At 39.6% G+C, this 72,089-nt stretch overlaps 2 protein-coding genes across 3 annotated transcripts in view; one reads left to right on the forward strand and one right to left on the reverse strand.

The window, feature by feature from the left end:
• Positions 1–9,964: 9,964 nt before the first annotated feature.
• Positions 9,965–56,372, forward strand: LOC122981431 (transcription factor SOX-13-like). Of its 2 annotated transcripts, none has more exons than XM_044350152.1 (14): positions 9,965–10,356; positions 36,892–37,108; positions 37,237–37,339; positions 39,119–39,205; positions 39,725–39,897; positions 41,375–41,443; positions 41,600–41,714; positions 45,976–46,052; positions 46,647–46,812; positions 47,689–47,819; positions 50,522–50,627; positions 51,175–51,345; positions 52,485–52,701; positions 54,445–56,372. In XM_044350152.1, exons 2-14 carry the CDS (start codon positions 36,893–36,895, stop codon positions 54,728–54,730), a joined length of 1,917 nt encoding a protein of 638 aa, XP_044206087.1. In that variant the 5' UTR covers positions 9,965–10,356; position 36,892; the 3' UTR covers positions 54,731–56,372. The 2 variants fall into 2 exon arrangements, with proteins under 2 accessions (XP_044206087.1, XP_044206089.1); XM_044350154.1 differs by having other exon boundaries at positions 41,603–41,714.
• A 6,218-nt stretch (positions 56,373–62,590) lies between these two features.
• The window catches only part of etnk2 (ethanolamine kinase 2), a 20,599-nt gene continuing 11,100 nt past the window's right edge, over positions 62,591–72,089 (reverse strand). The window contains exons 5-9 of the mRNA XM_044349246.1: positions 70,194–70,336; positions 68,932–69,015; positions 68,685–68,845; positions 68,463–68,536; positions 62,591–65,985 (exon numbers count right to left, since the gene is read on the reverse strand). Of these exons, the coding sequence (XP_044205181.1) occupies positions 65,913–65,985; positions 68,463–68,536; positions 68,685–68,845; positions 68,932–69,015; positions 70,194–70,336 (535 nt within the window). The 3' untranslated portion in view covers positions 62,591–65,912. The remainder of the gene's footprint in view (positions 65,986–68,462; positions 68,537–68,684; positions 68,846–68,931; positions 69,016–70,193; positions 70,337–72,089) is intronic.

The following is a 72,089-nucleotide window of genomic DNA, read 5'->3' on the forward strand; positions in this document are numbered from 1 at the left end:
CAGGCAGTTCAAATGCAAATCCTGGTAAGAAATGACATGAAAATTGCACTTCACAGCTTGATTGTTACTGGAACTGCACCTCTGCCCCCACACCGGCACTGTTATAAGTTCACTCTTTCACCTAAACACCAAACAGATGCCAGATAATAATAAACCCGTGTAGGAAAACACCACTTTACTGCCTCAAAATCCCATCTTGCATCATGAGCTGTAATGAGAGATAGAACCCATAGTGTTTCTGTCTTCCTAACATTTATCTAGAGTGATGTGATTGATATTTTATCCCAAATAAATGGTCCTAATTCTTTTTTTTCCTCTTCATATTTGAGAAAAGGCCATATCCTGATCATGACAAGGAGCTGACGTTTGAAATGCAGCTGTACTATCTACCAACATGTGCAAATCAGTGGGATGGACACATATGAATACTGATTGTTTTGTAATTATTCATATGCTATTGTGTGGAGTGTACAACTTTCTTATTGCCTTTGTTTTTTTTTTACCAGTGTTAAAGTGCCTTTTCTAATAAAGTCAGCTGAAGTATTGCAGACATTTTTAATATGAGCACAACCAACATCACAGTAATATTACTGCACAAACAGAATATAAATTACCATTAAAATACAGAAGAATATGAATCAGATAAAAATATACTTACAATTCTTAATGCTAACATACTGTAAGATGTCCTCATTCTCAACAATTCTCAGCATTAAGGTAGTGAAGTAGAGGTCATAACTACATGTCCAGACTGTGATCTGAAAATAGACACATATGGCATGTTGCAAACTGTTTTTGCTGCAAATGTTTTGCCATGAATGCAGTGAATAAATCGAGGCTAACTCTAGTTACAAACTTCAAGGTTGGTTAGCATAGATATTTAGATATATTATTGGCATAGATATGTTTTATTTTCATTCTATTTATTTAAATTGAAGCATTTATTTACGCTTTTACATTCATTCATACTATTGTTCAGCTGCCATGGGAGGGTCTGACATCTGGACCACCTGTATTCATACAGCTGTGCTATAGGAACTGGCCATCTGGCACAGATAGAATAATACAATAATAATATATGTTATTTCTATAGGACTTTTCACGACACAGTTTTAAAGTGAGCTACAAATGACAAATGACAGATGAAAGCTAACATTAAAGCATAGCAAACAAAACTAAGATGCTGAAATAATAACAGAATCACCTAAAAGTTAATTGTAAAAGTGAGTTTTTAAAAGATTTAAAATAGGAAGTTATTTTTGTACATCTAAAAGAAGTCTTTGAAGTGACAGGTGCAACCATGCTCTCATTTTCTCATGTTATCTGAATGGTAACTGAAATTTATTTTTTATTGTTTGGCTAATTCTTATTGTTCGGAAAAAGATTCCTCCTCTTCACACTGAATTTGAAGTGATCTTGTCCTAGTGCAACAAGCATAGAAGAGATGGGACAAAAACCCCCACAGTCCTTGTTCCATCTGTACCTGCCTTCTACAGTTCCGAGATATGAAGCTTCAGCAGTCTCACATAGACAAATCAACTGGGTTCATAGGTGGTGGCGGGGTGGGGCAAGATGGAGCTATAACCCCACCAAAAATTACAATAAGGAATCTCCAGACATTTGACAAACAGAACCATGTCTGATTTCCTCTTTTCTTCACTTGATCTGTTCCAATAACGCTCCAATGTCCATAGCAACTTTCTATGCACTGGAACCACCTGGACGAGTTCATGTTGCTAATCTCACATCGAGTGTTACTCATCAAAATGCATTGTGTGTAACCTTAATGTCTAACAAACACATTGAATGCATTTCAGAAAACATGTGCAAAACCCATTTTAAAAGTATTTTAATTGTATTTACATTGTTTACATCCATGTTTACTAGATTTCAGTCCTCTTCCCGGCGTGTTTCTGCAGTCTTGGCGCATTATAGCCACCTGTAGATCATTGGTGTAGTGTGAAACCATTGGCAGGACTGTGTATCACGTCACCCCTGTAGACACATCCTTGGGACCCACTCCCAAAAAAACTGTACAGGGTACCTTTAAGTTCACTGCTGGTCAGTTTGTTTTGGTACACTAGCTGTGTGACGTGTGACCAAAATGACTGGGTATCTTACAGAATTAGTCACTATAGTTTGAAATTCCTCTCTGTGTTACTACACCTGCACTGCAGCTCAGCAAGAAAAGAGTGCCAGAGAGCACACAGAGGGAATTTTGCAGTAAAAACAAAGCTTCTTTTTCGTGGATTTCATCCCCCATCTCCTTCTGGAGACCCAGAGGCAAGAGATCGCTTCAGGGCCAGTATGAACAGGAGGAATAACTTTTAATGTAGACACAGGAGTATTGTATTAAAATAGAGTTGAAAAAGTGCAAACCTAGTCTTTGAAGGATAGGTTCACAGTTTTTCAAGTCTGAATTAAAACATAAGTCAGGAGCCCAAATGAACATTGAAACATATTTTTCTTCTACTGACCATTGGAAGATCCCTTCATAATGGGACAAAATCCACATTCCTTTTATGCAAAAACGTATTTAAAATTTTTATTTGAAGATGATATGAGACTTAAGTCATATAAATTAGTTAAATTAAGTCAATATATTTCAAAGTTACAGTCCTTTTAGTGCTGAATTCCCTCTTTTTGTTACAATCCTTCCACTGCAGCTGAACAGGAAAACACTGTCTGTCAAGACACAATGAAATATTTTTTTACTAAAAAGACTGTAACTGTGGAAGGTATCCACTTTATTTGACTAACTCAGAGTGCTGAAGTCTCATATTATCATCAGATTTTAAATACATTCTTTCTTAAAACAAGGGCTGTGGATTTTCTCTGCCATCACTGCATTGAAAGCACATTTGGAGGCGATCTTCTAATGGTCAGTATGAACAGGACGAATGATTACAGCAAGGATTCACAGTTCATATGGGCACCTGACTGATGTTTTAAGAAAGACTGAACCTGTCCTTTAAGTTAAGTTAAATACTTTGTTACATCCTGTAGGCATCGACTACAGAGCTAGTAAAAGTTCAAATTTTACCATGAAAAAGTCATCACACAGAGCTTTATATAAGAGGAAGGCTACACAGCTACACACAGCAGAACATAACTGTGGCAGATAGAAGTTAAGCCTATGTGAATGAAAAACATAATCAAAAATAATAATCAAAACACTGTGTTGCTGCTGGCGGGCTGAAGGTAGTCATTTAGCAAGATGGTTTCTCTCCATTGTTCAGATGCATTGTCAGATGCACAATAGTGCATGTTTTTGAGAATAGGTGACACAAACCACACAACTATGTTTCAGATTGCAAAACAGTAAATGCCCACTCTAAATGTTATTGTGTTCTGAAACTCGTCATACCATTAACAAAATCACATAACAATGTCTAAAAAAAAAAACTAAAAAAAAAACTATTCACAATCATGTAGTGGTGACTCACACTGAAAATGAAAACAAAATTTGATATTAAAAATATTTGAGACATTCAGAGGGTGGCACGGTGATAACCTGGTGATAGCTGGAGCCTGAGCATGATAAGTGGATGGAAGGACAGTTAAAAGATGTTTACTTCTCCATATCTGCCCTGGTTACATGACAGTTGTGAATGCACAATTGTTGCCCTGATTTCATTTGATCTTTTCTTTGAAGGCCTCCTACAGTGCTTCCACCTCACATTCACACACTTCTGTGTCTCACAGCTGCATTTCCTACTCACTCTGCTTCCTTTTTTTTTTTTTTTTTGTTTACCATACTACAGTTTTTCTCCTTTGTTCAGATGCATTGTTGCAAACAAAAGGCCCACTTTTGAGGAAAGGTGGCAGAAACAACAAGACTGTGTTTCAGTTTGCAAAACAGCATATGTATGCTCAAAAGTGTGTTGTGTTTTCAAAACTCTTCATTCAGTCGGTGTACACCTGCAGTCATACAGAGAGAAAGAAAACTGAAAAAAATCAGTAAAATCCTTCAGGCAGTTTGTTTACTCCTTGTTCAGCTGTCATTTACATCAGACCAGGTCACACCTACTGTGACATTCTCACATCAGGTAAAACACCTGCTGTGATGTCATCACAGGTGGAGTTCATGGCCTCCTTCTTATTTTGAAAAGTAGATGAAACTACAGTCTAAAGGAACATAACTGTAATATGACACTGTAACAAAGTTGGATAACTGTTTCACTTCCACACACATCTCTGCACCTCACAGCTGCATATTTCCCCCTTTTTTTGTTTCCATTTAATGCCAAATACCATCAAGTGAAATCTGCACTTGGTGCCTGGACTTGTTAAATATTTTGCAAATCATGTTTTCAAAGCCTCCATTTACACTTGTAATTCAAGACACTTTCAGTTACATTTAGCCACGTATGCATCTCTATTGGCCAGATCACAAATCTGATTCTTGGTTTCTTGATGATCTGTCTTGGTTTTCCTGGGCTACATGCAAAAAAAGGGTCTGTTCTCCCCTGATATGATTATTATACAGTGACGAATCCTCAATTTTGGACTCTCTGGTTCTCTCCGATCCCTCAAAGATCAGCACCGCCAAGGTGCTTTACGAAAGCACCAACAAAAAGACTTTGCCTCTGAAAACAAATCCACTGAACGACGCAGCAATTCCATTCAAGTGAATTAATTTCAGTCTGAAATTTCACTGTTATGCTGTAAATGCTGATGCGTTCCGACCCTTAGACTCCAGTTTCCAATAGTGAATCTGGACAATTAAGAAAATCTGTAAATCAATTCACTTTTGGATTTTGGAAGGATGTCAGCAGCTATGGTGTGGTGTTTTATTCCTGATTGCAACAACGAAGCACTCTGAATTTGCCAAAGCTTTTTAGTTTTTTCTTACTGGCTTCCTCTCCTTAGCACAGTCGCTGAGGCACATGGGTACTGTAGTATTTACAGTAATTTGCTATACTTAGCTGACAGAAAAAGTATGATTTCTCAGCACCAAAGTTAATGTTTTTTGCATCTGGTTGCCCAAAAATAAGTCTATTAAACTATATCATGTCTCTATGTTGAGGACCATTGAGATTATAATTGAAAGAAAACTCTTGAATTACAGGGAAAGTATAGTCATTAATTTGTGGCTCCACATCAGTAGAAGTTGACATGCTGAAAATTTTTCAGTAATATCACTTAACACGCCATCATTAGCACCTTTCAACTGCTCAGAGTGAGCTTTGAGACCCTTTTAATGCATGCGGACAGCAGGTAGAAGACTTTTGTTAACAGAAAACAACTCCATCTTCTGTTCATGTGGAGATGCTTTGGCTGCACTGCCTGATGGGATGGGCTTGGAGGACTTGGGGTGAACCAGATTACATCTAACTGTCTTTATGAACCTCTGTGTGGAGGCAATTACCACTAACAGCCACATGTGTTGCCAAACTGCAGATTTAAGGTAGTCAGGGTTGTAGTCAGTAGAGCAGGTTTGAATTAAATGTATCACTGTGTAGGAACCAGCTGAACAAGCAGAATTGTTGAGTTGATACATCAGCTGCAGTTACATGGACACTTTTTTTCATTCTGATTGAAGATTTCAGGTCAACTGTTTCCATGGGATGTGATGTAATATGTTCTGGTCTTTATATGTGCTGACGTATTTCATTGGAACAGCTGTGTGACAGGTGCAAAAGTGATGAATACATCATGCATTTGTCTTCCTCTGCGGCTACTTTTCACTACCAACCCATTCAGCGATATCAAGGCGTCTAGGTGTCTAATAATGTTTAGTTCTTTTTTGGAAACGTACAACCAGAAATTTGGTTTGGGTCTGTCTATATGGAGCATTTTTATTCTGTTTGGGCTTTTAAACCGATGATAATTGGAATATTAGAGTCCCTGTAAACATAGCTATTGATTTATCTTGTCGGAGGGTTTAGAGAGGTGGATTTAGTTTTAGAACTTCAGACTGTCAGTCATTCTCAGAAATTTCTGAAGCCTCAACATCACAACACAGAGACAGCATCTAGCTTTACAGATGGCATGAACTAAGCGTTTACATGTATGGCAGCACATGTAAGTGTGTCTACACATGTGTGTGTGAGAGACTGAAAAGATGAACCGAAAGGAAAAAACGGACATTAGTTTGAATGCAGAAGAAAAGAGAAAAGCTGGGGAAAAAGGGGAAAGGTTAAAAGAGAAAAAGAGAGAGAGGGAAAAAAAAGGAGAAGTGTAGAAAAGGGTTTTGTAATCTCGGTATAGTGGTGTTGTGCCGTCTCCATGGCGACAGGCACAAAGGCCCGTGGTTGGCCATTGATGGCTAATTGTATTCTTCACAGCTCTTTTGTTAATTGTTGTCTGCCCAGCTCCCACTTCCTGCTGGGCCACGGCACAAAGCCACGAACAGGAGGGATTAGAAATGGCACATCAGCTCCCCCAATACACAGCCAACCTCTCTCTACCTCGTTCTCTCTCTCTCTTTCATTCTCTCTCCTCCTCTCTTTCTCCCTCTATCTCTCTCTGTCCCTATTGAGCCGCGCCTCCTTTTATCTTCCCCTCACCGTGTGCACTCCCATGACCTCGCCGATTCTTTCTTTCTTTCTCTCCTTTTCTTTCTCTCTTGATATGAGGTCTTCACTTCTTCACAGTCACATTTTTGTGACGTTCTGTCAGCTTCTTATTCTTCCTCGCCTCCCTCACTGCCAGCAGTTATTCACACAGATGCAGATAAGACGAGCTTACTGTACAGCGTGTCCACACTAATGCAGATACATGCATCCTTTTCCAACACTGAAAACGCAGCTGTAAACTTTTCATATTTACGGACAAAGTACAGTACTTCAACTCAGCAGGACCACCTGCCTGTTAGCTGTGACGTTCTCCCTCTCCTCTCCACATGCAGTCACTTTTTCTTTTCCTGTGAGTTAAAACAGCTGATCACACAATACAGATTTTATTATTGACGCACTGTGTTTTCCTGTTTCTGTTTTAAGACGACAGCTCCCGTATGAGAAAGAAATCTGATCAACAGTTGATCAAACCATGATCAAATGGAAAAACAGCTGGAAAAACATGATCATTGGCCTTTCTGGAAAAACAGAAAGGCCGATGATCCGTTATATTGAAACACAAGAAAAGTGATCATGGAGTCAGAGGAGACAGAGCCAAGCAAAGGAACCGCTTTGTCAAAACAGTCCATCAACTCATCAACAGATGGTTGCAGTAATACTCTATGTATCATTTTGTTGTTTCCTACAACCACCATTCGAGAGAGGAAGAGGAAGAAGAAGAAGAAGAGATTTAAAGATCCCATGAAACAGGTGCTTGACCTTCCTGAAAAACAGCTTCACCTCGTGGTGCATTAGTAGGTGTACTGGTCACATTACCCTTCTGTGAATATTCACTCCATCTTCAACAACCAGTGAATTTGAGTATGTATTACCTTGTGGACATGTGGGTAAAACTCCACCTTCAACTTCTCCTGCAAATTTGCCCCATCGGCCAATAGAATCAAATAGAAACTGATGCACTGTTTGGAAATGGAGAAATCATTTCTACAAACTGTTTACAGTAGGTGATCGCTCTTCTCAGTATTTATTTATTGAGGCCAATTGATGACTGTCTCATGTGGTCTCAATCGCTCGGTCATGTCGATTTGCCCTGTACAATATCAGGAAGATCAGACCTGTCTGAGCATGCAGCACAATTCCTGGTAAAGGCTTTTGTAATATCACGCATTGACTACTGCAACTCCTTACTGGCAGGCCTCCCCGCATGTATGTTCAAACATCTGCAGATGATCAAGAATGTGGCAGCACAGCTGTTCATATCCCTTCATTGGCTCCCAGTTGTTGCCAACATCATAATCAAAATCCCTGACATTTGCTTTCGAAACAGCAACTAAAACAGCTCCTGCCTACCTGAACTCCTTCATTCAGGTCTATGCTCGCTCCAGCTCACTACGCTCTGCCAATGAAAGGCATCTGGTACCACAACAGATCCGCAGAGACTAAAGACCCAGCTCTTTCACAAACATCTCCACACTTGATGGACTGAAAAAAAAAAAATCTGCTTCTATGCACTCTATGTATTGTCTCTGTGCACCGCTTGTTGGCACCTACGTCCTATCGACTCAAACTCTGACTCTGCTTGTGTTGTATCAACTCTCAGATACATTGCTTTGGATAACAGTGTCTGCTAAATGAAATTGTAAATTGTAAATTATAATTGTAAATTTGTTACCCATATCAGAACTGTAACATCACATCCTTTTTTGGGACTGTTTCGTTGGATGGAACAACAAAATCCAACTAATAAAGTTTTTCACAAACCCATCTTTATGCCTACTCTTTAAGATTTGAGTTAAAAATCAAACTCACTTCTCTCCATAACTAACAGCCCACTTGTTTACACTTAAGATTCATCTCTCACTGACCTGAACATCAAGTACATCACATTTCATGGCACCTTTAAGTGTTATTTTAGCATGAATATCAATTTATAAACCAATCTGAAAAAAAAAACCCCAACAAACTCACTCAATTCACATTTTCTGGTTTATCCACTCTAGTGTGGACACATACAGCGTGAAGTTAGGAAATAGCTGTTAAAACCTGAAAAACTTGATTTTAAAATCTGTCTCCCAATGCTCAAAAGATTCTAATGAATAAAATATGAAATGAAAGAAATATGGAGAGATGCACAAGAAACCCAGAATAATTTCTTTGATGTAATAGTGCAGCCATGAAAAATATGGTTTTGGGTTTGATTGTGTCATTCAGTGTACGCCTCTGGAAAAAGTTCTCAGAGTATAAATTGAGAGATTAAAGGGTTATTTCACCAAAATTACACACAAAAAAGTTCTTTCTACCTGTGCAGGTAATTTCCTTTGCTGAGGTTTTGAGATATCTATTGCTCAGATTTTTGCTGCAACATCAATAAAAGTTGGAGGTGAATTAAATTTTGCTTGTGGAGCTCAGAGCATTGAATGATATTTGAAAAACTCAAAAGCATCTTGCCTTTCGGGAGAAAATTGATTACTCCCATCTTTCAGATGTTTTTGTGAGGAGAGGAGAATTGGTGTTTTTTTGTACCCAAGGTCACAAAATTGTAACTATTTGAGGTCTGTGGATTATGGAGCATTTTTTCCTGCAGAGACACATTGCTATTGAATTTGTCAAATGTCGTTTATTTTGTGGCTTTAAGCAGCACAAATGAAATTCCATTCATGGCTGTAGCATTCAGGTGGTGGTAGATCTGAGAGGTGAATATCTCAAACCTTGACCTTGACTATTTTGGGTGAATTTGGTTAAACGGACCGTATGAGAAGTTAATTAGTTAGATGACAAAAGTTATTTTAATCCATTAGTCAACAGACAGAAAATAAATAGCCACCTACTCTGATAATTCATTCATTGTTTAAGTCATTTTATAGTAAAAATACCAAATATTAGTCAGACAAAATAAGGGACTGTACAAAAATGATTGGGGTGAAGAACAGGGCTTCACTCACCTTGTGTTTTAATTTTTAAAGTCTTTCAAACTTTAATATTTTCTTTGGATCCCTTTGACTTAAGAGAAAACTGCCCCCCGATTTCTTATAAGGAGAAATGCATCAAGAATCTGAGATGTTAGAAGCATTTTATAGACAAAACAATTAATTAATTGGCTAATTAGTAAAAAATAACAAAACTAATCACCGTGTGACATTTTTAACGTCGGTACGGAACTAAACTAAACTGAATGTTGCTGCAAATATACATTAAGTTGAGTATGGATCTGAGGGAAGAGAAGAGGCTGTCAACCAATCAATTGTCATCAATAACTTGGTCAATTTGTGTGTAAATGTGACAAGGAGCCATTGACAGATCATATTGACTCTCTCTCCCAGGCGTCACTCTTTGTTTTGTTTTTTATTCTCTCTCTCTCTCTCTCTCTCTCTCTCTCTCTCTCTCTCTCTCTCTTCTCTGTGTGTGTGTGTGTGTGTGTGTGTGTGTGTCGGTCCCCTTCACCACAACCTGGAAATCAGTCCCTCTCCCTTTAAGTGGGAGGTGAGCGACAGGGCGCTGCGGACGGTGAGTGTTGGAAACCCAGACCAGTAGATAGAAAGTCACCGGGAGTGAGTGAGAGGAGGGCTGCGCTCTCTGTCTCCAAAACATTTACGCACGGCCGCGGCAGCATTCCGCCTCTCTGTATTCCCCACCGTCAGTCATTTTACCAACATCCGCTGTCTCCCTCTGAAGGACCGGAGCAGAAGCCCGTACCACACGTACCGAGCAGCTTCAGTCCCAAACCACCGTGCTTTGCATGCGGTGAGCAATTAAAGCGGGAGAGGAAGAGGAGGACGGAAGTTTTTTTTTTTTTTTTTTTTTTTTCTCGTGGAGAGCTCAGGGCGCATCGGGACTGGTGAGTGAAGGCTTGATTACACATCGGTGTCAACACGCGTGAAATGCTCTTCATGTCAATCTTTATCACGAATGAAACCCGTAGGTGTTAGAAACCTCTGTACTGGAAGTCTTTATCTCACGTAACATTGGCTTTCAAAACTTCCAAAACTGCGGAACTGTGGTGGTGTTGTTGTTGCTGAATGTGATAAATCATCTTTGATGAATGTTTCAAACTATCAGCTTTAAAGGGACAGTTTTAAAATTCTACCCCACTCATTCATGAATATCCAACTTCCAAAAACTTCAGTTTTGTTGCTCTCTCTTTCTGTCTTTCTTTCATCATAATTCAAACACATCATCCAGTTGATTCTAACAAGTTCACTCAACTTCACTGCATCTAGTCTCTGATTCCTGAGCTTCACTCTCTCTTGTCACATCTTTATTTTTTGCCTCTGAATGTGCCAGAAATGAGAGGCTGACAGCGCTGCACTGCGCTCCTCTGCACTGGTGGCAGCTTATACAGTGATCTGGTGCTGGGAGATGATGATGATGATGATGATGATGATGATGTCAGTTCTGTTAGCAGATGCAAATGAGCGGATATCAGCAGGTTTACCAAGAATAGGTACAAGTGTCAACATTTTTACCAAAGGCTTCAACACCTGTTCTGTTTCTGTTCGCTGCGGCTGATTTGTTAAAGTTTTACAGTGCAGGGGAATAATGAGAGCTTCCTGGAGTTTCAGGATGATGGGAGATTGTCCTAGTGCTCATAAAAAACAAAAACATCCTGTCAGTTGTCAACAATGCTGTAATGTAGTTTAGATAAAGGTTTCTCCTGCTGTACAGAACTATGGAAGCATTGTAGGTGAAGTGTCCTTTTGAAGAGGGTGAAGTGAAGAGGGTCTGTGGTCTAATGTGGATCAGTCGTGATGTCTTGGTGTAGACGAGTTCAGTGTAAACTGGTCATGGATGCACAGACAGCAGGTCTGGGAGCAGTTCAGAGGTGACGTCTCGGTCTCGGCGCAGAGCACAAAGTGTGTAAAAGCTTGTGGGCTTTCTGCCACAGCGGGGGTCACACTGAACAGTGAAGTTGTAGAATTGTGAGAGAGTGTGTGTGCTCGTCTTTACAGTGGCTGGCTGCATACAAAGCTGTCTGTCAGTGGGGAGTCCCTGACCTTTCTTTCCGTCAATCTCCTTTCTTTCCTCATTCGCTCTTCGCTCCCATCTTCACACCCCCTACTGCTGCCACCACTCGTTGTCTTTCTTTCTTTCTTTCTTTCTTTCTTTCTTTCTTTTTTTTCTTTTTTTCTGGTTGCTGCATCTTGATGTCCTGCGACTTGCATGCAGACATAAACCGCACATGCACACATTCCCATCATGCTGTTTGATGTCTGCGGTGGAGAACAGGACGGATTTGAAAAGAGCCCGTCTGTCATCACCGCTGTATAGTGTATACTATCTACCTCTGTCACACACACACACACACACACACACACACACACACACACACACACACACAGACAGACATGATAATCTTAAGGAGTGGTTTGGCATTTCACCCTTCACCTCTGCCCCCCCACCCCCCTCCCCTCCCCTTCTCTCTTTCGGAGCTTTGTCTTCGCAGGTGAATGGGTTCGTGTAGGACGAAAGGTGACCCGGGCGCTCACTCTTTCTCTCTGCCTGCCGGGCGGCTTGAGTGTTATCATGTCTTACATCACGTCCATAGAGGATACTAGTTTCTGATTGGCTAGCAGGTGTCCATTAAAATCCGGTCAACTGTTTGAAATTCAGTGTTCACCTTATATTAAACTGTGAGTATCTGCAGTTTGCGAACAAACTCTAAAAAAAATACAGAGCAACAACTAGCAATTAATTTCATTGTTGACCAGTTTTTCGATTTATTGAACCCTAAATAATTAAATTTATAATGATTATTAAATGGAGAAAAGCAGCAAGTCCTCACAACCGAGAAGCTGCGTCGAGGTATGTTTGCATTTTCTACAATTAATTGATGATAAAAAGTTGCCAATTAATGTCTTGTCAATCAAAACCTTTCTTTTTTGACCTTTGTAAGCAGCCATGTCCTAAGAATTATAATGCACTCTGTATTGTTCCGATATAGAAAATAACGGACTGCACTTTGACTGTTATTTCCTCATATTGGAACGTCTAGTCGTGCATTATTGGTTTTTCTTGCCATCGTACATGCATTAAGCTTCAGAATTTGTTGCATTGTGTTCTAAAGGTCTGTGCGTGTGTGTGCGTGGATATAAACATGTGAGCATATGTGCCAGTGTGCACACATTGAACATCTCTATAAGGGCAGCAGAGCAGACAAAGGTTTTTTCCCCATCTCTCCTCCTGACCTCCTATATCCTCTGGACATTGTTCTCTGAATCCTATTGAACCAGGAGTCCACAGAGAAACACCACAATGCAGAATAATGGTGTGTCTGTGTGTGTCTGTGTTTGTGTGTGTGTGTGTGTGTGTGTACTCCTCAGTCTCTCCTTCAGCGCAGTGTGAGGCCAAGCCAATCACACACAGAACAATGCTGGGTTTAGGGAAGCCTTGTGATCTCTTTAAAATAAAACCCTCTCACTGCATTGTCTCCTTTTGGAAGAATCACAAGAAATGTGAACATTAAAACACTCAGCTGGTTGACTGACTGATAAACACGCTGACGTTCGACGGTTTTATGCACATGCCATGTCTCTGGCTGATGCGTTACCATGGAGTCTCACAGCCGTGTTTGTGAAACTTCAGACTTTTCATCGTTTACCTCGTGCGTTGGATTCTTTTCACTGATTGAGTGCAGGGCTGGACGCTAATTCAGAATAATTTCTTATCAACTTTTGACTGAATCATATTGTGTTAATATACTGTTATGTAACTATTATACAGATTAATGACTCTGACCAAACTGGTAAATCAAAAATTGACAAAATGAGCGATTTAAGTTGTTTTTGTTTTTTTTTTACACATATGAAGAGTTCGGTGTCTTGTGGAACACAGTTCATTGCTTTCAATATTAGTTTGATTACTTTTAGCGCTGCAACAATTAATTGAGTTGTTGATGACAGAAAATTAGTCAACATCAATTTTGATATTTGATTAATCATTTTTTCAAGAAAAGATTCCAAACATTTGCTTGGTTCATCTTCTTCATTGTGAGGATTTTTGTAATTTGAATATCTTTGGGTTTTGGTTTGAAGACATTTTTGACTGTCTCCTTATTTAGACAAAAGCTTTAATTACAAAAATAATTGACAAATTAACTGTTAATTAAAATAACTGTTAGTTGCAACCCCATGCATTTGCCATTTGGTGACATACAGTATAATGCAATAGATTTTTTTTTTTTTTTTTTTTTCAATATTGTGATAATGATTTCCACCGTATCACCCAAACCTTATTCCCCAGGCTAATGAAACAGAGTGTAAATTATGACCTATAGATCAGGACTCAACATTATTATATTAATGTAATATCTGTTTTTTGCTTTCTGAACATGAATACTGGTGATGTTACTTTTACTTTTTACAAATTATTTAGTTTTTCAAGCCCAAATTTTAAAAAGATTAAAAATTTTAAAAAGCAAAACATGAACAAAACAACCCTGTGACGTCTCGAGTAGACAATGTGCTGTTAACTAGGAAAAAAACAGCAGACCAGCAGTCTGACTGTTACAACGTTGGGATGAATTGATTATTAAATCAACAGAAAATTAATCAGCAACTATTTTGATAAATTGTTAACAGTTTGAGTCATTTTTAAAGCAAAAAATGCAAAAGATTTCCTAGTTTCAGCTTTGCAGGATTGTGAGGATTTTCTGGATTTCTTCGTCTTATGTAATAGAAAACTGAATATCTTTGTGTTTTTGACTGTTGGTCGGACAAAACAAGACATATAAATACGTCACCTTCGATTCTGGGAAACTGTGATGGACATTTCTCGCTATTCTCTCAAAGTTTACTGACAAAACACTTAAAAAATCAAGAACATAATCGCATGATGGTCTATTGCTTAAAGATGCTGTTGAGGTGGTTTGATGCAAATTGTTGTGCTGTCAGTTATGAATTGATTCTGTATAAACTCGTGTTTGTATTCAGGCTGCATAAAGGTGTTTCTCTCTATTCTGTAACTTAAAAAGTGGATAAAGTGAGATTGTTCAGGTTAATTCTTCACTAACTCCCTGATAAGAGTGTCATATCACACTCAGTTTCTGTGCCTAACAATGTCCTCTTTTGCATTATGTAACAGCCTGTTCTCCTCATGACTTTATTCTATTATGACCTGCAGACATGCAGTCTTTAATGATTCTGTACATCAGTATCACAAAGGCAAAAACCACTAAGTGCTGAGGTTCTTTTTTCTAAGAACACCTGAGAGGAGAACGTCTTGGTCAGCCTGTAAGTGTCGAAATGCACCTCGTCTTCATTTTTTTTTTTAAATCTTTGAGGCAAACAAGGCGATAAAGAGTGTTAATTATAAGCGGGGATATTAAATGTGTCAGGAGAAGCTGCTAGAATTCATCTCTTTGTAAAGGAAACACAATGACGGAACTGTTCTTTGAATCACTCTTCACTGGACTTTTTAGACACTTTCCACCTGTTGCCTTGGTAGAAGAAGAAAAAAAAAGATGACTGTAGGAAGTTCACGGAAACGCACATGCACACACACAAGCATACACACACACACACACACAGTGCTCACGCTGGGCGGGTGATAAAGTATAAGTCTTATACTGGTGATGGGCCACTCTCAAACACTGAGAACAAAGTAGACACCTAGAGACAACAGCAGCTGCTGCACACATCACTGTAAGCATCCACACACACTTTCAAGGTAAGATTCTTGTTTTACTGGCAGCAAACTCTTCTTTGTATCATTTAACAAACCTCAATAATATGTGCGAGATTTGTTTGCCTCTGCTGGCAAGGTTAAATATCTTGTAGGCTTTTCATTTGTTTGTTTCTGAGGCAGATGAGCTGTTGATGTATCTGATGAATTGCGTGTGTGTGTGTGTGTGAAAGCGGTAGTGTAGTATTCAGATGTTTAGGTTTCTATTGTGCTGGTGCATATAAAGCTGCAGATTAAACAGTTTCTTTTAAATGACTAGATGGAAGATCTCACTCCGTCCTACACATACTGACACTACATTACACTACACTTGCTAATATTAATGCTATCATAAGCTCCTAATACTGCACTAATAATGCGGGGAGTAAAACTGATGCGTTCAGCTGTGGCAAGTTATTTATCAACAGCTGTAAATCAGTTTTTGAAGAAGAAAGAATGGAAGCATCCTTGAACGCTGCCCTGCATCTCTCACGCAACTTTGGAACACTTTCAAACAAACAAACAAAAAAAAAAAAAGAGAAAAAAAAAAAAAAAGAAAAGAAAAGCAGCACTTGAGTTTTCTGGACTTTTTCTATGTGTGCGCATGTTGAATGCACTTGTTTATTCAGCACAAGATGAGGAGGTGTGCGATGTCAAAATGCAAGCTCCTACAGGACTAAGGTGTGTTTCATTAAATACAGAGTTGAGAGGGAAGTTTTTGTTGGGAAGTATGTGGTGCATGTTTTTTTTTTTTAAGATTTTGAAGAAGCGTAACTACAGATTTCTTTTGTCTTGCTGTTGCCATAATGCTCGTCACATAATGGCTCTGTATTGTTTGACACAGTAGACGTGAATGAGCATGTTTACCGTATGTTACTGTCAAATCTGACTCTTAATTCAAGGACCTATTTAAAGAAAAAAGAACGAGCAGTGAAGTTAAATAATGATATTGTTGAGGACTTTGTGTGACTGTGGTCGTGATAAATGTAGAGCTTTAATGGAAAAAAAGTGAGATTGTATTAGATAGAGACATAATGAGCTGATTGTGACATAAATAAGTAGAATGAATACGTGCATTGATCAGACTAACAGACAGTTTTACATTTTACTCTACCACAATAACGAAAAAGGCCAGAAGGCCTCTGTTTGACTTTTAATATCTTTCAGCTACTTGTATTACTTTTTCAGCATTAACCAATAGATTTGCATCGCCATCTGACAAGTGCGCACAAACAGATGTTTTTTTGTTCGCCATGAGCGAAGATGAAGGCATCGTCAGCTTGTTGCCGTCCTTTTCCCAGTCGATTTGTTTATTTCTGCGGTGATCGAGAGAATTCACAAACACTCTATTGATGCATCAGCTCTGTACACGCAAGTAAAAACATACTAGTTTCCTGGTTGATTTACATGACTTTCCCCTGGCCTCAAACAACGCCGCTCTGTTGTCATATGACACCTTAAGTTGATGTTTTTTGAAACACAAGACTTCCACTGTATACCTGTTTGTTATGTGTGTTCGTACATGCGTGTCTGTGTGTGTGTGTGTGTGTGTGTGTGCTGTCATTTGCAAACGACCAGAGACCGTTTGTTTGCTCCACAGCAGTCCAGTGGCATGATTTGCATTTCCTTTCGAAATCAGTGAAATCTAAAGCGACAGTAGGCCATTATGTTCCCGCTTTGTATAAGTTGGTTGCTTGTTTGACTTTAACATTTGTGGTGTATGTGCAACATATGAAACAGGTCTCCTTCTTTCAACTCTGATATGACTGTGTTTTTATACATCTTTTAGTGGCAAAAACAGGAAAAAGATGTTTATCTTTATAAAGGTGTTTATCTATATCTCATACATCGTGTTCTTCGATGTGTCACACTTTCCCTGACAAACATGTTGCAGACAGACCTGAGAGGATATAACAGCAGCTTTTCTGCATTTTATCTTCCACTCACTGCATTCGAACATGATAACTTGTACAAAGTCACGCTGACTTTCATGTCCTGCGCAGGGAGACGAGTCATCTCTGTCCCCGTCATGTATCCCCAGCTATTCTCAACAGCTCCATTTAAATAATGAGGGATCAAACCTGAAAGTCACCAGGGAAATAAACAGAAAATACTTGATGTATATTGTATATCTCACAGAATCCAACAACAACAAAAAAAAAACCCAAAGCAGAGATGGTAGATATTGTGGCAGAGGTGACGCAGTAGATGAGGGCTGTATGAGGATCTGGGTGGCTGCTACATACGCTATGTCAGTTACAAACCCCAAACTTTTGTTATTATACTTCCTCTATTTGCTGCTTTCCATGTTCTCACTCAGCAACTCACTGCCGTTCCTCTGCAGGCAGATAAGGATTTCTTTCCATGTTTTAATTTTTATTAAGGTATCTTTGTCTTATCATTAGCTTAAGTGGAACACAATTGAAGGAGAAACCACCCAGATAAATTTCACTATGTGGCATTTAACCACTTTATCAGCTTGTCAGCTCTGAAAACAAAGACCCCTGCAGACTGTGTAAACATAAAGGATGATGAACTTTCTACTTGAATAATAAAGCAAAATTTAGTTTCCCCTCCAGGCTTCTTTACTTAAGATAGAAAAGTGTCAAAATGTAGCAAACAACAAGAAAAGGTACCAAAATGGAAAAAAAAAAAAAAGTTTTTACACATTCTTTATTGTGAACATATTTTGTCATTTTTTAATATTTTTATTGTACAACCCTCACGTTTAATCAGTCGCAAAGATGACATCATTAACTCCAGTGACTCCTGTTGTTAAAGGACAATTTCCTCCAAATGACATAACATAACATCACTGTCAGTTAGACTGCCAGCACTTTTCTACCATTGTGCCTTGAGATGTACAGCTGAGCAGAGCAAATATCATACTGATTAATATACATTTACAATTCAGAGAACATTCAGCTGTGCCACTTCAGAGTCAGTCCACCCACAACAGCTCTCTAAATGCTAGATTTGTCTTCCAATTTACACTCATTTTGGGAAGTGTGTTTTAATTTCAATATCAATTTAAACCTGCAATAGAAATTTTTGGTCACTTTAGCGGGAAACCAGTTGAACACAACGCTGATATATCGTCACCTTTTCAGCTAATATGTTGTAACTTGTTAGCAACCAGTTGCTTATTTACACATCCAACAGTTATGGAACAACATTATCATTCATTTGGAGTCGTGTTTCTGTCCACCTGATGAATGTAAGTCCAATATTCACTCTTTTTTTTAGCTATTTATGGTCCCTATCAACTCCTGAGGGGAATATCTGACTCTTTAGCTGCTAAATGCTCCACTATGTTCACCAGCTGGTCTACAGCTAATTGACACTTGGTGCTGAGCAGGTAGAGTGAGTTTTTTTTAGAGATTTTTGCTGAAAACAGCTGCCTGCTGCAGCTGAAAACGACGCTATAAGAGCACTGAGAGAGAACCAACATAGTAAAGTTGCAGCCGGACAGCTAAACAATGAGCTGAAACTCACTATAACGCTCCGTAAAGCCGAGGGGAGCTGCATCTCACATTACACGTTGTTATTTTATACATCGCTATTATAAAAACAGTGATCATAGCGGCTTTAGGGATAATTCTATATTTTTCTTATTGCAAACAAATAAGACCATCAATGCTTTAGTCCGTCTCTAAACATTTTCTCTACTCTGTCTGCAGCACTCAGTCCTAAACCCAGTGGTGCCTTCTGGAGACGCAGATCATGTAAAAGATATAGGTTTTATATCTTTGTGATAACTTTATCACAAAGATATATAGTTTCATTTTTAGAAAGCATTTCCGAAAACAACTAGTCACTGTGGTTTCCAGCAAACGTTACCCAAACAAAAAGTTGCATTTGTTAGAAACTATTTTCAGTCAGGGATTAATCCACATCAACATGTCATCCAGTGCAACAGAGTGGCTCACCGATGTGTTCTTGATGCCCTGTGGCACAGAAGAATATCAAATATCACAATACTTGTTCGTAGAATCAATTCATTGTCTTTTTTTTTTGTTTTTTTTTTGTTTGGTCTTTTCATGGAATGTAGAATATCACCAGCTAACCTTTGAAAGCTGGTGGACAAACAAGAAAATGGTTAATCCTGTCTGTCTTATCAGCTTGGTCTTCACCAGTGCTTTAACCTTTAGCCGTTCCTGCTCAGACCTGCAAATGCAGTTTTCATAATGGGCTTTTCTTATTTCTGCTGATTGTTCATTTTGTAGAATGAAGGAAAGAGTTACAAAGATTCTAAAATAGAGTGGGAGCAATTTTTTTTCCCGCCCATTGAGTTAGCTACCGGTCTCCGACGTTGCGGTTTCCAACACAGATCCCAGGCTCAGGTGACAGGAGAGATACAAACATCTTCATGTATGTTAAGAATATATTTTCACTCATTCCCTTTATAATTTCTGCTGTCTCCTTATGGCCCACAGCCCAGATTTTATCTTTTCTTCTGCTTTTTGAACTCTCAATGGATTCTCTGCAGGCAACCAATGTAAGAGTTAACAAAGCAAATCTCTTTCTTCTTCTTCTTTTTTTTTTGTTTTACACCAGTGTTCCTCTGGTGTTTTCCTATTTTCAGACACTATCCAGATGTATCTGCTATGTAGTCAAGTCTGTGTGTAAAGCAGACAGCATGTCATTACAGCGGTCAGCCAGCAACTTCAGACATGATCTCCAGCTTATTGGAGCTGGTTAAGACCTATGGCACTAAGTTGTTTGTGGCATAAGCTGCTATACTTGTGAGACGCACATGCACACTAACACACACACACAGCAAAGACCTCCTGCAGTTTCTCAATGCTGAGACGAACAGGCCCTCAGCAGAATCACCTGTTGTGCTCCTTACTGCTCAAAGGCGTTTCCATAGTAACACCTCAGAGCCTTGGCCCCTTGGTCTATAAGACCCTCAGCAAACATAGACCCCCACCACCACCACCATTACAAACTCCATAAAACACACACGCACGCACACATACATACTTGGCGCACACGTGGGTGCTCTCAAGAAGCAGCAGTGAATGGAGTGAGGATATAAAGTGTGCCGGGCTAAAGGAGGGAGCACATTGTGAGAGTCAGGCCTCCTTTGTCTGCGCTAGCCTGAAGGAGCAGGGGGTGGAAAGGGTGTGGGGGTGTGGGGGCTTTGTGAAGGAAGAGGGGAAAAAAAAAAAAAAGTCGCCCTCATACACATCCTTTCTTCCCTTTCTCTTGTTCTATCTCTTTATTGGGAGTGTGTTTTGTCTTCTCCCCCCCCCCCTCCTCTTCCTCCTCCCCCTCTCTGATAAATGCCACAGTAGCCTTTCGCTAGCCGCCACAATAGACGACCTGTTTCAGAGAAGGCGAGGGGGAGAGAGAGAGGGAGAGAGAGAGAGAGAGAGAGAGAAAGAGGGATGGGGGGGGGGGCATGAAAAGAAAAATGGCTGCTTTTTAACCTGTGCTTCTGAAAAGCAGAAGAATAAAGGAGCCGTGACTAAAGCCAGAGTCCTGTTCTACTCTCTTTTCTCTCTCCTCTGTGTCTTTGTGAAGGGCGCAGTTGTGTCATCAGCCTATTTATACATCTTATTTAGAGAGCCTTTGAGAGAGAGAGAGAGAGAGGGAGAGGGAGAGAGAGAGAGAGAGGTGTATAAAGTGTATTAAAGCTGCATTGAAACACAGCAGACATGTTATATCTGTTTAACATGTAATTCAACTCACTTTCAATGGATCCGAGTCATAGAGAGCCAAGGCAGCGGAACTGTGCATTGAAATAATAACTTTAATTTCTAAAGTATTGAACTGAATGTAGTGCAAAATGATTGTGCTTTAGCTCACTTTTTTAACCGTATTCAGGCGATGTATGTATTCAGATCCTAGTAAAAGTACAGATGTATTATTAACAAAGTTTATAGAAAGTAGCAAAAGTCAGAGTACTCACTACATAAAATAATTCCTGTCAGTGTTATATAATATTGTTAGACCATTATTAGTAATTAATTAACATGTAAGCATTTGAATGGTGTATTTAGTCAGTGAGGAGCCAGTTTTAATTCATGTTTAATCTGCAGCAATGCATTATAATATACATGCTGATAATATGATTTGTATGTAAAGAAGAGTAAAAAGTACATTTCCCCGTGAAATATAACGGAGTACAAATATAAAGCGGCATACCATGTTAATATGCAATGAACGTACAGTACTTAGTAACTTTCCACTGCTGCAGGACAGCAATTGTTGTAAGTTTGCGCAGAGTTTTCCTTAATGTGTTCTTTTCAATAATCCAAAACACACACTGACAGTCGATGTGCATACAATTCCATCTATACTACATTAGGTATCTGCATACTCAGACATGCTCGGTGTACAATCTAAGCATGTCATACATTTATGCTGCACGCAGACAATCTGCACGGACCCTCCGAAGCGGGCAGATGAGGAAATCTTTGTTTCATCATAGATCCTTGCAGCTACATAGATGCAGAAGTATAAACCGGGCTTCAGAGTAAGGAGACACTGAAATAAAGTAAACTGCATGTGTGGTTTTAGATTTTTTGTGTGGCACTCTGAAATGCTGCCACTGGCACATGTATGCATGGTAGTGGTCTGTCCACCGCCATGCCTTGAGCTATGTACACTACATGGGTCACACAGTTCACTAAAACTTACATCACTGTAAGTTTGTGTTACATCACTTCTCTGTTCTGTCAACTGGGATGTGTTTCTTTTTCTTTTTCTTTTTTGTTTGTTTTTTGTTACCATGAGCAGCGTAACTGTTTCAGGATTACATGACATCAAGGTAAGTCCGTTTAACAATATTTAAACAGGTTTCTAAAATGATTCATGTCGCTTACAGTTATTACTGTATCAGATTTGGTGACAGTAATCAATACACAGTAAATGTGTATTGTTTTGACCTATTATTAGGCCCTGCAGTGGGTATCAGGCCGGGCTCTGTGACAGGTGACACCATTCTCTAGCCTTGACCTAACTTAACTTTAAGCTGCCTTTCAATCCTACACCCAAGCAACCAGCAGAAGCTTGACGTAGCCTTATATCTACATTGTATCTGCTCAGGCAAAATTCTATTTTTGTTCAACTCTTCCTACATTGCACAACTTACAACACACACTTTGCTTACAGTAAGTCTATAATAAAGTCAGTTTAGATAATGTCATGGTACTGGTAATACTGGAGCATTTGTTGTTACATCTAGGGGAATGACAGCTATAGCAGCTACCAACAGGACACAACATAAACTGAGTGCCCTGGTTGCCAACCTCAGAGAAGAGATGCAGGCCCATTTGAATCCCAATGAACTTGACTCATATCCCCTAACTTGCTTTACTCATCTTCTGCAGTGTTGACTCATACCCTTTGATTGAATCCCCTTGTGTCAGCAATCATTCACTGACAGCTCACAGCTCAGTGGTAGTTTTAGTTAATTTAGGTCACAGATGCTAACAGAAACTAAACCAAAATACCTCAGGGATTAGGGTTATTTGTGTCCTTCACACTCATAATAAAAGAGTTCCTCGCTAATCTACAGTACATCAACTGCCTTATGTTTGTATCTTGCCTACTCTCTTTGGCTTCTGCCGTGACAGGCTTATATTAGTGAGACCCGCCTTTTTGACTGTTGGGCAACCAACCAATAGATCATGTGACGGTTACAATTTGTTTAACCGCTGAATAGCTTAAATCTTAGCGTGTGTCACATCTGTTGTGTGTTATTACAGTCCTATAGTGTTTAATATGTGTTTATCTTGTGTCAGGATTAAGCCACACATGCATCTCCAGCATGAACAACATATTAAAGTTCAAATGCAGTTTTGCGGTAGGTTTACCTGATCTAATAGTCATGTGTTTGTTGTTGAAGTGCACCAAAAAAGTTTGAATCTGTACCCGTGCTGAGGAAAATTTATCCTGGATAACACTGAGCAGTTCTACTGAAAATGTCAAACAATTTGAGCTCAAAAGTTCAGCATTAAATCAGCGCAGCAGCTGCCATCTACTGCTGTCTTGAGAGGCTGTGAACATCAAACTGTGCACTCACTTCAAGTCTTAAACCTGTTGAATAGATTGCTGACAGTAGTCCTCAGACACTTTCAGATATCTCTGGAAAATTCCTGTTTTTTGTTTTTTTTTCCCCCTTTGCGGTCATGTTTCTATGCTTGTGATAAAAAAAAAATCTCACAAATACTTGTGCTGCTGTGTATCAAACAAGCATCTCAAAAATAAAGATGATGGCCCTCAGAACAACAGCACTGTACCATTTCCAATTAGTATTTGTACAAATTTGTCCATCCTTCTGCTTTGAAGATGAGAAAACAAAACCATTTTGTATTTTTAAGTGAGTGGCAAAATCCCATGCTGCTGTATGAATACATACAGTGGCTTCATATGCTGTACGTACACAGTTTAAACAGCAATTTGTGTCAGAACCTTAAAAATAGCTCTTGGTTTGGAGTATTGGAACCTGTAGGCACCTTAATACTATGAAGTGCATGGTTACATGCTCTTTTGTGTGGGCTGAAGTTGTGTCTACTAAATGCTCAGTTAAGGTTAAAAAAGAAACCAAAGCCGAACTTCCATGAAGCTTCTGCATTTAGCACTTCTGTAGAAACGCAACCACAATGCACAGAGAGATGAATAAAACAGAAACCACAGCTTTGTCAGTCAATAGAACACAGAGGTGCAGTCATATTCTCAGAGCTAAGCAAGGTGGGATGACTGACTTCCTGAATTAAATCCTCCACAACACCCACATTCCTTAGTCATGATTAGGATGCAATTCAAAGCAATTTCTTTGATTGATCGTAAGCAATTTTAATGATCAGTAATTATTTCATTAAAATCTACAAAAAAAACAATTGAATTTATTGTTGGAGATGTTGTTGTGGAGCACTTTGTTGTAAAATGTCTGTTTGTAATTGTAATGTCTTTTCTGTTGTGGTTGTATTTGTCTGACAGTTGCCACACACACACACAAAGAGAATTTCCCAAAGGATAATAAACTAAACTAATTGGCGTTGTGCTATTTAACAAATGTCTAAACTTAAATGATCAGACACTAAACATGAGCAGAGCACTTTAAACAAGGCCTGACTCATTCCTGTATCAGTAAAAATTCTCTTATTTGAATAAAAAAAGGCGGCCCTGTTCTTCTAACAACAGACCAAAGTCTTATTGGTTTTACTTAAGAAAATAATTATCTGTTTGTGGCCGGGGGTGAGTCATGTGCGGTCTGTTCACTGAAAGCCTATGTTCAAACTTTGGCAGATCAGTTTTGCACAAGATAATATCACAAGGAAGAATGGTGAAAGTAACAGCAGCTACAGCGAAGAGCAGATGATTTCACTTTAAGTGAACTTGTGTCGTACCTGAATTATGATCAATCCAGTTATCCAACCTCTCGGGAAATTTGGGATCAAGACCAACTGCCACTGTCATAGGTATGTATCCGATGCACAAATACTGTAATGTCAACTTTCTATGTCGTTGGTTAATACAGTGATAAAACGATCACTGATTTGTCATTAGCATCCCTAGCTCTAATGTAGGTAAAATGGAAAATGTAAGCAACTTAATATTGAATAAATGTGTAAATGAAGTGGCGATGTCACCTCCGAGTTACCAGCTGTTCCACTAACGCTAGCTTCTGTAACTCGATGCAGTCTCTCTAAGGGTTAAATCCTTAGTTATAGTTTTCATCTGACAATAAATAAGCAAAACGTGTTTCTGAGGTTAGCAGCCCATATTCTATATGTCATGTTATACTGTACATTGTAGTGGCTTTATGCACAGATTTTATTTTGTTATTAGCTAAAGTTGTTCATTGTAGCTAGCTTGAAATGGTAATTGTTAGCCTACTCTTACGACTTTTATTTTTAAATTTTTACAGAAAGTGCCAACATACAGCATTTACAAGAATAGGCATCATTTTCACAACATAACTATAAAAGCTTGAGTTTCGTGCCTAATTTACCTCCCAGCAGTCCTGCTGTGTGACAAGACCTCTGAAGTTTATGCTGATGAGCTGGTACAGTCATTTATTTCATCCTGAAATAAGTGAGAGGCAGAGAGATAAAAAAAAAAAAAAAGCTGGTCTTTTTTCAAAATTGAATTTAGGGTGATATTTATGTTTTTATGAGTGTATATATTAATCAATATATTATTTATTTATTTAATTGTCAGTTTTATTCATATAATTATGACTCTCATGGTCTACAATACTTGTGTATCTGATACATAAAACACTTTTTGTTTGCTTGTGTTGGTACCGGTCATGCGTGTGTATGCTGATGGGTGGATGTGCTCTTACTCATACCAAATACACAACTCGGTTTAGAAATTACCACTGATGTACGCCTGTTTTTTTGTTGGTTTTTTTATATAACAAGCTCAGATTTACAGCAGTTGTCATTTTTACAACTCAAATGATCTTTTCGTCGTAAACAGAAACTCATGCGGCAAAAATGTTCCGTGTCCGCATCAATCAATTTGCCGCCGACTCTTCTGATGTAATATTTATTGAGATGATGTGGTGGAGCTGAGTGTGTGTTTTTGTGTGTGTGAAGTGGGCGGGCCTCTATGGGACTGCCCCAGAGCTCCAAGAGGAAAAGGGGAGTAAAATGTAGTCTTTGTGATGTCTCTATCACTCAATCGCTGTTCTGGAGTTCCCAACACTGCTCTTTGTGTGATGAACTGACCAGCAACCACAGAACAACAGCACCTTATCAGGGCTTGTAGCTCACTGTGTTCGCTTCTCAACACAGGCACACACACGCACACACAAGCACACACGCACACACTCAGTGCAATATAAAAAAAACAAAAAATTAGGAAACTGAGTGTGTATTCTTGATGAGCGTATTCTTTGGACTATGCACTATGGTTCAGTACCCTTGACATCAAAAGGCCAAGAGAACAGAGGAAGAGAGGGGAAGGAAAGGAGAAGAGAGCAAGGCTTTTGTGTCTCCAGCCCTGAGAGCTCATTCTCTAATGAGGCCTAGTCAGCAACGCAAGGAAGCTTTGTTGCAGAACTGTGTGTGTCTGTTGCTGTGTGTGTGTGTGTGTGTGTGTTTAGACATCTTACCGACCTCTACAATGAGAAAATAAAAAAAATTCAAGACCCAAAACCTACACATGCAATTCTTTCATTCGTCAGTGTGATGCTAAGAGTGTTCAGTGAAAGTTTTCTGGCCTTGTAATTTCTCTTAGTTAGTCAGGTAGCGGTAAAAAAAAAAAAAAAGTAAGGCAAACTGTTGGAACATCAAACAAAAGCAGTATTAAAAGGTGTGTAAACCAAGTTAAACACTTGATAAGACACATCGTTGGTATGAGCAGAACAGGACAGAGGAAACTGTATAGACTAGAAGCAGTCCAACTAGCGTGTGATCAGCAAAGCACTCCAGGCTGTTCAGCTGAGGGAGGGGTCAGTTACACTCTTTTTAAAATCAAATTCACAAAATTTTCTGATTGAGTGTTCCCGATCAGATTAGATCAGCAATTTAAGGCCAATTCATGCTTTCCGTGTCTGTGTGGCCGCGTTGGTCTGCGGGAATGTAAATGTCATCATCCAGCCATGTTCACGAAGGTCCACATGGCCAACGTTCACGCACAGCCCAAAATTTGTGACCGTGCAGACTGTACACATGGCAAGCACATCAACTGTGCGTATACTAGAAAAGCAAACGGACCCCTGTCTTGTCTACTGTATGTATGTACTACATTCCTATTCTTATAAAGCTGACATTTTTCTGTTTTCGACTTTTTCATTGAAAAAATATGTTGTTCCACAACATACAGGAACTCCTGCTGCATTCAGACTGTGTAAAACAATACAAGGGGCCGTGTTGTTGTGGGCGTGTTGTTTAAAATGCCGATACAATGAAATGCGATCCAGCAAGTCCGGTTGGAATAACAGATTATTGGGCTTAAAGGCTGATCAGAAAAACACTGCACAGCGGTTTGTAATATTCACAGAATGGAGTTTACAACTCTGGAAAGTTATCACGCTGCAACTCTGTTTACTAGTGCACACATGTGGAACACGTCTGTGTCTGTGGACCCCCGAAAGTATGTGTGGAACCACGTGCGCGGAAAGCATGAATTGGCCTTTTACACTGCTGTGCTCATTACACCACCCAGCTCTGTGGCTTGAGGTTTGAAGTGTCTGCAAACCATGAAAGCAATTCTGCTCTCTGACTGCATGCAACTCAATAATAGTCGATGCAAACCAGAGGACCTAATATACTCTGAAACGGATGCAGACAACAGATGCAGCTCTGTTTATACTATATTGGGTGTATTGGGTGTCTGCATAGGTGGATGTGTTCGTTTATATAAGTGACCCAAAACAACATATATTTACATTCAAGTGACAGCGCCCTCTAGCAGCTGTAGTAATTATAACAGGAGCAGAGGAAACATGGTGACGTTATTATAGAGCGACAGAGTTCCCGTACTGAGCAGGTCTGGTTGGATGGACGGGTCAATAAAACATCGTACTTTAACACGGGAGATTGCTGTTCGTTTTTCGTTTCCAATTGCAAGCCAATATTGTTTTTTAAAAAAAAACATGACCACAATCATCTCCTAACCTTAACCACGTGGTTATTATTGTAACCATGTCGACGAAGGTCGACTAACCTTAACAGAGTACTAATTTTAACTCAATCCATGATCTTTTCCTAAACCTAACCAAGTTGTTTTTGTGCCTAAAACTAACCAAACATTAACTATAGAGTTGTCACATCATAAAACCTCAAAATTCAAATTTCTCAGTTGTGACTTGTAATGCATTTGGGAGGTACAGACACATTATGTTGCTGAGTACTGCTGATAGGGGCCCCGGATCAGAAAATGTTTGTATGTTTTGTCCTGAAATGCATGGATCAACAACGTGTTTTGTCGTTTACTGTGGAGGACTTGATGGTTCACATTTGCAGTTATTATGTGTGGCTTCTCAAATGCAGAAAGTGTAATTTGAGCTTAACACACCTCAAACACATCCTTACTCATTTGCATCCAAGCAGCCAGTGCAACTGCGTCCAACTCAAATAAAAACAAGTTGGAAAGAGATTGCATTGAAACACATGTGCATGGTAGGAAAGAGAAAGGTATATTTTTCTTTATTTGACCACAAAGAGTCACAAAATACTGAGCTATTTACGTTAAATTACTGCTTATGGCAGCCTCGTTCAACTTGCAGCAGTTTTTGGTCTTAAATAGCAATATTCAGGATTTGATGAGAAACAGAAAAAGCATTAATAAAGACTTTTTAGTTAACTACTGGTTTCATCATGGCAGTAGTGACTACAACTTCTATGACTGAAGCTTTACAGGTGCTTCATTTCTCAATTAACAGCTATATTAAACAGTGATAACAATGGAGTCTGATTCTGTCTCACTTGGTTGTTTACATGTTGCCTTTCTCCCCGGTCCTTTACACCACAACTTTGCTTCCCCCACTTTCAGTCACATGTCCAGGAAATCATATCGAGGATAAAGCAGACTTTGTTAGAAAGTGTCTGAAGCAGATGAATGCTCTTATCACACTGCTGTCACACCTGTTGGTGGGTTGATGTTCGATCGGTATCATGCATCCAGGCTGCAGCAAGGGTTACCTGCAACAGCATGCTAATTATGCAAATGAAGCCCCTGTACGGTGGGATTTGAAGAGGCTCTTTGTACTTCCCCTCTTGAGAGGAGAGATGGGGGTGGGAAAGGGGGGGATTGGCTGGGTCAGAGGTAACAGAAGAGTAGAAAAGACAGGCGTTACTAGTGAGGGAGAGCCAGTCACTATGACTGGTGTCAGCAGCTCTGTTCCAGTGAGGGAGCGCTGTTGGATCTTCTCACGTCAACTCGTCTCTACCAGGTCAGTACAGAAAACTAGAGCGGAGATGGTGGGATGACAGTGCTTGTATGTTCTTTTTTAGGCATGAATAAAACTGATTTGTAGTTGCTATAAATTTTCTCTCTTTTTCAGTTTTTTCCTCAACTGACATGTTTGCAGTTTTAGCCCTAGTTCTGTGACATTTAAATCAGCTCCAGATTTTATGAGAAATGATGTTGCTTACTTTTCTCTGCTGAACTGAATCCAAGCAAAGCAACTTGGTTCAGTGATTTCCAGTCAAAGGTGGAGATGCAGGTTAAGAGATGAGCCACTGAGGGATTTAAAAAAAAAAAACAAACCAAAAAAAACAAAAAAATTCAAGATGAGATGTGGTTTCTTTCAGTGATGTTTCAGTTGCTGGAAAGCTCTCGCCAGGATCAGCCCGAGCCAGGCCCCTGTGGGCAGACAGGCACTAGCTGGCGCGGAACGCTGGATTGTTTTATCATCCCTAAGCAAATACTGCTAACTGTGAAACATTTCCCCAAGCATTTGTTTATACATCGGTCCGCACTTGTCTTACCACGACTGCACAGCAGGTTTGACTTACTGTAAGAGCTCTGTCACGAAAACCTTGTCAACAGCTGAACAATCTGTGAGAAATTTTATTGTAAATGTTTCTCATTCGGGGACAAAGTTTGATGGAACTGGCAGTATAAATATGTAAAGATCTGGCTGTGAGATATTTGACATCAGCCTTTTTTTTCTTGTTTGTTTGGTAGACTGTTGTGCCTCAGCCAGCTGACTGAGATGTGTTGTGGTTTCTGTGGTTGATTTGTTCCTGCAGGGAACCTTCTGCCATTACAGCTGTCAGTCTCAGGGTTGACAGTGAGAATGTCTTTATTTGTTTATCACCAAGTAAACGTCTTTAGATGTCTAACACTTTATCCTGCTGCTCTCAACTGCCGAGACTGGCTCCTGGCACTCTGTCTGTTGTGCACTCCCTGCTATTCTGCCTCAGGCGGTCGTTGGAAAGCGACAAGGACGATATAAACCCAACAAGCTGCTCCTGTCGGTAGGGGGAAGAAAAGAAAACACTGAGAGAAAGAATGAGAAAACAAAGGAAGAAAAGAAAAGAAAAGAAAGGGAGAACAACAGAAGGGATTATCATTGCCAATCCCCTGGGGGGAGAAATGTTAGGTTTTACGTGTTACAACTTGTTGGGTAACTGAAGGTTTTGTGTGAAGTGTTTCTTGTGTCGTGGGAAGTGTAAGGTTTCAGTGTTGTCAGTGTTCAAAAGAGAGGAGCTGATTTTTATCTGAGGGCAGAGGCATGTTCCATCCGTCCACTGTCATCCTCCATCGACTCCCTCTCTGCTGCGACAGGAGCATTCAGCTCACAGGGGGGGAGAGGACAAGTGTAGTTCTGTGACTGTACAGCCACCACTGTGGTCAGACTGACAGTGAGCCACAACGGGCTTCTTTTAAAAGCTCAGTTCTCCCAAATCACCAAAAAAAAAAAACATTCCTTTTGACTCTAATAATATCCAGCCATGCAGATAGTTTTGGTTTTATTTTCCAATTTAATATGCCTTTGTTGGGTATTTTCCGTAAGACTCCCCCTCACATAACGAACGCTACAGAGTTCTTGTACACCAGAATGTTAAGGATCAAAAACTATTGACTGTGTCAAAAACAAGGAATTATTTTTTCTTTGTTTTATAATAGTATAAGTGATGCAAACTGTCAGTCACTTATACTCACTTTATTAATCTGGTAAAATTCATCTTCATTCATTATGTTGTGGTTATTGCTTTTTCAGTATAGTTCAGCAACTAATACAAAGTAGCCTCTTGAAGTCTTAAAGGGAAATTTTGCTGATTTTCAACCAGCATTGTATCATTACAATGTGGGTAGTATATGCAAATGAACAATGTTTAACTTCCCTCCATATTGCCTGCATCCAGAGCTGCAGGCAAATGTCTGCCGGGTGACGCAATACGCAACGCAATGGAGAACAGCCTAGCACTACAAACTACGTTTCCTCTTTCTTGATAGTGGTGCCTTCAAGAACAGTAAAATGTGGTGGGTAGCATTCAGTCAGATTATCAGAACTGCTGCCTGCGGCATCTGGTAACAAACCTGATAAACGTTTGTGGGTCTGGAAAACCAAAACAATGAGCTAAAGATGCTGAAAGACACTACATACCTGCACAGATGGGTGATAATTATTTGTGGGTTCGTCTCTATGATCACATTACAAAATACATGTGATCGATCCATTGTTGATATAAAGAATACTTGATTAGTGCAGCTTTAACTGCCGTTTAGCAACTGACTTGACTACGCGCCAAAATTAACCATCAATTACCAGAAAAACAAGTGATATTACGGTATTTGTTTTTCCAGCATACTTCGCTTGTTTTTTTAAGAATTTTCTAGAAACAGTTGATGGTATTTACTACATGGGTTAATGATACTGATCACACCCTTTTAGTAAAACAAACGATGTTTGCTCCTGCAAACAAATTAACTTTCACTGGAAGCAAAAATATTCTCACTTGCTGGGCTGGTTTATACCCCATTTGATCCGAATTCACCACTACAGTTACTCATCAGCTCAGCTGTGTTTTTAATGTGAGAGAGTAGTTTCAAAAGTCTCTAAAAGTAGTTTTTGGTCACTTTGTTCTACTTTGTTGCTGCTCAACAGCTGCTCTGAGGTCTGCGTCATAGTGAGTTTTGTAGCAGCATGTGGTGAGCGCCTATAAAAGCTGAACAACACTGTAGGTGGTCAAAAACAGGCCTCAATCAGATAACCTCATAAGAAGGCTATGCTATTCAAATCATGCGATACAGACATGCTACATACACAAGGTTAAGTTCCACACGGGTGCAGTCAGCTGCGGATAGACTAAGTGTGTGTTTAACTAGATGAGACTGATGTGGAGGGAAGCGATAACCTTGGCTGGCTTGCATTGTTCGAGCTAAGACGCTAAAGGCATTGTTAAAAAAACAAAAAAAAAACCTTTGTGCTTGTAAAACACACACGCACCTTGACGCATTCCTCGCTGTCAACGACTCTGTGGGTCGCTGAGATTCTGTGCATACCTCTGCAATGGGGTGACACACACACACACACACACAAATACACACACACAAACACACACACAGAGTCTGTGCAGAGGCGTGTGAAAGCCACCTGTGGCAGCTCTACAGTCTAGCCTCATTGGAACGTGGAGGGGGGACCCAGGAATAACTTCCAGCGTGGGACAAAACACGGTGTGTTGCAGCTGCCAGCCCGACCCCCCGCCGTCACACAATCAACCCCTCACCGATACCAACAACGGCTGCTGCCATGTTGGCTAAACAGTTTCCCACCTCTCTCTATCTTCATCCCTCCATCCTCATTCCTCCTGAACATTCAACAAAACGATACACCATACCTGAAAATCGCAATCAGACAAGATTAGGCTGATACAGATCCTTGTGGGTTTAAAGCTGCTGATTGCTGATATTTAATTCCAAGGGTTACCACAAGTAACAAGTGTTGGAAACAGCGTTTAGATCACAGGGAGTAAAATTAAAGGACAGTATCAATTTTAACTGCAGCCTAAACCAAAAAGCAATTTTTATTTCATGTTTTCCCCACGAAATTTAAATGCTGAACCTGAGAACAAGAGCTTGGCTTAAACACACATAAATACACCTACAAATAACTGAGTGTGATATCGTGTCCAAAGTCAACAGTAGTCAAGCAGGTGGCATCAAATGAGCTTGAGTGCTGTTGTTCCTCCAGCTTGCAGCTGTATTTAATGCACTACAGGGCTTTTTAGTTACCATCAGCTGTGTGAAATGGATTTTTTTATGATTCAGAGTTTGAATACACAAACATAAAGGTGTAAATACACACAGACATCCACACACTGTGCGCAGGTTTAGAGCCTTGGCAGACAGGTGGCTTTTTGTTGAAATGCAGTAACAACATTATTATGCATTTGGCAAAACACTGGCAGTTTTTTTTTTTTTTTTTCTCATGTTGCTGGGTTGTAGTAGAGCATCATGCCAAACTCTATGAAGCTGTTAAGTTACTGTGGCTTTCATTATCAGTTTTATCTGATGTAATGAATAACACTGGAAAACAGTTCATTGCATTAAACAATAATTTTGAGTATTTTATGGGTAATTTTGCGTACATTTTCCATTTTGTCCTATGTATATCTATACCAGATAAAATATTCATATTAATGTGGTGATTTCAGTCATTTTGCCCAGCACTACTTGTCCGCACTACAGATTGTTGTAATGATTGAAGTAACAGTCGTATTAGTAGAAAACAAAGAGGCCATAATGTTAGCTACTACGATACTAATGTTTGGTTTTTTTCTCCTTCATTTTCCTTTTTCTTTATTGCAATGAATGTTTTAAAAAATCTCTTTCCCTCCTGTAAATATTCTAATCATACAGCTAAACCTAAAAAAATCATAATGATATTGTAATTTCTCCCTTATACTCTGCCAGTTTTTCCCATCTGCTGGCATATGCCTTGTACCGTACAATGATGTCATATGACAGATTTAAATTGTGCAATTTTAAAGTTATTCTCCATGTTCACCATCACAGGGTTTATACTGTACATTTTAAATCACCCATAAGTACAGTCTGCATGTCCAGTTCTGCCTTTATATTACAGTCCTTTTAGCCATATTTGAATTTTGGTCCAGTGCCAACGGGGCAGCAATACCAAGATATGTGAGATAATGTTTATATGACATCGTTACAAGACTCTTCATGAATATGTATATGTAGAAATTGTTTTGTGCTGTACAAAATTCAATTTTGTACAGCAATTTAAATTGAGATGCTAGAGTCTATGTCTGTTTCATATATAATTTCATGTATTGAAATCCATGGCAGAGGTATGTGGAAAATTTGTTCCCATCTATCTTGAATTTTATATAGTCTTTCCAGCGGGGGGAACTTTTCAGTAGTAGTTAAAGGTACTCTGTGGAGTTTTTGACCACTAGTAGCACTATGGAGCTATGTTTGATTAGCAGGTCACTGTTTCCTTTGTATCTTGTGCTCTACCAGCAAGCGCACAAGGATGATGTACATGCACATGAGCACACGGGTGACGTGATACACATTTTTATCGACTCCTTCATGCTCTGAATGTGCAAAGAGATGTAGTTGTGTGCCAGCAAAAGGTAGGAAGAAGAATGGTATCTAGCAAACATGGATGTAAACAATGCAGATTTTTTTAAAAATGAAAAAGGTTTGTTAGGTGTCAAGGATACACACAATGAAGTCTGGTGAGAAACAATGAATGTAAACATAACTGTTTACTTACAAGAAAACTCTGCACCTCTAATTCTAGGAAGGTTGTCGTTATAGAAGAACAATAGGTTGATTGTGTCAAGCAGTCACTCAAACATACAGTCAGTACAAAACAATGTATTAACTATTGCGTTAAATGTGACTTGATGGTTGTTCAGTCCAAATATCTCAGCCAGTGCACTTCACTTTTGTTTTGAAGACTCTTTTGTCTTGCACTACTTGTTTTGGTTCATCACTTCCTGTGTGGAGATTTCCAGAAGTGACCATGAATATGTCAAATTCATTTCATCTCAGTTTGTAGAAGGTAACCCTCTGTGTTTTAGCTTCACTCTGTGATTTAGCCTCAAAACTGTATTCTGTGGTGCAGCTTTAAACACACACACATACACAGAGAGACTCACATACACATGCATATACATCACAGAGGTTTGGAGCCTTGGACCCTGGCAGACAGGTGGCTTTGTTCAGAAACACAGTGTGCAGGCTGGGAGAGCTGGGTGAAGTAGAGGGGGGCTCTAATCATTATTATGCTTTCCGCAGAACGGTGGCGCTCCGCATTTTTTTGCCGTGTTCCCGAGTTGGTCGGCACATTCCGCTGGCATTGTTATCCGGCCTGTTTCCTGCGGCCGGCGGCTTTTGTCAGCCTCTCCCCCATTGTCCCGGCTTCCTTTGTTCCCCGTCTCCAACAATGGCTTTTTTTCTGCCTCTTTATATATATGTGCACTTTTTGCCCTTGTGTGTTCTGTTTGTTTTGTTCTGCTGTCTGCTGTGTTTTTCTTTCCTCCTGCTGCAGAGCTGGGAAATAACACACATACACACACACACACACAAATACACACACACACATACACACACACACACACACACACATACAAAACACACATAAATACACAAGTCTGAGTTGATTTGTTCAAGTTCACTGTGGTTCAAACCTCTCTCACTCAACCTGTCCTCTCCCCCTTTCTGACTCACTGAGGTGTTGTCTGTCTCCCTCCCTTCTAACCTCCTATTATTCACTTTTTCACACACACACACACACGTGCACACACACTCAGACAATAAGCCTTGCTGTGACTTTGGGTGGTGGTAACGCATCCACCACCTAACCCTTGACCTTGACTTCAGCAGTGAACCAAAACAGTGTCTCTCACTCACTCTGAAACAGACTCTGAAAGACACACGTTAGACATCAAGGACCCCCCATGTGTTGAGATTTTTGGCCATGTTTTAATAAACTGATCTACATCACTTCAATTAGGGAAGACAGTGGCGACAGTGGTGGGATAATTTCAAAGGTCAGAAATCAATTACATGTTAGTGTGAAACATCAACAGGAAGTGTTAAGTTTTATTAACAGGTAGTTTAACAGAGATCGAAAGAAACACCAAAGAGAACCAATATGAATTAAATACTGAATGAAGAAGAGAATTGAGGATTAAAAAGAGAAACTCTGCAACAGAGTTGTCAGTATGACATTACAACAGAGTGGTGTGGAAATGTACAGTACATTGTCCTGAATTTATCATGTAAGCCACCCATCACCCGTTTTTTACCTGACTATAATTAAGGGCCAGCCTTTACTTGGCCATGTTTCTGGGTAGGGTATTTGAATATCAACTTTTATTTGAGTAGATCCCTTGTAATCCCTTAAGGACTTGTTGCATTGGCTAGCTTTTTTTTTTTTTTTAACTATGCTAGCTGCATAGCTCTAGAGATGGCAATATTGGTCTGTTGGCCCATCCTCCACTTTGTTCCAGAATGAAATATCTCGACAGCTATTGGATATGTTATCATGAAATTGTCATTCATGTTCCTAAGAGGATGAATCCTACTGACTTTGTGAACCCCTGACTTTTCCCCCTGGCATCACCATGAGGTTGACAATTGTGCCATGAAACTTGGTACAGACATTCAAGGGTCCTTAGAGGATATATTCAAATTATTTTGGTGATCCTCCAATGTTTCATCTAGCAAAACAAATTTTTCAGTTATTCAAATTTTTCAGTTGTTCTATGAAACATGACATCCACGCGATGGATTGCCATGAACTTTGGTACAAGGATGACCTGTGATAACTTTTATACCCTCTTAAAACACAGCATGAAATTTGCTACAGATATTCATGGTTCCTTGAATACAATTGTAATGACTTTGGTGATCCCCTGATCTTTCCTCAAGCTTTGTCTTGTCTCTGTCTTGTCATCTTTTCACCTACAGCAACATTTCATTAAGCCTTCTAAGTCTACCAGCTCTTTTCCAAAAGCTGTTTTAACTCATTCATCTTGCAGAGTTCCTCATTTCGAACAGGTTGAAAGGTGATATAGAAAGGATATGGAATTGAGCACATGCATGAATAACACTGCATTATCATCATGTCAGTGAGATAAATTGTTTTCCAAGTACTCCAGAAAGTTCCTTTATGTAAAATATAGAAAAGTTGTTGGTGTTATCTCTGTTCTTTGCAGTATGACATAAATTACCAAATCAAAATTGATATGGCATGTGCCCAAACCTCACCGCAACTAAATGACACCTATTGTTTTGTATGTTGTTCGTCTTTCAACAGAATGGTTGAGCCCAGCCCTCCAGCGCTGCACCTCCACTCCAGCGGGGATGTCAGCATGGTGGGTGTTGGTGTCAAAGTAGAACAAGAGGAGTCCAGTAGAGGAAGTGGAGTCATTACCAATGCTGAACCTCCTAAGACATCTCCCTCACGTGATTGGTCAGGAAATCAGCCGCTGGAGGCCCGCCAACTGACCCCACCGCTGTCCCGCTCCCCTTCGGTAAGGAGATTACAAAAGGCATGAGAGAGCAGGAAGTGTCACAGATTGATATGTCCAGGTAAAATTTGTACTTTTCCTTATCCTGGTGATGCTTTGTCAGTTGATGGTCTCTTTCTGTATCCCGACAGGAGGGCTCTCCGGGTAAAGAGCTGCCACACAGGAGAAGCCCGGTGGGATTGAAAGAGGTCAGGATGCATGACCGACCAGAAGGACAATCCAGCTTCAAAGAAGGTTTGTCTAAACTCTTAATATGGCTTTTCCTTTACTTTCTGCTCTGCGGTGTCAGAACATGTGTTGATATAGATGCCAAGTAATCGTACTCAGTTCAAAAAAAGAATCCGTCCTAATTTAATGACATGCACTTTGGCAAAATGCAACTGGAAAAACTTTTGTTTTCAGAGTTTTCATTGTCCTATTGACCTAGCCTAGCAACCATGTTGTTTTTATCTGTTATCCTGTTTTGAATATTTTGACAAAATAATCTTCTTAGTAGATTTTTCCAGAGCTGTTTTGAATGTACTGTTTTTGGACATACATCATAAATTTGAGTGAAAATTTCCTGTAGCGTATTAATTTATGATTCATTCAGCAGTGTGTCCTTAGGGATGGTAATGTCATTCAGTTAGTCATCCACCACTGTGGTCCAAACTAAAATATCTCAGCAACTATTGAATGAATTACCATGACATTTGGTACAGATGTTCATGTTCTTCACAGGGTGTTTCTTAATGACTTTGGGGATGGGGACTTTTTCTCTAGCATCACCATTAGGTTGACATTCTTGTTTTTGAGTGAAATACTGTCACAACTATTTGATGGATTGCCTTGAAATTTGCTACAAATATTCACAATCCCTAGAGGATAAACTCTATTGACTTTGGTGATCCCCTGATCCCCTAGTTTTGGATGTTGTTTCTATCAGTTATAATAAGTTGTACCAAAGTAATTGCTGAGATCTGAGAATATGGCGATGTTGCTACAGTACAACAATGGGGCAAGAAACACGAGTGGTCAGACAATCAGACAGCTTGTAAACATTATAACCAATAGAAACCTATGAAAATGAGATCCAGGTTGTAATAAAACATAATTATGTTTTAAACCTACAGTTTTTAAAGCCACTGTGTAGAAACTTGTGACTTGTGACAACATGCGATTATCTCACAAAGTACTCTAATGGCATATCCATGAGATGACTACCACTGTGGGACGCCAAAGTCAGACATTTCCCCACTCTATACATAGTGTCTTTAATATTTTTATTTATCTGATGTTTGAATTTTGTGCAGAGATCTATGCAAACATTTGATCAAATCCATTAAAACTGTAGTTGATGCAATTGTTAATGTTTTAGAACAGGTTGTTTCTACAGCACTCAGCAGCATAAGAGACTGTAAACTTACCATTCACCTTGATATTAGATTTGAAACATTGGTACCAGTACACCTCCACAGTCTTTCTCCTTTCAGCTCCTTACCTCAGTCTTTACTGACCAGACTTTGACGACTCCATATCTTATGTGTTTAAGTGCACTACATTCTGCTGCTATTCAGCATTAAACAATGCAGTCTGCTGAAAATTGATGCGTAGAAGTGATGGTTTGTCTAGCAAAGCGAGGGTGTTGTTTTGATTCCTGAATGGGTTCAGGGGAATTGGGGTGCTTTTATTGTCTGATGATGTTCAATCCCTAACATGTGGAGTAAAAGGCTGCTCTCCAAGCTGCTCCCGCTACTCTCCCTGCCCTTAAGTCTTTCACCAGCCTCTCCACTAGTTGACCTTGGATTGTTCTCTGTCCAACTATTGATTCACTCAAACACTCAAAACTTCTCCCAGATGCACAAACAACCTCTGCCCTTCGGCACCTCAAATGTGTTCTTCAATCAATGCCATTAGGGAGGCAGAGAAAGTAGTTTGGTGTCAGATGGATTTTATTTGACAGAATATATTTTTCACGCCATCTAGTGCTGCCCAGTGCGGTTCTGCTGAGTACCTGTTGTGTTCTGTTAACAGTAATGCCTACCATTGAGAAGCTGCTGAATGCTGACTGGAAGGAGAAACTTCTGGATAAAAGCACAGTGGGGGCAGGACAACTGAAAGGTCAGCTTTCAGACACCTTTACACCATTTAAACCTCTCTCTCTAGCACATTACCATTAGATTTTGCCTTCTTTTTCTGTTTGCCGTGATCACAGTTTGCTTCATTGATTGAAAAATGTTATATAAAACACACAATTCAAAGGCAATGCCTAGGTGCATGCAGTAATTTAGTACACCACTAGTTTGAGAATTTTGCAGTCAAAATTGTTGGTTTTATCTTCCATTTCTTCTAAAAGTAGGGGAAGTTGGCCCAAAAACAAAGAAACTAACAAAAAAGCATATATAGCATAAGTCTTGCTTAGCCAAATTTTATATATATATATTGAATTAAAACAAAATAGAAGGAAAGCTTCCATCCTTATAATCTTTCTACTATCTCATCTAAATTGTATTGATATAATAGATGATGACTAGTTTTTGTTTTTTTGAAGGGGATAATAGAAACATTTTTGAAAAACTTAACACTGTGTAAAGGGGGGCATAACAAAAACTTAAAAATTGCAATTTATGACCCTTCTAGGTACCCCAGAGTCTCTGGCAGAGAAGGAGCTCCAGTTGTTGATGATGATCAACCAGCTGAGCGGTCTAAGGGAACAGCTACTGGGAGCCCATTCAGAGCAGAGGAACATGGCTGCCCTGCTGCTGGAGAAACAGCAGCAGCAGATGGAGCTTGCTCGACAGCAGCAGGAACAGGTACTGTACCACTCAGAGGCGTCAAATCACTGAGCGTGATCAGTCATAATACCAAAACCTACAAATATTCAACTTTCAGTGATAAAATGTGTAAATGTTTTAGACATTACTTCTGGATAGATTTCTAGGTTTGTACTTTTATCTTGATGTAAATTATATAATGTGGCTAACTAAAAGTCCCCTCTGTGTATTCGCTTTTTCACTACACACAAACAACTGTGTCTAGGCAAATCAGACAGATAACATTTATCAAAGTTATCTTTGTTTGAGATGTCATCTGGTTGTGTTTTGTAATTCACTCATGCATGAGAAGTGTATGGGTTTGGAGGGAGACTAAAAACAACAGAGAGGCAAAACAACTGCCTTCGAAGTAGAGAGGATCTATTGTGTGTTTTTTTTTCTTCTTGATTTTTAATATAGAAACAAATAAATGTAACTTTTTGCATCTTTTGTTCTGTTTGTCACTCTCACACTCTCTCCTCATATCGCTCTTGGATTAGGGTTAAGAGGAAAGAAAGTCATCATAACTTAACATTTTAATGACATAATATTCATGTAAATGTCTATGACCTTAGAAGATATTCCAAACCTTCATGCTCGTGTTAAAGTGGAGCTCCACCAGTTTCACTCAAGTGATGTCACTTGAGTCAGCATTGGTTGGGGATGAAGACTACAAGTTGGAAAATGAAGTAATCTGGGGGTGTGGAGTTAGAAAGAAGTGAGGTCACCAGACCTCTGTTGCTCCTCCTCATCTCTGCTGGAGGCTAGCAGCTCCAGGCTACATTAGCCACTACTGGCATTACACACCTGAATCTCTGACCAAAATGTCAGGGGGTGAGTTACATTGTAAGTGATGTAGGTGCTACATTTTGTGACGGAATAAAGCACTGAAGACAACATCTCTGGTTCTGCTACATCGATTTTGGTTGTTCTTTATCTAAATGCAGATAATGTTCTTGACTTACTAAAAAGGTTCCTGGGTTCCTGAAGAAGTTCCTAAGGTTGAAAAGGGCCTTAAGATGAAAATTAGGTTCACTTTGAATGCTAATGGTACAAGATCAGTTAAAGCATGTTCAACAATGCTATTTATGTTTACAACACAATACTATGAACACAATGCATATTATTTATTCTTGCCTTAAGATCAGTTTAGTAAAAAACTGTGTCCCTCTGGTGCAGTTCAGGTTGACTGCAATGTTTGTAAGTTTAACCGGGTTTATGTTATTAAGTATTAAACTAAAAAGGATTAATCATCTTGTCTCCTTTAAATATAAATGTACTGCTACATTTTAAATCTGTATTTTGTAAATGCTGCAGTGTGATTGCACTATATATTGAAAATGATTCACACATTTTGCAGTTTAAGGCTGAGTTCCTGAGTGAGGCCCTGATCATGGTCACCTACACAGTGTGCAGTAGTGACTGTGTGTCATGTACATGCAATGTGTGAGTGAGAATATTGTGTCTTTTGTCTCAGATTGCCAAGCAGCAGCAGCAGTTGATCCAGCAGCAGCACAAGATAAACCTGCTTCAGCAGCAGATTCAGGTCAGCTCCTCTCAAGACCTGCAGATGCTCTTACATACACACACAGCCATCAGCGTACTTCCATATGTCCTCATCATAAGCCAGAAACCTATCTGTGCTTAAGAATGCCCAGGTTAGAACTACTATGTAAGTTGGATTTGTTCTGCCTCGTCCCAGCAGGTGAACATGCCCTATGTGATGATCCCGGCTTTCCACCCCAACACCCAGCCCCTCCCGGTCACCTCTGACCCCCAGATGACCTTGCCACTGCAACCAATCCCCTGCAAGCCAGGTGAGTCATCAAGCTAGCAGACAGGTTTCAGCGTAATCCATTGTTGGAATGGAAGCAATAAAAAGTTTAATCAAATTAAATAAATGTAAACTTAAAAAAATATTCCATGCAACATACAGCAGTGGATATCAGAACTCTAGACACATTTCATATTGTGTATTTTCTGTGGTCTAATGTAAAAGATTTAGGTGTTTCTTTTTTGATACAGTTTTTGTAGCAGCACACTGTTAAATCAAAGCTGGAGACTGCTTGGTGTGGGCCTATTTTTCAGGTACCACTGAGATCATGAAATATGATTCAGAAAGGTCCATTTGAGTAATAGAGCCATGATTTATAAAGCTTATCAGACACCGAAACACCGCACAATAGCTTATAATACTAGAAGGAAGGACTTGACAACTCTGGAAAATGATAACAGTGACAATCATTGTATCTTTTGTTGCGAGGTATATAAGGTTCTGTCATTTTCCATTGCGGCAAAAGTTGAGCCAGGTTCAGCTTTTTTATTGGACAATCTTGCAAATATTTGTATGAGTTACAATGGATTCCAATAAAGACAACGTTCAACTGTGGAGAAAAAGTATCAAAACATCCAGAGAATCTATCCACGGTCGCCTCTGTATGCACCTAAAATCTGTTGAATTCTGATGGGATCAATCATTCTTTCAGTTTGTCTTTATTATTAATGTGGCCTTTTAAATAATGTTCCAAGGTTTCTTTCCACCAGGCCTTTAGTACTGGAAACATCAGGGCTTTGTCAGCTCTTTCATGGCCAGTTCTTACATACCCCGTTGTGAAGGAAGAATGAACACTCAACTTATCTGACAATAACTGTGTGCTTTGAAGGCCAGAAACCTTGTGCTGAAAAGTTGTCACCATCAATAGAGCTGCATGAGTTGCCATCCTTGCTCATCAGCTTCTCTCTCAAGTGTTTTTCAAGAGAAACTTAAATATATTTATGCAATTCACTTGAAGGTCTATTTTATGTAAAATGGAAAGACATCAGTGAGATACAAATGGAGACATCAGTTCAACAGTATGGTTCATAGTACCTTTCACACACTTATGCTTGTACAGTTCACAGGCTATAGAGGACACAGCTTAGAAAGCCACAAAGAAAGCTGTCTTCCTTTCAAAAGTCTTAAAAGCTGTGTTCATGGGTGACCTTGTCTTCTCTATCTTTTCAAACCTAAAAGACACAAGGCCAGTCTTTTAAACTTTATAGGCGGAATTTAAGGATAGCCATTCATTTGCTGTCTTTATTTCAAGAAGAGTGTTTTTATAATGTTTTGACAGATTAATGTAAACAAGACAAGGTCAAAACCTAGTATAAGGCTGGACTGTGTATGAAACACTAGAGTGCTGGAGGTTTATTTATTTTTATTTTATTTTATTTAATCAGGCAGTCTCATTGAGATGAAGATCTCTTTTCCCAAGAGAGACCTGAGAATAAGAAACATTCATAAGACAAGAACACAATCAGCAGACAGAAACAGCACACAAAAAACAAGGAATTAATAAAAATGGTTACAAGAATCATAAACAAACATCTGATAATGAAGCTTTAAAATCTCCAAGGAGAATGTAAGACTCAAGTTTGAGGGCAGTTTGCAATTCATTCCATTTAAAAAGTGCATAATACCTGAAACCAGTTCTGCCAACATTAGTGCGAACATGACGGATATCTGAGGTTAAGTAGTTGCTGGATTGTGTGCTTTAGTTACAAGATTTGAATGAGAGAAGAGATGTGAGGTAGTTTGGAAGCTTTATAGATGAATAACATGAGATGGTTATTTCTTCTTGTCTGTAAATAAGTCCAACCAACCTTGATACAGAGAACAATGATGAGTACAAAATGTGTCATTAGTGATAAAGCATAATGCACTATGATGACACAGGGTTTACTGCTGAAGTGTTGATGGAGCAGCATGACAATACAGAATATCTCCATAGTCAAGGACAGACATGAAGGTTATCTGCACAATAGTCTTACAGTTGGAAGAAGACAGACATCCTTTAATTCTATACAAGAAGCCTAGTTTGATTTTTAATTTCCGAGTCAAATGTTGGTAGGTATCTGGAAGGATAGTCTGCTGCAAAGCCAAATCCCTAAGTATTTGTATGACTCAGCAGGAGTAATATGGGTGCCATTTAAAGTTTTAATGGCAGGATAGTCAGAGTCACTGGTGGAGGTGGAGAATACCATGTACTTCTGCATTTAAAACTAGTCTATGATTAAGGAGTGATAATTGGAATGCGTCAAAGGCAGATTGAAGACGAGTCAGGGCCTGGGCTGGGGTGGATCCGGGGGCATATAAAATTGCATCATTTCCACAAAAATGGACATTAAAGTATTGATTAGGGAGAATTATGTTATTTATGTATAATGTAAACAGTAATGGACCAAGATTTGAAGTTTACCAGAACATACTCAACTTTGCAGAGCAGTTCACTGGATGCATGACATGTTTACTATGAACTCGCTGCCGTCACAGAAACAGGGCGCCATACTGGTTTGATGCAAATGGTCACTCACGACCAATGAGAAGCGCATTCTCTGTTTGGGTAGTGGAACATAACATGACAGACTGAAGGATAACAGAGCAGCCATACAAATCGCCCTGTCTCTCCAACAGGTATGATATCACCGCAGTATACCCAAATTCTATACGTACTTTTTGAATGCATTCACCTAAAGAGTAGAGATTACATCTCAAAAATGCAAATATAACTGGCAAGACAGTGAATGACGGTGTTGTTCACTGTATAGTGTGTTTATGTACTTTTTATGTGTGTTGTTTAAGGGGTGTTACAGAAAGTAAAGCCCTCTGGATTAAACACAAAAAACTTTTATTTCATACAAATCGCCCTGTCTTTATAGTCTAACCTGTAATATTTCTCTCCCATAGACTGAATTGATTCTCAAATATACGGAACAAAGCGCATCCAATACCAGTTCAATACGGAACACGTCTTTTAGTTTCCAATTACAGGACAATTTTATATTTTACGGGATGGGTGGCAACCCTAAGTGGGCCTTACCTGGATGACAAGCAAAGATGACTCCTTTGTTGTTGTGCTAATGTTAATGTAAGGCAGTTCCATTTTACAAAGTCAGAAAACGACTTTATTTTTATGCAAGGTTTGCACTCAGTCCATTACTTTCAGATGGTTTGGTGTTCAGCATGGTCAGCTAGTTTTCCCCATTTACATTAATGAAGAGAACAACAATAGTCTAGTTTACTGATAGGGCAAGGCATGCTCGTCACAGCTTGTTGTGCTTATATACTGTGAATTAAGGTTGGGATATATAATGACATAGAGTTTTTGCAATGCTGTTCCGTTTATATCGTGGTTGTTATGCCTTTATTATCTTAAGTAGCAGTCCACCATTGCGTCATGGTAATATTAGATTTACAATTTAATTAGTGATGAAAAATCTTAATTTGTCATTTGTTGTTAAATTCACTGGACCAGTAAAAATAAATAAGTGAATAAAGGTAAAACCTGCTGGAATGTCCTGTAATATAGCAGGAGCTGAGTTTTAAAAATGCATTTGATTATATTACTATTATATGGTTATATTACATAACGTATATGATTATATATTTCATAAAATTGTATTTATTCATTTAAAATGGGCACTTTCGGTCACCATAATCCCTCCATGATGTGGCGGGCGCTTGGTATAACCTGATATGCCACTTCCTGTGTTAAACAGTGATGCTTCACTAGGAGCAGCTTGTGCTCAGGCCCAAACAACACCAGTAACAACTAGCAGTGACACCCTCGGCACATGTAGTTCTAAACCAATATAATGATTAAAGACAAACATACTAACTAATGATGTCTGTACAAAGTTAACTAAATGTGTCCACTTCAAAAATAAACACATGCACTGTCAAAATGCTAAATAAACCATTAATATACTGTGTGAAACAAAGCAATATGGTGTGTCATATATCTGTTTCCTGATGTATTGGCATTGTGAATGTTGGTCAAACTAAACTGAGTAAAAAGCGCAAGTAAACTATGAAGTCACTGACATTTCAACCGACTGTGTGTCGTTATCACAGTTACTTACTGTTCGCTCACTAGCTAACCAGACTTTGTGTCCCATAGCAGCAAGAGTGACCATGCTCTGACACTACTGAGAAAGAAAACATTGGTAGCTGATTGTTGATTCAGTACATTTGAATCTTTGTCTCCACATCTGAGCTTTTACTACTTTTTCATACAGAACATTTTATGTTTTTCACAGCCGTGGACTATCCCATGCAGCTGCTGCCCAACCCTAACCCCACCCCTATCAAGAGGAGCAGTGGCTCTTTCCGACAGGTATGATATCACCGAAGTATACTGTTAGTGTGTCAGACTTATACTTACTTATATGGTCATTGTAAAAAACTTGTTTCCCAAGTTCTGTCCATACATTTTTAATGCAGTTATTCATATTGTGGAGATTTTATCTCCAAAATGCAAATATAACTGACAAGACGTCAGTTATAGTATAGTGTGTTTATGTGTGTGGTTTAAGGGGCGTCACAGAAAGTGAAGCCCTCTGGATTAAACAGTTAAAACTGTTATGCTATTTGGGATGCTGAAAAGCTTTTCGAATACACCACACCCTCTGTTGTGTGTGGTATAGGTGTGTGTATGTGTTGCCAGTGTGTGTATGTAGTGTGAACTGTATTTGCACTGCTGGTACTTAAGCAGAGATAGACCAACGCAGCTTAAATAAACAAAAGGGAAGAGAGGATGAGGTGAACGTGAAGACAAAAGAACAGAAATGCTACAAAGGTGTGACAGATGTGCTCCAACATGCCAAATCTGCCGTGCATAGCCGGAATACATGCACACCCTCGCTCTTTGCGGCTACGCCTGAACGTGTAGCCCCACCTCTGCTCATCTGCTCTCACTGTGTGTTTTTAGGAAGCCAGTCAGCCCTTGAACCTGACCTCCAAGCCAAAAGGGCTGGAGCTGGGGAAAACACCCAGTCCGCAGAGCATGGAGCTGGGATCACTGGCACTGCAGGGGGCCTACAGAACCAGAGATCTCCAGAGAGAGGTGTCCCACAGCCCACCACGATCTGCTCTGAGTGAGTTATAGTGACGGTTGCACAGCTGTGATAGATAGTGGGAATCCACTAACACAAAGAGCGAAAAAACTGTTGCATCCTCTCATCTAAGATACTTGAATCAAAGCTTTCGGTAAAACTGCCTCTTTCATGCTTAGACAACTTTTTCTTAAAGCTACCCTGTGATGTTTTTGACCACTAGTAGTGCTATGGAGCAGTGTTGAGTGCAAGTGGGCTCCCATTTTGTTAGTTTCTTGGTGCAGGCACACATATGCGGGTGGTGTGATATGCAGGCCAGTAGATTTACTCCATTCCAATGATCATGAGTTGGTTGCAGTTACGCACCAACAATTGTAGCAATGTGCCAACAAAGGCAGGATGAAGAAGTCGGCTAGCTACTAAACCTTGATGTAAACAACTTAGGTTTTAAATTCTTCTAAAAATCGGCTATGCAAATGTTTTATGAGGGAAGAAATGCATTTAGTATGTGTAATATACCTCAAGGATTTACAGTTTGCTGAGAAACACTTAATGTGAATGTAGCACTGGGCAGAAAACATAGTTAAATTCAAAGCAGGAATTGTCTGTTATCACTTTAAATATTATAAATATTTTATTTTAAATAAAATAATGTTCAAAAACATTATATTCAGGGAAGAATAAGCAAAGCAAAGTCAGAGGCTGAAATGCATCGTTGCTTTTAATATTAAAATTTTTCTCAACAAGATGTTATAACAATATATAACTTTGTCATTTCCACCTGCAGGATATGAAGCTAATCATCATCTGGGGGTGAAGGAGATAGTTTATATATCTGTGATGTGTTTCTAGGAGAAGACGTCAGATGACAGCTGACACTTAACCATTTTCTGGCTTATTTTTGTTCCTTTTCATCAGGTTTCCTTGGAGACGGCGATGTGGTCACCCAGGCCATCCATGATGCCCAGCAGCTCCTGCGGAACCACAGCACCGGAGGGCGAGAGAGGGAGAGAGACAGAGAAAGAGAGAGAGACTCAGTTGGAAAAATGGTGAGCTGATATCCAAACTGCGTAATCCACATACAGGCACAAAGTCACAGGGTTGTTTGTCTAGAGCCCGTATCATTCATACACCCACATAAATATAATAGCAGATTTACATGGCGTCTAATGTTGCACAGTTTTACATAGAAGTCACAACAATAATCTTGCTGGGTCTGATCATAACATTTCCATAACACATCCAACTCGGCACAAAACTGAGTTGAATGCCATACGATTAGCTTAAAAACTACAGTAGTGCAACAAAAATGCCCGAAAAAATAAATGCATGTTTTGTTCACTCTCTCACTCTTACTTGAGGCTTCGTCACTATTTTTTTTATTTTCTGTGTGGTTTTGGCCAGAATTCATCTCACCTTTTCTCTGCAGCTGTCCCTTACTGCTGCAGGCTTCCACCTTTACCATAGCTAACGTGGCTAATTTTTACCATGGCTAACTTAGCTAATTATAAAAGTCCTAGTGTTTGTTGATTTGGACTACCAGATTTACATAATATCAGACATGTCTTAAACTATCAAAGGTCTTACTTGAACGGTTACACAAATAAACCCAGCCTAAAGCTATTTTTACCATAAAATTTAATACTAGTGCATTCATTTAGAACTGAAAACAAAACCCTGTGCCACAGATGTCCAGTTACTTATAGTTAATCCACACTTGTCAGCCAAAATCCAAATGAAGAATTCTCAAGTGCCATGGTATAAATGCGTGTAACAGACACCTGTGTTTGAATGACAGAAAGCTATTACCTTAAAGATGCAGTGTGTAGAATTAAGTAGCATCTAGTGGAACAGACTTGGCAGAAATGGAGTATAAAATTCATAAGTATGTTTTAATTAGTGTATAATCACCTGAAAATAAGAATCACTGTGTTTTCATTACCTTAGAATGAGCCCATTATATTTACACAGGGAGCGAGTCGTCCTCCAGAGGCAGCTGTGTTGCACCACCATGTTTCTACAGTCGCCCAGAACAGACAAACTTGACACTGGCTCTAGAGATGGCTTTTCATGTTTTTCATGAGTTTCATGGCTACCGTAGGTTCTCCTACATGCTTGGAGGGGTGGGGGGTGGGGGTATTCAGTTGGTTGCAATCTGCAACTTCACCACTAGATGCCACTAAATATTACACACTGTACCTTTAACAGAGGAGCCCAGCAATATTATGTATTTTATGTCTGAAAAGGGATTAAACTTCCACATTTTACCAGTCACATAATTGACAGCCTGTGAAACTGAATTTTGACTATCATGGGGCACTTAATCTCACCACTGATATTCAGAATAATGAAATTCTTTTATGACTGCTTATAAAAGACCAGTATGTCAGCAGATAATGTAAATAGCTAGAGTTACACTGTAGTGATGCAAATACACTCTTACTGAACAAACAGGACATGGGGATGTCTCTGTCTGTCTCTCTTTTTTTTTTGACCAAAAGTTAGGGGTCTAATTGGGGGTCAGAGTCAGGTTTAGGGTTTCAGGGAGTCATGCTCCTCCTGAGGATTTAACCAGCTAAAGGATATCCCAGCTGTGCTGTACTCACACACGCTCACACAAAGAAGAACATTGTTACAACTCAGTATATTAGGTGTTGCCCTCTAGACAATATTGTTAAGTAAACACTCTACAGAAAAGACAAAGAAGTTATGACACTTTTGTTTCCCTTATTAGTAATTGAAAAGGGGCTGCGTATTCAGTATCGCCTGACAAAGACGGTATCAACTGTTATTGTACTTTTGCTGAGTGCAGTCATGTGCAAAATGTCTTTGTTCAACTTACACGCATCTTCAATAGTGTAATATGGAATTAAAGGCAAATTAAAACTTTGCCTTCAGAAATTTTAGTTAAATGTTTTTTTGCCCAGCAAACTCATCTTGCATCTGTGTAGATTTTGTTGTTTTAGAGAGCCATAAAAGCATCTTAAATTTAAATGTTCTTTTCATCCGGAACCCAACTGCATAAACCCTGGTGGTTCTTTTTTGTTTTGGTTCTTGTAAAAATTGTCTTCTATTCTGGTCTTGGTTTTCATTCTTTGAGGTGGCTGAAGCTTTGGTCTCAGTCTCGTCCTAGAGCAACAGCTGTTGCAGCCTCACAATACCACAAAGGCCTCAGTGTGGCATTGACAGAGCCACCTGCCCTCTCTCTTTGTCCACAGTAATACTGTACTCTGTCGCTCTCCTCCTCCTCTCCTCCATTATCCTGCTCCATCTCGCCTCTGCTACTGCTTTAACACCAATACTGTTGACTGACCTATTTTGGTATTACACTCCACTGCATGCCAGGGAATAAATACTGTTTTACAGCACTTGAATGGATGAAAGATAATATGCCGATGGTGTGATAGCTTTGCAAATTCAGAGTTGCTACATTCCCATCTCTGCCTTTCTCCTTCACCTTTCCTCCCTCAGACAATAAACACCATTCTTCCTCCTCTATAGTGTTGTAATTTCCTTTCTTTGCATTTACAGCTCTGCATTTAAACAGCAGCTGATATGGCGAGTGCGCTGTTTCTTTACCTTAAATAGCACTCTATGTGACACATGCTAGCCTTGAACACACCCCTTGTACATTGGGTCATCTTTTTACTGCAGTCGAAATTCAAATTGTCTCTTTGTGCTGAGTGTGAATATTTGTATGACCTTACTGCATGTCTGGCTTAATCTGTCTTTGTCTTTTTTATGTTTTTAGGAGTATAAAGATTCTCCTCGTGGTGGGAGAATTTCACACTCAGAGCGAGGTGAAGACAGACAAGCTCCGCTGTCCACTGAGGACCACCTCAGCAGTGACTCTGAGGGTAGGTGTCCTCAGCAGAGCACGTTTAATGTTGACAGTCTCATCTTCATAAATGGGAAGTAACCAGCAGTGTTCAATAGCATGTTAAAGTAAATTATTTTTCTCAGTCATGAATTTTGTAACAAGTGTCTATGTCGAAGACAGTATACTGTAGTTATCACAAAATCACAAAATGTCATAAGATATCACATTGACATTAAAATATATTCCACTGCCACCTACAGATTTAACTTCATCACATCACTAATGAGAAACGGAACAGAATAAAAGTTTCAGGTACAAGTGTGGGTGGGATAGGTGAATCATAACTGCATGTGAAATAGGATGTTTGTGGGTGAAGAGAAACTTTTCCTTTAATGAGTAAAGGTTAATAACCAAGCGAGGTAACAGAGTGACAATATTCACCAATTCTAGGGGTGTCAGAGAAAAGGTTAATAACAATAAGTCTACCACCTCTTGGAAGGAATAGAGATATATTTAAGGAGGAATGAATCCAAGCCCAGCAGCAGTTTGGTGTGGTCCTCTAACTGTAGCCTTCTTTCCTGTAGGTGCCCTGCCCGTCTCGGTCCCAGGTGGCTACGCTGAGGCCCGGCCCCCTCCCTCCTCGGGCCACATCAAGAGACCCATGAATGCCTTCATGGTGTGGGCCAAGGACGAGCGCAGGAGGATCCTGCAGGCCTTCCCTGACATGCACAACTCCTCCATCAGCAAGATCCTGGGTGAGCCCAGCACTGGGTAGGGGTGGGTTTCACTCTGTGTCTCTATTCTGAGACACAGCCTGGCACATGTGAGGGCATGAACAACCACCTGCTTCTCCCACCAGACACACACACATCCACACACACACACACACACACACACACACACACACACATGTACTGGCCTGAATCCCTTTCCTTGGACCAAACATTTACATTCCTTTCTATTGTGAAGAGCTTGTGGCTTGTGGGCAACCATGCTTCACACACATGCAGACGTGTGCACACAAATTATGCACATATAAACTTTGCTATAAACTCTACTTTAAAACATTATTTTATTTCTGATTTCTTCTAAAAAAAAATACCTCGTCCCAATCTACAGAGAATTGTTTTCTTTGATACACTCTACAGTGATGAGATCGCTGAGATCCACGTTTATGCCTGTTCTCACACCAATTACTTTACAATTGCTACCCCAGCTAATCTCACACCTCTCTGTTTGAAGATGTGTTAACCACACCTTCACCCAGAGAGCAGAAACTTAACTAATCGAATCATCTTGGGTGTGGTATAAATGAAAAAGAAAGACTAGGACAGCACTCCAGATTGATTGATTTAATAACCACATTGTTTGGTATATATGAAAACCTGAATTCTCATGACATGTGGTCATGTGGGCGAGGCCAGCAGGAGTGTTAGTTTAGTCAACAAAGGTCATGATGGTAACTTTTAATTGATAAAAGAACATGATGATGTAACATTAATGAAAGAAGTGCTATATGACGTTGTAGTAATCTAGTAATGCACTAATAACGAAAAGATTCAAAATCTATTTCAAGGGTGGATTCTTCCTTTTACAAATGAAAAGCTGAAATTCAAAATATTGAAACACACGCTTGCTCATTTTGATGCACTTGTGGGTTTTGCTGTTAGTCTTACTTGGTCTGGTGTGCCCAGAAGCTTATGTTAGCTAACATTAGGAAAGTTTAACTAGATGTTGCTGTTACCAACATTACTGACTCAGTTTGCTGACTTAATGATCTACTTGAGCTCTTGCTAAACCTGACTTTCAGCTGTCTTTGAATTAACTCACCTCTTTTGTGCATTTAGTTAGCTTTCCCTCATCTTCCTTGTGCCAAATGTGTCTTCGCTTTTAGGCTCCAGATGGAAGTCCATGTCCAACCAGGAAAAGCAGCCTTACTATGAGGAACAGGCAAGGCTGAGCAGGCAGCATCTGGAGCGCTACCCCGATTACAAGTATAAACCCCGGCCCAAACGGACCTGCATCGTGGAGGGACGAAGGCTGAGGGTGGGCGAGTACAAGGCCATGATGAAGAGCCGTCGGCAGGAGCAGAGAGCAACCTACACACACAGGTAGAAAGCAACGCACGCACAGAGGCCAGCCTGCTTCACACAAGTTTGAGATAATGCGAGCGCATTTGTCCCTGGCAGACAACACTAACAATTCGCTCCATTGACAGGAGTTTGCTCTGTACCTCCACTCATTGTAGATAATGCCTGCAGCTCCCAAAGCTCTTTTTGTATTCTTGAAGACACAAACAAAAGTGCTGTATTGATACAGCAGCTGCGCTGGTTTTCAGTCTGTCCTTAACAATGAATAGCATCCATCACCATTGTTCCTTCTAACTCTTCCAACTAGTTAAATTCAAAGAGTTGGAGGTTGGAACTGTTAAAAAAGCTTGGTTTTGATTGTTGAGTGTCCTCTTTTTTTAATTTTGTTTTTCTTTGCCTCACAGATACATTCACCACATCTTTTCTCTTTTAGACTCTTTAAAAAGATAATTAAGGTCAATATCATGTCACAAAGTTTTGTTTTGTTGACAGTTGTTTACTCCAAAGGGCTTGAATGCTTGGTAACAACTAATGAGGTCAGTAGGTACTGGGAATTTGATTAGTGCGATATCTGTGAGTTTTCACAGTCTGGATTGCCGTCACCACAGCTGGACCCCACGGATGTATTATTAGTGTTTCTCCTGCTGGCCTCGCCCACAAGTTTCCACTCAACCCATAGACTTTAGATTGGGATGATGTCACAGATTTCAAAATGGCTTTTCTAGGCTGGAGGAAAGTTTTACAAACAGCTTACATCATTAATGGTTGATAACTAACCCTATGTGGGCTTGCTGAAAAATAGGCATGGGAATTGTTAAGATTTTATTGATGCCAATGCCTTGATGTCATGTCTCCAGTGTTGGAGAGCACCCTCTCTGCTACACCATTAGCTCTGGGAAAAGCCATCGTATAAAAGACACTGAGTGGGCACAGGCTTTTTGAGGTGAAACAGACTGAGCATTAGGGACGGGAATCGAGAACTGGTTCCAGTTGAGAACCGGTTCCAAACTGTCCAATCTATCGGAATTGTATGCCTCTGAGCTTATCGATTCCTCTTATTGATGCCCAGGCATGTGATGTTGACGGAATGAAACAGGCGGAACTCAACTGCAAGGCCGAGTTATTTTCTTCTTATTTTCTTTTATCTTTTTCTCACCTCAGAGTTGGTTTAAGTTATTTAATGCTGCAGTGTGTGTTGGTCAGTCCGTCTTGTTGCTCAACTCCGCTAATGTTAGTCTCTGAGTGATGGCGTAGAAAGTTCACAGTATACTTCACATTCATCTGGCAAAGGTAATTATTTACTCATTAAATCAAAAAATGCCTGCAACCGCTGCCTTTTTTGAAAATAAAAGAAAGCCGAAGATAACTCTAGCGTGTGCACGCTGTAGACAGTCTGGAGGCTGCACTGCCCTCGCAGCTGAGTTCTGCCTTTTTCATTCCATCAACATCACATGCCCGGGCATGGATAAGAGGAATTGATAAGCTCAGAGGCATACAATTCTAATTGATTGGACAGTAGGGCAACATGGCTTACGTCATATTTCCTTACACAACAAGTGAAGAGAATTCAAATTTCAGTTTGACATCGCAAACTGCATTATATTAATGGTTCTGAATAGTTAGCGTGTTCTGTACATTGGTAAAACCTCATCATTTCTCTCATATGGAGGATAAATGTCTCTGAATATCAGCAAATTGATGTATTAACCAAAGTTATTTCATTTTATAATCTCAATGTACGCATGTCACTTTCTGTCTTTTCAGTCAAACGGAACCACAGCCAATCCACTATGCCCACAGCGATGGCCAGTACCCAGGAGGTGCCGGCTCGGTCTCTGTGGCAACCATGCCCTTTCACCCCGCATTACTGGAGCATTACCTACCACAGGCCCCGCCCGCGCCGCGTCGGGCAGAGGGCCGGGCCACACCCACTTCTCTGCCCAGGGAGCGACAGAATGAAAGAGAGAGAGAACGGCCTCCATACAGCGAAGGAGAGGAAAGCGACAGCGGAGAGAGGAGTGAAGGGGAACTGGTGCTCCTGACAGACTGAAGGGGGGAGGGGGAGTGGGGAGAGGAAAAAAATGAAAATAGAGGGAGGGGAGGCAAGGGTAGCTGAGGAGAAAGGGGTGCTCTTTGTTGACTGACAGTCAGAGGTGAAGAATGGAGGATGAACCAATGAAACAGGGAGGGACTGAGTTGTCACTGAATGAGAAAATTGCCCTTTTGTAAGGAAAAGTCATACTTACTCCCTTGTAAATTAGCTCAGTCTTCAGTGAAACCCTGCCTTACCCATACACACATAAAGGCAAGCTCTTATCTTACTCATTTCCCTTCATAGATATGTCATCAGCCGCTTTGTGTTAGAATACAGAAAGTATATTGAAGTTATAATGTAGAAGACTTATCCTTTAATCCCTGGAGCTTCTTGTTTTCCTCCCATGTTGACTTTTGGTGCACAAAATGCCTCACAGGAGTTAGACTCATTGGAGTAAGCTGTAAAAGGAACCACACAAGTTCAATAGAATCCTTGTTTATACATGTTAGTCAGCTGATGGACCTTAGAGTGGCAAGTAACTTCCCGCTAGTTAGAGCAGCAGCACTGTGATGGAGCTGAGTGTGTCATCAGTATGCAAGTACTGGCCCCTGCTGGTAAAGACTTGTTATTACTAAATGAAGAATCCCAGCAGCCCTGAATAAACATTAGCAGAGCTCCTGTCTGGGTATTTTCTTCAGATTTACTTCATATTGTCTGGATAGTGTTCCAACTAAAATTGGCAAGTTATGACAATAAAAGTCAAATTTTATCTTGAAGTTGGCATCTTAAAGTAAAGATTGAGGGGGAAAGGGGAGATTAAAGGTTTCTCCAGCAATTTGGTATTGCACTTCCATAAAGTTTAAGGACCTGAAAGAAAGTAGTAGTAATTTACCTGATGACATCATAAGGGTAATTTTTCCAGACTTTTTCTGGTGCCATCCCTCCATAGCCACAGAAGAAATCATGCAGCCGTTTTCACAGGCTGACTAGTAAACTGAACTGAACTGTAAAAATCGCTGGAGTTCCCAGTTACATAAAAGCAGCATTCAGGAACATTGCTCACTTTAAGCTGATATAATGTGTCTTTAAAACTGCCTCACTGAAAAAAAAAAAAATCATGGCAGCTGTAAGCCATTGCTCCACTTTAATTTAGTGTATCTAAAGGAGAGGCCGGATCTTTAAGTGACTTCTTTGCAACAGAAGTGTGTTTGTCACCACCAGTGAAATAAATATTCCAGTTAAGGGATCTCTCAGTGCATCTAATGGTTTTCAATAAGGGTGCCCATGAAATTACAGATAATACACCGTAAATCAACAATCAAATCCTCCTCTTCCTCGTCCTCCCTCATCACACTGTTCGGTTGAGCTGTGCTGTATATGCTGTATTTGTGTGTCTATCAGTTCCCTCTCCATAGCATGGTGGGTTGACCTCAGCCTTGCCTATTTTTTTTTATACCTCTGTGTTTGCTTCTTTGAGTGTTTATTGATTGTTGTGTTGAGCACCTCCTCTCTGTGTATTCAAATGTCTGCTGTTGTTTCCTTTTGAGATACAGCCTCCTACAGCACTGCAGAACATTTCCACATACGTACATCTTTTTTTTTTTTTTTTTTACCTTTTATGTGTGAATTTTGGGGAAAAAAAGGGTAACGCTTTATTTTACAGGTCCTTTAATTTCATACTAATTTCCTGGAAATTTTCAGAGTAATTTGCAGGTATTTACCAGGTAATTTTTAGGACATTTTACAGAGAGTGGTGCAATTTGGTACAAGTTACTTTAAAAACTGAAAAAAGTGTTAAGTTGGTAAGTTGGTAAGTGCTGATCCATTGTATTTGGGGTCATAGATAGTTGTTAATTTGCAAGAATTCTCAATAAATTACACTCAATTCTTCTCAATTCTAACAGACAAAAAATATTCAGTTTTCAGTGTGCAGTTTTGTGTGTAAAACTACTTAGCATATTAGGTTGTTTCTTTACAACTCTATAATTAGCACTTTCCCATATACTACCAAATTACATAACCCTTTCAAATGTCCTTAGAATTAACACTTAAACAGCAGCTACTTTTAGGAAATTATTGAAAAAACCTAATATGCTAACTGTTTGACCCACAAAACTACACACTGAAAACTAAGCATTTTCTGTCAGTTAATAAATGTGTGTTAACAAATTACACCACTCTATCTGTAAAATGTCCTAAAAATTAGCCATTAAATACCTGCAAATTACTCAGAAAATTTCCAGGAAATTAGTATTAAATTAAGGTACCTGTAAAATAAAGCATTACCAAAAAAAAGTGTCATTCTCTTGGAACTAGTGTCGATCTGTTTTGTTCAGCCTTGTTCCAAGATAATTACACTTTGACATTCGTTGAAAAATTTCCTGATCTTCCTGAAGCTGCACTGGAAACAGTAGATTTAAAGACTGAAAGTGAAACTAAATTACTTATCAAATTGGGCATTTTTGCAGTGACTGGTCAATCAGTCTCATATTGGGGTTTAGGTAAAGTTCCATCTGAATATGCTACAGTATTGTCCACTTGTCATCTTTTACTTTCCTGCTCCACAGACATCCAACACAGAAGCAAATCATTCCCAATTCTGTGTGTTTCACACTAGAGAGGCAGCTGTTGTTAATCGGTAGGATGTACGTATGGTGGCTACTAAGATGGAGAAAAAGTCAAGTGATGGTTATATTGAATGTTTTGACAGCACTACCCAACGTGAACAGAATATACATTTTTGGGCAACCGAACTACTGGTCAACTTAGTAATGAGAACACAGAAACAAACTATCCATGTGCCCGATATATATCACTGGCTGTGGTGCTCATGCTAACAGCTAGCCTCCTGAGTGATATCGGGCTTAATGCAAGCACTTACCATATTATTTGATAGTAAGGCTGAATTCACTGATGGTGAGTTACTGCTGGTTGATTTAGAAATATGCCATGCTGAAAGCCAAACTTGAGGGCAATTTAAAGGCATACAATCATTTGAAAGTAATATTTGTATATTGCAAGCTCATGGACATCATACTTTGAACTATTTTTATGAGAATATTACCAACTTCTGAGTTGGAGCAACAACTTAAATTGACATTTATTTTATTTTCACTTGTGCAAAATAGGAAATCCTGAGTTCCCATAATAAACATGCTAATTAAGCTCCATGCTAACAATTTAGCCTTCTTAGCTTTAATCTTGTCCTGTAGCTAACTAGCATTTTCAAAACTTTGAAAGTTAGTTAACTTCCAAGCTCTTGAGTGGAAAGCTAAGTAATCTTAGCTTAGTCTGTAGTTTTATGTAACATAGCCTAAAAGGAAAACTAAACTATGTTAAACTAGCTAGGCTACTGGTTTGGGACACTGTGTACGTCCCAGATTCACTGCTCAGCGGATGAATATGTGGTTCAGTCACATAAAATAGTGCCACGTTATCTGCTACATTATCATCGGTATGTTTAGCTAATAGCTATTAGACTGTAGTATCGAACACTTCAGGCACATAGATGATTTTGTTGTGTGTGTTCTCATCACTCAATGACCAGGTTGAAGGAAGGATAATTGAACAAAAACGTACCATAATAGCACTGGGGTCAATTCAACTTTAGCTAACTGCAAGGTTGACAAATCAAAATGGCGGGAAAATAGAAATTTCAGACCCTGGGGGTTGGGGCTCATCCAGGCCTGGTCAGGGCTGTGTAGAGTAATGATGCTGGCTTTGTGTACAGAGGTGGATATCAGAGCAAAATGTTTATCTTATTTTAGTGGAGACATGCTGAGGAGTCACCGGTCGTCACCCCTGCTGATGTAAATATAGAAAGAGACTTTATTTTGTTTATAAGAGCCTGTGTAATTTAAAGGTGTACATTTCTCTATGTTTTCAGAGTTTTGTGTTTTGTTTTTTTTTTTCTTGAAAGACAATAAACTGGTTGTGTTAATTGTGTTTGGTTTTATTATGGTGTGTGTTTGAGTCAGGGTTGTGTGAATCGCTCCCTACAGGCCCTGGATGGTTTAGTAATTATTTTGCTCCTTAATTCAGGTCTCCCAGAGAACGTTCCCACGGTAACACACCATCTCAGCTCTTTTTAGCTCATTGCAGCATTTGCACATTATATGCATGATATGCATTACAGCATATTCTTCCATGGTGTATTTTTCTTCATACATGTCAGCTGGTAATAGAAAGTAAATGCAAATTAGCATCTTGTGTAATCTGATTAATCACACACTCTTAGCTTGACAAGTGGAAATTTTAACTTGTCACACACAGCTGTAACTAATATGGCCACGTCGTGAGATGATTAATGGGAGAGGAGTCAAGGAAAAACAAAGTTCTGATACACAAATCTGTTTTCAGTTTTTTGACTTTTCTCTAATCTTTGATTTTTGGTGAAATATTGGACCATTTGAACTTTTATTGAAATGAAAGCATGTGAGAAGTTTAGAGGGAAAAATCACTATTTGGTGGAGCTGTTAACAACTCATAGACATGTGAAATGTGACCCAGACTACACACTGCTTTTTGTAAGATGTGTGATTGTGTGATTGATATTTTCACGATCATAAATTTTATTTTAAATTTAAAGTGCTTGCTTGATTGCTATGACACATTTTTTGAAATTATGTTCCATTTCCCAAAACACTAAACACAAATACATAACTGCACACTCATCTTCAAAAACTTCAAACTTTCATGTCAAAACCAAACTCTCCACTCAAAACCATGTAATCTTACATCTAAACCAAACTTTGCCTTTAAACATCACACAAAAGCCATCAAATACACAAACACTACGAAACAGCCATTACACACTGGTGAGATCCATTCAAAACACTACTGTAAAAACCTGTTACTGCAATGAAGAATGGTGCTTATGATTTCCCTCCAGAACAACCTCTTTACATGATGAACACAACATAATGACACACTTGTATACATTTTCAAAATGTATAATTCCTCAATGTACCGTAGTAAAATAAACTGAAAATGAGTGACAAAGTAAATGTACTGTAAAAATATACAACTGATAAAGAACGTAGAATACAGTGAAATCATTTCCATGTATTTACTACCATAAACCAATGATAAACAGTTTGAACATAAAGAATGAAATCACATGTATTCTGCCTCAGGTCTTTATAGATCCAATGTTCCAAAACAAGTGAACTGACCCACGGCCCTGTTTTCTATCAGTCCTGAGGTTTTGACTGGTGTGTGAGCAATTTCGACTCATACTGTGTGTGTTAATTGGACTCCAGCTGTGATAACTTGAGTTAATTATATTGAATGACGGTGCTTTCTAAATGAGCATGAGTGAAAACAGGGGAATAGTGTTTATAGTTTTGGGAAATGGGTCTGTCTTTTGATAGATGGCGTCATGGTTTGGGATGTTTAGATAATAGGCCCGGTTATAGTGTGTAAACGATCCGTGAAAAACTTTTATGTACTTTTACATGTACACTGTTTTCCTGGTTTAAATATTCAGGTTGTGCGGATGAGTCTCACGTTATCCAGGTTTCTGATGGTCTGTGCAGGAGTGCCTCTGACTCCTGTATGTCCCGGACAGCACCATTATCTGATTATTAGCTTTCAATGTCTTGAACACATTTATGATCCACTATTAACTCTAATTCTATTTGTTGACTATTTTTTCTTAAATCACAGTTTACAGGGCATACAGCGTAGTAAAATTAGTGAAGTAATTTGGGAATGTTTTAAAGATGATTAGTTCTGCAAAACAAAAATATATAAAAATCTGCTGGTTTCCTGTAATATTTTGTGTGGTATAAGTGTCTACTAAAAATGTACACACTGCACATGGTGACAGGAATTTCCACTGTCTCCTGCAACAGAAATTCAAGTCCTATTGCAGCATAGCATATTTGGTGTATAGTAATATTTAGGGAAGTGTATATTTTTTGTCTTGAACAGTTTTTCCTGAACTTTTGACTCTGCTGAGGAGCTGCTGTGGTTGGCATTCATCAAATTCACCACCTGTTGATGTCAGAAATATGCTATTTATCAATGAAACTGAGTTGGAGATGTTTATTTTACTGTTTCATTTGACTTTAGCCACATAGTGACATGACAGATGATGCCCTCACTGTTCTCACACCGGAGCTCAAAGCTTCATGCAGGCCTGCATGTGTGTGTCTGACAGGATATCCCCCAACAGAGGTTTTCTCTTTCCTTCCTTTGTCAGGGCCAAGGCACAGGGTTAGCTCACAGACAGAAACAAACAGAAACTTGAGTGTCAACAGAAAAAAAAAACTATTATAGGTAGATTTTGTTTCCCTGCACTTTTGAGACCAGATAAATAAAAAACACACTTTTTTTTTTTTTTTTAAATCATTTTATACATTTTAATGGAAATATTTACTGACAACTATTAAATAAGTGTTCTTGCCAATCCTACAGAGGAGTGAAGGATCACTGTACAGTAAGCTTTTCACAGTATTTCTTACAGTATTTACATCCTCCATCTTCACTGGCCTTACACATTGACACAGCCTCTCTTTCATCAGTGGATGAATACATTTACAAAGTCACATCTGCAAGTCAAAGCATTTACAAAAAGTAAATATCAGCATACAAAGGAAAAAAAATCAGTTATCTGTACAGTGTTTCTTAAAATTAAGTCAAGTTAGTACATTCACACACAAAAATAGTTAATCTCAAGTGAACTGCAATGCAAACTCTCTGAAGCTAACCATTTTGGTACGATTAGAAGACAACAAAAGAAAAAAAGATGTGAAATGAAATGTTAGATTTACTCAATAAATAAACCCTGTTTAAAACTGCCTTTAAACACCCTAAAAGGCCCAACATAAAAAGACTGAAATCTTCGACAGCCAGCATGGAACAGGAAATTTAGACAGATAAAATGTATGCATTGGTCTTTAAATAGGGGATGTTTTGAGTCACTTCATTGAATGTCCACACCCATATCTTGTTTGGTTCATTGCCACCTTACCCAGTGTGTAATGAGAAAATTGTCAACAAAGTCATCTTTGTGTCTAGTAAAGTGAACAATAAGAAATATCAATTATTCAAAGTATAAAAATATTTAAAACCTACCTATTCAGTGATCTGCAGATCCACAACTTCTGACACCAAAAAATATCATATATAACTTCATTGTCAGCGCAGTCAACAGTGCAAAAACTTTACAGCTAACTTAAGCTAACATTCTAGTAAACAAAATAAGTTAAAATAAGTCTGCCTATGGATACTTCAAGGGCCAATCAGTGACTTTTTAAACCATGTACATTTTAGGTGTATCCACATACCTGACATTACAGGTACATTACTGATGTACAAGATAAAAAAAACATTAAACGTCACAAGAAATTATTCATGGCTTTAGCACGTTCTTGCCTTGGAAACAGCAGTTTGACAAAGCAATCGTAACTCAAGCTCCACTTACTAGCTTTTTGCTAGACAATAGATGTCGACAGATCCATCTCCATCAAAACTGAGCAAATACTAGTGTCGAAGACTGTGTGATGAGGCTGAAACCTCCTGAAAAAGCTAGTAAGTGGACCTTGAGTTGAAATCGTTTTGTCAAATTAGTGACAGGTTTAGTTTGTGTATTTAAAGAATGACTTAACACCTACTGAAAATATTGTCTTTGCTGACCTCTACTGGTTTAACTTCTCACCCTGCTGCAGTGATGTAGATGATGAACTCCAGGGTGTCAGTACACTGTGACATCACTGTTGGCTAAGGTTACAGATGCAGGGTGGTGCAAAAGGTCTGAAACTTTCAACCAGTGAATGCAGTTACAAACAGCTTTCAAGCCTCTTTAAAGAACAGTCAATCATTTTGAGAGCAATAGTTCCAGGCTTATGTTTTGGTTTTTGATGGTGGGGGCTACATTTGATCACGGATTGTGCCTTTAACATACTGTATGATTATGTGTGTCAGCATTTCTTTCAGAGTAGGGTAACTTTCCCAAAGATAGTGCAATAATAAGGGTACTTCAGTGGTTTGGGAATGCAGTGTTCAAAGCTTGGTGAAGCCTTTAGAATACTCACTACTTCAGTAACACAAAGATGATTTTGGTGCTGAACTTTTTGGTGCCAAACAACACAGTGGGTAAGGTGACTAATGGGTCAAATGGCTGCTACAATATTAGTGCACTCTTGAATGAGTGCAAAGTTTTTAGGACAACCTCAATTCTATGTGGAATGTGTTTTCAGTTCATCAACTTTACATTTAGCTCTGGCCTTTACCATCAGTGTCTGCTAGGCTGTTAGATCCTTTCAGAGGTAACTTTTTTTCTTCTAAACTGTGTCAACAGATGAGGTCCACTCAGTGTCCTCTGTTAAGTGAATGGAGAAATTCATTCAGTGCTCATGGAGTGCAAATGCCCTTTTTATCCAGGCTGAATTCCTACCAGGGTATTAGGATTGTGCATTCAAGCAGCAAGCTCACTAATTTGGCCTTTGTCTGCAAATCTACTAAGCAGATTATTCCACTATTAGGTCCCTAAAATAAGGGCCTCTTGATTATTCTAAAATTAAAAATGCACTACTGTTGTGGGTGATTTGACCTTTTTCAGGACAATTTTGCTGATAGCTTTTTTCTCCCAAATATGTACTTTGGCCATTATATGAATACATCTTTCAGTAATTAACTCTTTAGCCTCAAACTGCCCTAGAATGAGTTGGAATTCCCATTCAGAAGGCTCTGGTCATCACTTCTAAGCATAAGCACCACTGACACATTTCAAGTATAAATGTTATCCACGCAACACGTGTCATCTCTCAGGTTAACTGTCCTGACCGACAACCATTAATATCTGTTAGTGTCTGTCTGTTCTGAAGGACTGCTGCTCACCTGGTAAATTATTAAGCCTGTCAGCTACATGACACCCACAGTGGAGGACAAAGGTCAGAGCTCAGTGTCTCCCCCTGCTGGGTCAATGAGGGGCTGAATATTCTGAGGAGCGTGACACATCCCTTTTCTGGAGTTCGGCATGAATGAACAACTTCAGAAGATATGATCTGGAGCTTGAGATTCATTCATAATTGTGTTGTGTTTATCACTCCAGTCTAATCAGATCAATGATTGCGTCAATGATTGGGAGGAGTGAATCCTGTGCTTAACTTCATTATGGCAGAAGCCAGTGCTTGTATATTGGTTGATTTTTCTTAGAGGCTGTTCAGTATCAGGATATCTGCAGATACCCTTTTATAGATTGTAATTTGAGGCCAACTGAATAAAAGGTCCAATATCTGATTAAATTTAAGTTGACTATAGAGGGTCTTACACTATCAATAGCCAGAATGAGGAAAGAACAGCTGGAAGTTAATGGGGAAGTATCCTGAAATCCAACTGTACTCATTAAGACAGACAAGATGTGTACTGTACTATTAAACCTGTAGTGTATTGACTGAGCGCAAATAATCCTGGTAATGTTTTGTAAGGCATCTAGCACGTTTGCTTTAAGATCTTTGAAGGATCTGCAGATACCCTGAGTGTGATGAATGAGGATCTTATGTCCTTCTGAAAAACACTGTTTCTGGAGTGTCAGATGCCATGTTTTTCCACTGAGGTGATCTCATGACAGCAGCACAGCCCAAGATTACCCATTCATGCCTCTTTTTGAAAACTAGACTTGTCTGATTATGTAACAAAATTTGGCTCTGAATCTGGGATGGGAATGGATTACAGTGCGAGGCTGAAAGCGGTCTGTGATGGATGTTTAGATGGTAAGCGCCCTGTGGAACAGGTGTTACTGCTTCAATCTCAACAGATGTGAAACAAAACTGGGCTGGGAGGAGATCAAAGATAGTAACATGAGGGGGAAGCGGACACAGGAGGGCATAAAGTGGGGGAGGATGGGGTTGGCGAGGGAGGGGGCGGAGGGGGGATGACTGAGGTTGTGATTTTCCGAGAGGTCTGGAAAGTTCAAATGGAAAGTTTAACGGAGCGATTCGCTGTAACCATAAAAGTCAAGAAGGTGGAAAAACGTACACGGAGTTTAGCGTGACATTTACGTGGGTCCCCTCTTTTTTTTTTAACCGACATCCATCTCCCCTCCTTCAGCATCACTTCCCAATTCAACATAGAGCAGCACTTACTAAAGCAACCCAAACTGACAAGTCGTTTCACCTGAGATGTTAAATAATCCACAATGTCTTCACATAAATAAATAAATGCACATTTAGCTACTCTCTATCACTGATTGCTATAACACAATAGTGATTCAACCTACAGCTGGTCCATGAAAAGCTTTTCCATTTGCTGTTCCACACACTCAGTGTCTGACAGGTCCTTCCAAGGGGACTAGCACACAGAAAAGTATGTTTCACATTTCTAGCAGCAGCAGTTTGCTTGGAACAACTAGAAGAGGAACCGACAGAAGCTCAAACTGCATCGACAGAAAAATCAGACACCAGTGTTTGATGCACAGGTGATCTCTCGGAGAAACACTGCAGCTACAAGCACTTAGCACCAAAGATGGAGAAAAAGGATCTCACACATTAGTATTTTACAGTGGTAAAACGAGGAGGAATGGTCTCATTGCACACATCACATGCAGAACCTGAGGAATCCCAGGTGAAATACATCTGTAGTCAGTGTCTACAGTAACTATAATGGCTGCAGAGGCATTACCTCATACAGAGGCCATGGCGTTGAGCCACAGATACAGTGCACAGAGAACAGGATAAACTCATCAAGTCAATGGCAGCATCAAACCCTCCTTGACAGTCTACTCCCTCTTTTGACCTTCATTACCAGCGTTGTGGAACATTTTGGTGCCAGTGTGACAGACAGTAAAGCAGGTTTTTAGTCAGTGAGTTCTACCCTAAACTCAGACTTCTGTGCTCACTATGCCCTAAGAGGGAAAGCAAGATGTTGGGTGTATCAAGACAAATGAAGAACACAGACATACACAAGCATACACTCTCTCACTCACACATACACACACACACACACACACACACAGAACTCTGGAGTATTTGTAATGTTTGAGCTAGAGTTGTGAGAGACATGGAGCTAAGTTTAGAGGAATGAAAGAGTAATTGCGCTTAATGCAGAAATGAATGCCAAGTAGACCAAGCAGTGGTCTATCAGCACCTGGCTGACAGAGAAGAGTTCCCACCCTACAGGAAGTCCCGGCATAAAACCCAGACCGCCCCTTCCTGTCCTCTCTCCTCATTCTGTCTTCCCTCCATCTCTCCTCTCATTCCGGGATCTGCAGGGCCATCACTGCAGGTTTGGTCTTGAAGTACTGGTTGAAACGTAGCACAGCGTACCTGCAAGAAAGAAAAGCAAGGAGGTGTTGATGGCACAGAAGGAGGAAAAGTGGTACTGAAATTTAAATTTTCCTCACTGGGGAATAGAAACTATACTGCAGCTGCTGTGCACATTTTACAGTGAACAGTTTTTTGTGGAAACAGCATCTAAGCTTGCGTTTTCCTTGACAGCAGTTGACAGACATTTAAGAGATGTGCACTTAACTTCTGAAGCAGACATTTTTTAAAAAGTCCACATAGTGTTGAGTATGTGCTGTTAGCAATTTAAGACATCTGTCACTTTGTTACATTTAACATTTAGGAAGACCCATCATGACCAAAGTTTGTATTTCACTCTGAATGCTGAAGCTTAGCAAGCAAGTTAGGCTAGCTTGCTAATGTTAGCAATGACGCTAGCACTGTTGTCTAGCTAGCCATCTCTCTCTCATGGGTCCAATTGTCGTGATAGCAAATGACCAGAATGTAAAAACTAACAGCAACCAGTAGTCTTGTAACGTTACTTGATTAGAATCACAACATGGAGTGACTAACATACGGACTTCTGAAATCACACATGGGATTAACAACATTGTTGGCCTTCGAGCTGGATAACTGCCTGTGTGGCCGTTGAATTTAAAGTGATATTACAAATTATTTGTAGTGCCCAACCACACAGATATTGCACTAATCAAATGACCAGTACCAGCATTGTCAGTCATAGGGATGGGGTTCGGTAGCATTTTATCGAATGAAAATCCAGTTATCGAATCTGAATACTTTTGAATCCCTTATTAAATCTTAGTGTTTACTCTTCAACATTTTCAAGTAACTAAAGGTTAAAATAACTCAAACATGTCTAATCATATTTTCTTGGCTGAGAAGGCAGAGACTGAAAGAAGCTTGCTACCTATATGTTTCCCATTGCTTTTTGCTTATATAAGTGTGAGGAGAGATAAAAGATCACATAAAAGATTCATTAGCATCGGAGCTTAATGAATTCAGGTGTTTTGTTGACGAGGAACCAGATCCCATATGGAACCAACTATCAGAAACCATCCTAGTCAGTTGGAACCAAAAATTCACTGAAGAACTCACAGGGCACTACAGAAAAATAAATAAAAATGGTTTCTTGTTTTTGGTAATTCCATTGTTGATCAAATGTATCACCTTTCTATGCAGCAGTAGGCTAAATTTTTTACTGTCAAGCATGCAAAGTAGGAGAGATATTTGCTATTTTAATTTTATACTAATTTCCTGGAAATTTTCTATGTAATTTTCAGGTATTTAACGGTTAATTTTTAAGACATTTTACAGAGAGGGTGGTGCAATAAGAAAGTTGGTTTTAGCTGGTAAGTACCAAATCATTATATGTCAGTTCATACTTTGTTGTTAATTTGCAAAATAAAATTTGACTCTTCACAACTATTGAAAAGACAGAAAAAACTTACTTTAGTTGTTGTGTGTCAAACAATATATTAGCATATTCTGTTTCTTAAAAATGGGAGTATACCATAGACTCTACATAAAGAGTATTATAATGTTTTAAGAAAGAATCTAAACTACTAATACTAATGAAGTATTTTCTGTCTGTTGAAGAACTGGTAAGAGTCTAATTTATTATATGTTTTTTTTCATATTAACAACTATGAAGCCAAATATAATGACCAACTAAACCAGCTTAACACTTTTTTCTGTTTTTCTTTTCAGTTGTAATCGGGCTGCAACTAATGATTATTTTCATTATCGATTATCTGTTAATTATTTTCTTGATCAATCGATTAGTTGTTTGGATCATTAAATGTCAGAAAATGGTGAAAAATGTCAATCACTATTTCCCAAAGCCCAAGGTGACATCTTCAAATGTCTTCTTTTGTCCAACAGAAACCAGAAAATATTCACATTTAAGGAGCTGGAAGGAGAATTTTAGCAAAAAAAACCCCTCAAAACAATTAAACAATTATCAAAATAGCTGGCAAGTAATTTAATAGTTGGCAACTAATACATTAATTGACTAATCATTGCAACTCTAATTTGTACCAAATTGTTCCACCCTTTCTGTAAAATGTCCTAAAAATGAAATACCTGCAAATTATTCTGAAATTTTCCAAGAAATTAGTATAAAATTAAGGGACTTATAAAATAAAGCGTTACCGATATTTGCCCTAGTACTACCTTTCTCTCAGCAAGGCGGGAGCGATTGGGTTGCAGTCCATGAACCTCCTTAGGTCTCCCTCCTATCTGTGAACCACTAGGGGAGGCAAACCTGTTGTGTGTGTGTTATAGGTGTGTAGGCAGGGAGTGTTAAGTGGTATGGATGCTCACAAAAGAAATGAGAGACACATTGGCTTTTGGGTTTTTGGTTTCAGTCTTTCATAATGCACTGTTTAAACCACACTGACAGATTCTTTTTAGACATAGTCCAACCTATCACTGCAATATCCTACACGGGTGGTCGCCACACGCAGCTCTGACTCTTTCAAACGCACACAGCCACTTACCCGAGGAAGTCAAAGTCGATGGTGGAGTATTTGGCCTGGATGAGCGCCCAGAAGCCCCAAAAGAAGTGAGAAGCCTTAAAAGAGATAAATCTGATATCAGATGAGGTTAAGTAATGTGAGACACTGTGGGTGTGTGTGTAAGAGATAGTGTGTGTGTGTGTGTGTGTGTGTGTGTGTGTGTGTGTGTGTGTGTGTGTGTGTAGTGTGTGTATTCCTCCTCACCAGAGCAAACTTGTTGACCTGTACATAGAGTGTCTCCAACTCCCGCGGGCTGACCTCCTCTGTTTTCTTGGTGAAGAGTTTGTATGCCTGTAGATACACTTTGAGCCACTCCATCTGCATCTCCCGACTGGGGTACAACCCATAGTCTGGCTCAGACATGCCTAAGTACACATAGTTGTATAATAAGCCATACTAGATGGATATAACATCAGCTCTGACATACAAAATTTACTGTGGTTCCACAAACCTGCAAATTCATTGAAGTGGTTGCCGATGTCGAAGGCCTGGTAGTTGTAACTGGAGTATTCATAGTCTATGAAGCGAACATGACCTGAAAGACAACAAAAGGGCTCACCACAGGTACAGACAATAAAGGTGTGCCTGCTCAAAAACTATGTGTTTACTATCTCCAGTCACATGGGAGAGGATATTGAGGTCTGAGGAATGTGCACTTCATGCCAAACTGCAATTTTTTACAGGACTTCATTGACTGGAGCAGTTGAGGGGAGGGCAGGAGGACTATCAGCACTACAGGGTGCTGTAGTGCTGATAGTCCTCCTAACTGCTCAGCCATTTTCAGAAACAGCCCTTGTTCTATCTAACAGCTTCTTTTCTGATGGCTTTATTAAAACATGGGGAGGAGAATCATCAAATTCAGTTTCTTGAGTCTGTGATCAAGGGATACTACGATTTGCAAGGTGAGAGTAGGGCTGGGTGATACATGAAATGTATTTGATCAATTTGAATTTTTGTTTTTGCACAATATGAAAAGCGTCTAGACTGGGAAAATCAAGTTATTACAACGTGCACAGAAAGGTTACTTTTAGTCAAAAAGTAACATAGATGGTAGCTGTCCTGAGTCACAGCAGTCTGTAAACTGTGACATTATCAGTTAAATAATGTGCACTTGCAGCACCTGCAGCAGTTTTCAGGACTGTCATGACTCCAGGTGGCTAGCTATTTCTGGTGTCGTAGTGAAATTTAACAATTGCATCTACGAGAGGGACAGACTGGAAATGACTGCACACTGATCTGCACTCTCGGTTTGTGTTTGTTGAAGAGGTATCATCTCTGGTTATGATTAGGTGACCTTGCAAACTAGGTTTATGTAACTTGTACTATTAGAAGGGAATCAGAGCCAGTGGCTACCCCTGAATGTCACATGACCCTCACCTCATCATTGTAGGTACCCTTGAGGGTGAAAGTGATGCTGTATGTGAGATACTTTTATATAGATATATATAGATATTTTTAGCTTTTTAAAACTTTTCAACACCTGATACCCTGTTTCGATGGAAGTGAATTTAGCTTCTGGTATACAGCTGCTGATAATAATGCATTCTGCATGCATTTACAGCTGTGTCAACATGCGTTTCTCCTTCTCCAGATAAAATATCCAGCTTGCATGTTAATACCAGGTGTAAAATGAGTCTGAAAATGTTGATTAAAATATATATTTATCATTCTGGCTGTGGCAGAAGATACTACACTTGGGTAGAGGGTACCTACCCTCTTTGCTGTTATGAATGATGTTCTTGCAGAGCAGGTCATTGTGGCAAAGCACCACGGGGGAGCCCAGTGTGGAGAGATGCTCCTTCATCCACACCATCTCCTGCTCCAGCACTGCCTTGCTGGGAACCTCCTGCTTGATTCTGGACCAGGAACCGCCCACAGAGGCCGGGAGAGGAGCATGAGACAGAGGAAGAGATGGAGAACGGTCAGCTTTTTCACACTCACCTGAGTTCAGCTTCTTCTTTTAAGACTATTGTGACAACTATGCTGAGTGTCTGTAAACACAACACTGACCCCACATGTGCAGTAAAACAGTTGCAGTAAATAGTATATATATGCAATAAATTGTTGACCAAGTTGTTACTGACAAAACAGCCTTTCCTCGTTTTGGTTTCATCTCAAAGTGGGAATATATGTGATGTGAAAACAGCTGAGACCAACATGCACAGGCAGCACACCGGCTCTGTGGGGCACTGGGCTGCTCCTGGGATTGCAGTTACAGAGAAACAAGCTCTCAGATGACAGTCATAATGCTCCTTAATCACTATGGCTACTCCACTATGTCTCCTTCTGAAGAACCCATGTTCAACCCTGGTTAGATGACTCACACTGACCTACTGAGATCATGGGCAGACGCTGCCTGAACCTGTGTCGTTCTGAAAGTGGTATTATTGGCCAGTGGAGAAAGGGCTAAGTCGCTGAGTTAGTGTCTCAGCCAACCAGACTGGTGTGCTGAGCAGAGACCCCTGTGCTAACTGTAATGGGCTTATGGGGCTTAATCCATAGGCAGCCTGATAGCAGGAGAGGTAGGTTGGGTAAAATACTCAAAGGGAATTCACACATACACAACCTCTCCATGGAGATTTCTACCTGGCTCACTGCATCTCCTTCACCTGCGGCCTCTTTTTTAACTCCCAGACTGACTTGAGTCTCAGCTGCTCAATCCTTGCATTGGATGTTTGCATCAGATACATCTCTTCTACCAGTTCTCAGTAAATGTCTGCCTGCTCATTTCTGCTTATGACCGCTTTGCAACAAGTGTCTGCTGTCCAGGACCAGGACACTCTAGCTGTCTGTGTTACCAAGGAAGAGAGTAAAGTGACCTGATACACCGAGCTAAGCAAACATCTGCTGGCCCACTGCATGCCTCAGACTCCCTAATCCAGTTGGCCATTATTGTTACAGTTATATAAGCCACATGCTGGAGTTAATCTAATAGCCATCAGAACAAAGATATCAGCTGTGACTGGGCAGCTGGCCAGGTTATGAAACTGCCTACCTTTGTCGGTGCTACAGGTCCAGTGCCAAGACGCAAAGCGGACCATCTTCAGCCTAAACTCTTGGGAATGTTTTTCCTTCCTCTTTCCCAGAGATGAAAATACTAGTCCATAAAATGCTTTTGTCAATATCAAATGCACCAACTGTGTGTGTGTGTGTGTGTGTGTGTGTGTGTGTGTGTGTGTCAGCCCAGGAGTCAAAAGTTTAGTGAGTTGTGAAAATCTTTGCTCAGAGCCAGTCCAAGTTATATGTCACAACATCTGTTATAACCATGGTTGATAAATGTTCCTTCATTCCATAATAAAGAGCAGTGCATCAACAAGTCATTATTTTGCCTGCAACCTCTGAAGGCAGTGTTATATATTATGTTTGGTCATAACTGCATAAACACTACAGGATGGATCAATTTTGTTTTAGATAATATTTGTATCACCTCTGAGCATGTTAATGTCTAAATAACAAGAATACAGCCATGCTAGCAGCTCTGTGAGGCTGCACCTATGCAAAGAGCTGCTTCGAATCAAATGAGTCTGCTAACGTGCTCATAATGGCAACTGATGCTTATTAGGTGTAATGTTTACCATGATGGTCAACATCTTAATTTAGCACATTAGC

Source organism: Thunnus albacares, chromosome 4 (assembly GCF_914725855.1).
Source record: "Thunnus albacares chromosome 4, fThuAlb1.1, whole genome shotgun sequence".
NCBI lineage: Eukaryota > Metazoa > Chordata > Actinopteri > Scombriformes > Scombridae > Thunnus > Thunnus albacares.

Coding starts and splice junctions, on each gene's coding strand:
- LOC122981431 (XM_044350152.1), top strand. CDS start 36,893: ATGGTTGAGCCCAGCCCTCCAGCGCTGCACCTCCACTCCAGCGGGGAT. Junction 46,053..46,646: donor GCAGTGGCTCTTTCCGACAG/GTATGATATCAC, acceptor GTGTGTTTTTAG/GAAGCCAGTCAGCCCTTGAA. Junction 51,346..52,484: donor CTCCATCAGCAAGATCCTGG/GTGAGCCCAGCA, acceptor CTTCGCTTTTAG/GCTCCAGATGGAAGTCCATG.